General features: G+C 43.6%; 1 protein-coding gene across 1 annotated transcript; it reads left to right on the top strand.

Moving 5' to 3' along the window:
- Positions 1 to 23,217: 23,217 nt before the first annotated feature.
- Positions 23,218 to 57,375, top strand: SNX19 (sorting nexin 19). The gene is made up of 11 exons (XM_083368613.1): positions 23,218 to 25,589; positions 26,500 to 26,638; positions 27,676 to 27,776; positions 28,446 to 28,565; positions 29,636 to 29,766; positions 32,065 to 32,152; positions 32,770 to 32,947; positions 35,095 to 35,224; positions 52,272 to 52,456; positions 54,370 to 54,457; positions 56,141 to 57,375. Exons 1-11 carry the CDS (start codon positions 23,940 to 23,942, stop codon positions 56,274 to 56,276), a joined length of 2,946 nt encoding a protein of 981 aa, XP_083224739.1. The 5' UTR covers positions 23,218 to 23,939; the 3' UTR covers positions 56,277 to 57,375.
- Positions 57,376 to 72,089: the final 14,714 nt, after the last annotated feature.

Here is a 72,089-nt window from a genome sequence, read left to right as displayed (position 1 = left end):
CTATGGAAGACTGTCACCACATGGTAATGAAGCACAAGTAAGCATGAGGTGCCGGCTGAGAATCCCACTTTCTGAACCTGCATAATGCTGTTGAAAGAAAAATCTTCATCAGGGTCCAGTCCAAGCTGGGAATAAACAACATAAGAGACTGCTTTAGAAAGAAGGTTGTAGTTTATTGAAGAGGAGAACCAGGCAGAAAGATGGCTCTGGAAGAAAAAAGAGCACATGTAGTAGGGAGTGGGTTTTTATACCTCCTTGGGCTTTTGTTTGGAGTTGTTCCTTTGTCATGAACTTTGACCTGAATCTGAGTGTGCCTTTCTGGTATTCTGATGGTGGTGGGTTAATCCTATTATGTCCCAAAGGTCTTATCCTGCTTCCCTGGGGCTTTGACTGATGACTGTTGGATTTTTGGTGTGAGGGTCTGTTGATTCTAATCCCAGCTTCCTGGCTCCAATCTTTCTGACAAGATTATCACATCTCCATTTCTGCAGACCTGGTTTCTGTTTGGGGCAATCATTGGGGTGGTTGGTTTCTGTCTTTAAAATTCTTTGGGGAAATATACTCTGCCTTTTTAATATTTCCCAAAATATTTCTTTCTCTGGATTCTTCTCACAGTGCTTTGGTCTGAAGGCATCCTGTTTCAGCTAAGACCTAGTATGGACAACTATTATTTCTTCTACAACTGATTGGATGTGAATATTCAACTTCTGTTGGGCTTGAATGTATGGAACAATCAGGGAGAACCTAGAAATAGTTCTGCTCATTTGATATAAAAAAACATCTACCTCTTACATAGCTTTAGCTCAGCAGGGGAAAAAAAACCTCCATGTGAAGAAGCAACTGTCTTCTGAGTAACAATTACATATCATTTGGAAAGCCTGCAGGTGCACAAAACTTTGTCAAGGGTTAACTAGCCCAAATACTATTTAATCTTGAAGTTACTTTGCTAGTTACGCTTAACTCGGCACTAATGGTTTCCTCCATAGTTTAGCAGAATCTTTCACAAGAGATATTGGCAATCAAAGATAAATACATTCCCACAAAGGTAGGGGGTGTTTTTTTGGCATGGTAGATTTTCATTTGCATTAATAGTTTGCATGAAACATCAGAATGTTTTAGCACCTTTACGATCTCAGATCTAGGACACACCCTATCTCTGCAAGGGACAAATGCATAATAATTTTAAAGCAAATAAAAATAATGTAGGTCCCTGAAATTACCGAGTTTAAAAACTACTCTGGTGGTAGTATACAACACAGTAGATTGAGTCCCTTTCCAGAGTGGGGCAGGTGGGCTCAGCGTTAATGCCAAACACTCTTCAAAGTGTTGAAATGCAACAACAAACAAACTCACACATTATAAATAAGCCGTTCATATTTCACCTAGGCCTTACAGGGAGGGAAAGAGAGGCAACATAACAGCAGCCTTGAAGCTGAACAAGAATGCCAAGATCAGTGTGTGTGTGTGTGTGTGTGTGTGTGTGTGTTTGTATGTGTGGTGTTTTTGACATTTGAGAAATCATTGAACATCTAAAGTAATGAGAACACAAACCTCTGTGGCTGAATGTCACACTTCAGTCTTGAAAGATAGCAGCTGTTTTATCTCAGGACACAGGTGGTTTTAGCAGAAAAGGATATTTTATTATAGTTTGATGCAGGTGCCTAGAAAATGGTCTCTCCACCAGGAGTGTCAATCTGAATTTACACCATGGGGCAAAAGAGCAGAACCCAATGAATACCAGGATTTTGGAATTGCATCTAAGGAGGGTTGACACTGTAAAATGTATCAAAAACTCATTTAAACACTACCCTAATCCCCAAGTAAATTCACCCTCATGATAAATTGATATCATGCAATTGGAAATTAAATTGGAGATTGATAGCTGAATCTATATAGTCCGTATAGTCAAAGCTGTGGTTTTCCCAGTAGGAATGTATGGCTGTGAGAGTTGGACTGAGTGCTGAAGAATTGGTGCTTTTGAATTCTGGTGTTGGAGAGAGACTCTTGAGAGTCTCTGCAAGGAGATCCAATCAATCTATCCTAAAAGAAATCAACCCATGACTGTCCTAAAGTTGACGTTCAAATACGTCAGCCACCAAATGAGAAAAGAGGACTCATTGGAAGAGCCTCTGATGTTGGTAAAAACAGAAGTCAAAAGAAAAGGGGACGGCAGAGGATGAGATGGTTAGATAATGCCATCAACACAATGAAGATGAATTTGGACAAGCTCCAGGAGACATTGGAGAATGGGGGAGGGAGGGGGACTGGCATGCTTTGGTCCATGAGGTTGTGAAGAGTCAGACACAACTTAGCAATTGAACCACCAAAGCTGAATCCAATGGAAGGCAGCAGACTAGGGAAGAGCGAACTGTGGTTTTATTGGCCCCCCGTTTGTGGACACGGTATAGTTTCATTAACTTTAACCGTCATTCTAATGATAGCATTTGCAATCCAGCCCATCAGGAGGGAAACAGCTTGGGGAAGGCAGACAGGCAATCCTGATGCTTTTAGATTCCTGGACTTGGCCCTTATTTTATGGCCTTACTTCCTCCTATTGTTTCGGCTGCTTTTATGTAAAGTGCAGTTAAAAGCTGCTGTAATTAAAAAGGCAGCAATGCCATAATGATAATTTCTGCGTATAAGCGGTCTTTCTCTGCTCCCCTAGAATCCATTCCAACTCTGCAATTTCTTTTGGCCATCATAGAAGCAGACCTGATTTGACTTTAAGGACCTTTATGTCTGCACTTGCAAAACTATTAAAATCATGATGACCGGGCATTCGGGAGGATTTTTCTTCCTTTTAATGTTAAATAATGTAGTGTGGGAACAAGGAGAGTTCTAATTATAATGACCAAAAGCATGCAACTCCACCAGACAATTTTCTTGAGGACCTCAAGTGGGCTATATTCCTTCTTCCTTTTCTGCTCTCCCTCAGGTTTCCTAAGTGAACCCTGCTTATAATTGTTATTTTTATTTTAATGAAGGACTAACTTAATCCATTAGCTGAAGGGCTTACAGAATACACTAATGCACAATTGATGCAACTTTATTTGTCTAAATAATAGGCATAAGACGGCATATATAGAGGGCGATGGTTTGCCGCTCTGAACAGAATTCAGTGGGGTGGAATGTAGTCTGGATTCCCAGGAGGGAGGGGCTGCCTCCCAGAGGGCAAAGAGGCAGTGAAGCTTGCTATGTCTGGTAGGCAGGAAGAGAACTGCTCTTATAACCATCCTTATCCTGCTAACGTTGCCTGTGTTTCAAATTATGGCAATCTGACTTCTCTCCCAAGTAACAAAGCCTAACAGATATTACATACCTTTGCTAATATCTGCCTTTGGATATGGTCAGAATAAGGAGCAAAAGTAGTTTAATATAACTAAGAACAATTCAAGGCTGCCTCATTTATGGAAGACATGGGGCTACACTGAAGGCAATTGCATAGGTACATGGCAGAAGAGAGCTTGCCAGCTCATGTCTGGATGATAGTTTAACACAAAGGCCCATGGAGATAGACTGGGTTCATACACTGTTAACCTTAGATTGTTGAGTAAGCCGAAAACACCTGGCTTCATAAAACTGAAGTCCACAGGCAGATGTACATGCCTTGTTGACCAAACAACACTATGAAGACAAGCTTGCAGTGACTATCAGAAATCAGTTCTTCTCCCATAGGAGAAAGTCTTCTACTGAAGCTTGACCAACTGCTGTCGTTTCTCTCCATGCTTGCTAAGTCCAACCTCTTGGGCATCTGAACAGAAGTTGAGCATCCTTTACTTAACCTGTTCACATTCTCCTTTTGGATGACAGTAAGACTGAATTGGTTGGTTGATTCTTCTGTTCCTGACTGTGATTTTCTTAGACAAGCAAATAGGAAGAGCTGCTACCACATCACATGAAAGAGTAGGGGGGCGGGGGTGGTGGTGTTATTGGATATATTTCATTGGGCAGGAAGAAGGCTGATCCAGGCATTATTACATGTCTTTGCATGCTACATTTTGTTTGGTTTGTTAAAAGTAAAGGCTTTGCATACCATGGAAATTCTTTAATGCAGTGTTTCTCAACCTCAGTAAGAATTCCCAGAATTCCCCAGTTGGTCTCAAGTTTAGCTTGCTGAGGATGAAAAACACTGATTTAATGGGTTGAAATAGGGACAATAATGGCACCATCCACATCTCCCAGTATAACCCCATAACTTTCAGCTCGTACACAGACTTCAGATTACTCCAGTCTCTTGGTTAGCACAACACTACTGGACAAAAATCAAGCTGTCCCAAAAGACAGGCATATACTGTATCATTTGGAGCATAAAGTTCAGTTTTGTGTGTATACGTGTGGGATTGTCGATGGCTTCCATCTGACCCACACTGTGCAGCCAACAGAAAGGTTTGGGAATAGCACAGTTCCAAAGGGATTGTAGGAAGAATCCGGAGAAAGAAATATTTTGGGAAATACTTAAAAGGCAGAATATATTTATCCAAAGGAATAATGGAGAAGATCTTAAAGGCAGAAAAGCAAGCCCAGTTTTCTTCATAGCCCCAATCAGAAACTAGGCAGAGGCCAGCTTTTAGAAATGCAAATTCAATGATCCATTCAGGAAGGTTGGGGCCAGGAAGCTAGAAGCTATGAGATTAGGAAGACAAAGACCTCTAAAATCTACATTCCCCACCCACACTCTAAAAGACATGACCTTTGGGGACATAATAGGATTAACCCACCAATGTCAAAAGGGCACACTCAGGTCAAAGTACATGACATAGGAAATACAAAGCCTCAAACAGGAACAAGAAACAACCTCAAAAGCCCAAGAAGGTATAACAAAAGCCCACCGTCCTGCTCCATGTGGTAAGCTTTTCCAGAGCCAGGCTTGTGTCTGGCTCTGCTCTTCAATAAACTACAACCTTCTTTCTAAAGCCGTCTCCACTTTGTTTATTCCCTGCTTGGACTGGACCTTGATGAAGATTTTTCTTTCAACAGGATTTAAAGCAGAAAGGATTTGGCTAAGAGGCTGGCTTGATTGTCAGAACGACAGCCTCCTATGCGCTTCCTTTCCCTTGGCGGAATGGAACACCTGAATGCAGTGGCCTTACCACTCCCACTTCATCCCAGGCCTCTCACTGCAGCTGACCCACCATGGGCATTCACGGCTGGCCCTCCACCAGCACTCCTCTCCAACCACTGGTGTGCTGCAGATCCTTCAAACCCCCTCATCCCTGGTGATTCTGCAGTGGGGAGGCCCGGGGTGAAGTGGGTGTGGTAAGGTGGCTGCGTTCAATTGTCCTAGACCTCCTAGACCCTTCCTTTTCCTTGGAAAAGAGTGGATAGATAAAGAATCTCACTGCAGCCGAAGTGAAATTCTTTATCCCAGCCAACCTTTTCCAAGAGTTTTGCCTGCTCTCCAGGTGTTCCTTGGCCTACCTGCATTTGTCACGTCCCATTTCACTGGCTTCAAATGTCAAGCATTAGCACCACTCTCCCTCCAGTCTCTCCTCCTTAGCCCTTGCCAAATTCAGTTCTGTCTCATTTCTGCAGAAGTGAAATTAGTTTTTACTTAGCACCATGGACAATGCAGACTGTCGGTGCCTTTTGAAGGACACGGAGGGGACTTGGAACAAATCAGGAATGGCACCAAGCAATCTTATGGGAATGGAACTTCCTTGAATTGCAGAGTCCAGGGACTGTCGACTTTTCAAAAAAGCAAGGTCAACTTTGGCATCTTGCACAATGCCAGAGGGCTGGCCCCATTCCTATGAAATATAAATACATAAGGAATGCAGCTGCATTTGACACTTTCACTGAGCTGACAGCATCTACACACCATGAATATGCAGCAGAAGAGGCATTAGTATGCAATTTTGCAAACTTCCCTCCTTTCCAACACAGAGCTACTTTTATGTAGAGCCCAGGCAATTCTGTTTGCTGGCAGTGTCCCCTGGCCAGATTTAATGCTCTTCTACAATCTGTCATGCAATTTTTTTTTAAAAAAAATTTTTTATTAAAAGTTTTACAAAGCATGTAAAAACTAACGCAAACTTGTAAAGAGCAGGCCATTTGCAGGCCCCATCCCAAATAAAGATCAGGGACAATTGTTTGAATCAAATCAGATTCAGATCCATAAAGGAGAATATTTGTAGCTCAGGGTTGAACTGTGGGGTCCTTGGTGCTTGGAACACCTGATGATGCTACTTAGCATGGCAATGAAATGTCTGCCAAAAACCCACCAAGTTCAGATGGCACTAAGGACCTCACAGTCCTTCTTTCTCCTCCTTCTCCTCTTTGCTGTAAACCAGACTCCCTCCTAGCAGTGATGATGTTACATAGTTGGACCATGAAACGTCTGCAAGAAAACCACCCAGCTCAGAGAGCACCAAGGATCCCACCGATTCAAATCATCAAACTTTTTCATCAACTCCAAGGAGAACTGAAGAAAAATTGAATGCGAATTATGGGGAAATGTATAATTTGTTTGCAGAAAGCTAGATCAACGGCATTCGTGCGTATATGGGATGAGTAACAAAGGCAGAGATGGAGACGGTGATTGCGTTCCCACAAGACATTAAAGGATAAACTATGTTAACTTTGGAATACTGTGCAAATCATTAACTAGCCAACAAACCGTTGTGAATGAAGTAAGCCAAGGTTGAGTATGTGGTTACACTCAGCAAGAGGGAGAGAGAAAATAGTATCTATGGATAATATCTGTGTATATTATCTTAATGTTGGTTTTCAGTCCCCCCCCCCGCCAGCACCATCAAATCAAAGCAATCCCAAGTGATGTTATTTCTAGTAAATGAGAATTTACAACTGTTTGATTTGTCTCATTCATTGGAACCATGACATCATCACTCAATCATCTTTTGGGGGCTTCTTTTCTGTCCACTGCTCATTCTTAGCACCATGGACAAAGAGCCTTGGTGGCGCAGTGGGCTGATGCCTCCTTAAGTAACACCAGCTGCCTGCCATTAGTGCAGGTTCGCATCCCACCAGGCTCAAGGTTGACTCAGCCTTCCATCCTTCCCAGGTAGGTAAAATGAGGACCCAGATTGTTGGGGGCAATTAAGCTGACTTTGTAATAATGCCGCTTGGGGTGTGTGTGTGAAAGCCCTAATAAGCAGGCATATACATAGAATGAAGGTTACTGCTAAGCTTGTAAGCCGCCCTGAGTCTTCGGAGAAGGGCGGGATATAAATGGAATTAAAATAAATAAATAAAAATTCTGATTTCACCCTTTTCCCAATTACAGTATAATTTGCGAAGGGCCATCTCGAAGGCCCTTCTTGAACATCTTTCAACCACCTTGCGGAAAGCTGAAATGTTGCAGTTCTTAACCGAGGCACTGTGCACCTTAACTACACAACATTGCTTGGCTGCGTTTGCTTCTGTGTGTGGTAGTCAGTAGCACCAAGCCAACAGATTTTGGAAATGTCCTCCCCCGATGGATCTCTTCCTAGTTTCACGCTGGCAGCTGGTTTTCCCCAACGTGATCGAAAATCTTTGTGACTCAGCACACACCCGAGTGCATTTCTGCAGGCCGAGCGAGCGGTGCAGTCAGCATCTGTGATCCAAGCTGCTCCTGCAAGCAAAGGGGCTGAGATGTCACCACCATGCAAATCAAGAATGGCAAAGAGGCTTAGCAGGAAGATTGCCTGCCCAGTCTAAGGAGGCACCTTGGATAACAGAGTTATCAAAAGATTGGCTGGAGGAGATGATTTCCTTTATTTGTCAAAATGCCATGCAGCTCAAATTGGGTCTGTAAAGGTGCTTTCTTCAAGAGGCAACTGGACTTCCTTGGTTTCCTTTGAAGACATTTCGCTTCTCATCCAAGAAGCTTCTTCAGCTCAGAGCTGAAGAAACTTCTTGGATGAGAAGCGAAACGTCTTCCAAGAAAACCAAGGAAGTCCAGTTGCCTCTTGAAAACTCACCCATGAGACAGCCATGACCTGGATGACTGAGAATCTCCGCAGACAATTTTGAGTTTTCTACAAATTTGGAAGAGATTTACTCAACCCATATCAGGCCTACAGCATTTCAAGCTATGGACAGAGATCTGGGTAACTGGTCCCCACTTGAAAACTCCAGACCTGGGGAAAATGGCATGCTGTCAACAGGACAGCCAGTTTGGCATATTGGTGAAGGCACCAGCCTAGGAACCAGGAGACTGAGTTCTTAGGCATGAAGGCTGGCTGGCTGACTTTGGGCCAATCACTAGAAGATGATGAGTTCTAGTCCTATCTTAGGCACAAAGCCAGCTGGGTGACCATGGACCAATCACCAGGAGATGATGAGTTCTAGTCTCACCTTAGGAAAAAAAATCAGCTGAATGACCTTAGGCCAGGGGACTGTGAGTTCTACTCTCGCCTTAGGGACAAAGTCAGTGAGTGAATTTGGCCCAATCACTGGGAGACTGTGAGTTCTAGTCCCACCATAGGGACAAAATCAGCTTGGTGATCTTGGGCTGATCACCAAGAGACTGGGAGTTGTAGCTCCATCTCTCTCTCTCTCTCTCTCTCTCTCTCTCTCTCTCTCTCTCTCTCTCTCTCTCTCTCTCTCTCTCTCTCTCTATCTATCTATCATCTCTATCTGCCTACCTATCCTATATCTCCCTCCCTCCCTCCCTTTCTCTTTCTCTCTCTCTCAAAACCCTAAGAAGGAAACAATGGCAAGCCACTTCTGAAATCTTGCCAGGAAAATTGCAGGGACTTGTCCAGGCAGTCCCCAGGAGTCCACACTGACTTGAAAGCACATTAAATATAAAGCCAAACACCACAAAGCTAGGAAACCAAAGAAGATGATATATAAGCAGCAATTCAAACAATTGCTTCTATCTCGAGCAGGGAGGCAAGCAAGAAGACTGTTAAGAGACACCCAAGGATTTCTGAAGGGCCATTGTTAATAATGCAATTATCCCTGACCCTCTACAATGCCATTCCTTTATTGCCATTGTCTTCTTCTTGGGGAAGTAATGCTAACTGTACAGTCTTATCTCTGGAATTTATACCGTAATAAATATGCTCATTTTTAGCTGTGGCAAAAGGGTTGGCTTATTTGTTGCAACATTTCCTTAGAAATAATAAAGCAATGGAGGGCACACTCATTTCCACTTATTATAGCGTCAGGATTGTTTTTTCCCCCCCTGTCTTTTTTCTTGCCAGGGACAATCTGTTGAACAAAGATGAAAGAACTACACCATGCTTTTTGATTATTCTCGCTGGAAGGTTCTTCTCTGAAAATACCCCAAATCTATTCAATTTCTTCTGTCCGTTATCAAGGTAATAAGAAGCTCAACTAATCGCTCAGTTCAATCAACCCAGATAATTTCTCACGCTACTCAAAATGTTAATTTTTTTCCCCAGAGGTAATTTTAATAAAATGGTTTATTTCTATATGCTATAAATCAATTCTGATTTTTTTTTAAAAAAAATCCCAATATTATTTTGAATTTCTTTTCCTTTATGGAATTAGCTTATGTAAAATCAACAACTTTAATCATTATCATAAAGACTCCTCTGGCATCTTTTAAGTCATCAGCAAAGGGAAGGCCTTTAGCTATTTATTGGTTATATGTATAATTGCATTTCAGCCAGAAGTATCTCCTATGTACAATTAGAAACCAAACAGATGTAGAATAGAGTTAGGGAAACTAGTAGAGAATGAAAAAGTCTTTTCCAGATTTTGGCAGAAGGGAGATCTGTATGCTTATTTAAAGGATTGTTTTTCTCTCCAGAGATGAATTTGGCACGCTTATGGGTGTTTTCTTATAATGTCATGTAAAGATGGGTTTATAAACTGGGATTTATGGTTTAGCATGTTCTGTAAACTCATCCATGGTTCAATAAACCATGACCATATGTGAACTCTATTAAGCTTCACATGGATCTGGCTACCACAGTGAAGACATCTGGTTATCACAATGAACCAGATGATCAAACCTGGTTTAGTTTTGTTCCTGGTTTGCCTGCTTGGATGTCCCAGAGCAGGATAAATATTGGTTGAATGTGCTGTTAATTTTTTTTTTTGACTTGACTAGTTCAGGCATGGAACCACTGGCTGAAAAATTGATAGACTCCCCCTTTTTAAGACATGCAAGCAGAAATGGGTAGTCACTGCTAGGGAATTCTAGCACCACATTCCATGCACCGAGTATGAACAGAAGTGACTTGCTAAACTCAGAGGTGGCCCAGGGTGGCTTTGGAATCTTACTTCAGTTCTAAAGAGAGGGCAAATGTGTTCCACCACATCTGGAGGCCAGGTTTGGAATGAGGATATGTACCCCATTGTCCTACTGTTCTTCACCAGCCTCTGTAGCCTGACTTTTGCCTATGATACGGCCGGTCCTACCAATCTTACTGATTCTACAATTGAAGGATTACTCAGCTGGAATTATACTTTTTTTCCTTCCTTCCTTCCTTTCCTTTCCTTTCCTTCCCTCCCTCCCTCCCTCAATATTCATCCAAGCTCGTTCATTCATGCAAGCTTCCAAATCAACCTTCACAAGTACATTTCCTTCCAATGACACGAATGTGGATAGATAGCGGTAACAGCAATCTTCTCTTCCTCTTTTGACTATGTACCACCCTCATGAAGTTCTTTTTACTATTAGTGCATCCATTTACAATTAGAAGGCCATAAAGCAGCTCATTTTTGTCTATTTGATGCATGGGAACATAGATTCTCCAGAGACAATGCAGAAACTCTATGGAGCATCTGCAAATAAAAAGAGAGCATTAATTGAATATTCTGTTGAAACCACCTTCAATTAGTGCCTGGATATTTTTGCATGCCACATCCATCACGGTGGCTATTCCAGTTTTCGCACATTGGGTATTTAAGGAGCCTGTATGGTACGAACGCTTTCAATTCACACGCGTCATTACTCCACATGCAGCAAAATTATTTACTAATGAGGCATTAGCAACATCTGCAGAGATGTGACACAGTAATACAATGCAAAGACGGGAGGAGTGAGCAATGCTTTCATCTGATCCCACCGTAGAAGAGTTTCTGAATGGACATCACCGCTCAGAGAAGATGTTCTTGATTTCTGGGACACAGTTTCCAAGTTCAGTTATGGTGATGTCTCCTTAAGATGGGCAAGGTGTGGTTCTTCCATGTCTTTGTCTGTGGAGATTCTCCATCATCCAAGTCATGGTTGTCCCAAAGGTGCTTTTCAAAAGGCAACTGGACCTTGGGGGTGTGTTTTTTCCCCCTTGAAAACATTTCACTTCTCATCTAAGAAGCTTATTTAGTTCTTACTATTCAGTCTCCACCATGTAGTCAGAACTGAAGAAGCTTCTTGGAAGAGAAGCAAAACATTTTCAAGGAAGCAAAACATTTTCAAGAAGGAAGCCCAATGGCCTTTTGAAAAGTCCCTTTGTCTTCTCCGTTTATTGTCAAATGCCCATCCCAGCTGCCAGGGGTGATGGCCAGGCATGATAAGTCATTGGAACTGCAGTCCAGTATTATAGCTACAACTTATATAATTAGCTAAGATGATGGTGGTGCTCTTGGGACTCCAGAAATCTTAAGACTCCCATATGACCCAGGTAGCATAACTTTGCAGGAACTGTCGCGCCCATATTTCTGCAGCACATCAGTTGGAAAGACTAGAATAGATATTGAAATTTGGACCAAAACAAACATTTGTTTTAGAATAAATAAGTATTATAATTCCCATGAAATTTTTAGACTGGGACTTCCGTAGGGCCTACAGAATCTATGTATACGGTACACGTTATTGTTTGAACTTAGGTTAGGCCTCCCCATCTTTTAATTGCGCTGCAGTGTTTGACTTTTTTGTACTAACTTATTTATGTTTTTAGTTTATATAGTTTTTTTTATCTTTTACAATTGTAAGCTGCCCAGAATTACTTTGAGGTAACATGGGTGGCCAATAAATTTTACAGATAGGTAGGTAAGGAGAGAAAGAGAGAAAGAGAGAGAGAGAGAGAGAGAGGCAGAGACAGATAGGATAGATAGATGATAGATAGATAGATAGATAGATAGATAGATAGATAGATAGATAGATAGATAGATGATAGATGATAGATGATAGATAGATAGATAGATAGATAGATAGATAGATAGATAGATATGATAGTACTTAGCAATAGCATTTAGATATATACTGCTTCATAGTGCTTTACAGCCCTCTCTAAATGGTTTACAGAATCAGCATATTGCCCCTCCCCAATAATCTGGGTCCTCCTTTTACCAACCTCGGAAGGATGGAAGGCTGAGTCAACCCTGAGCCGGTCAGGATCGAACCGCTGGCAGTCAGCAGAATTAGCTTGCAATACTGCATCCTAACCACTGTGCCACCATGGATAGATAAGATAGACAGACCATAAAGGACAGACCATCCCCATCCCTTCATATCAGCCTGCAATTTCCCATGGCTGGACAAGTTATCTGGACACCAGAACAGAAAATCCCAAACCATTTCTTGGTTGCAACAAAATTGCTGTGTTAAGACGTTTTTTATCTACTTAGGCTGGGTAACTCGCAGAACAGCAGCTGCCAAAGTGATCTGCTACTGGCCCAATCGTGGCTTAAGTGTGAAGAGGAAACTTAAGGGTAACTTTAAACTATTTAATCTACAAGATGCATCTAGTTTCTAATCTAAACCGCCAGTGGTGGAATCTGTGCAGTGCCTTTTCAAAGTGATCCATGCCAAGAGTAGAGCTACTTAAAGATTACGCATCAAATCTGCACACAATCAGAAGCATCCCACAACAGCATCTGTGAAAGCAAGTCTAAGAATAAATTGTTAATCCCCAGCTCACACACATACACAGAGACACTCCAAACTCTGAACATGGAAAGCCCCTTCATCAAGAGACGATGAAATTGCAGTAAAAACAAAACAATCCACGGGCATCTTCATTTTAAAACTATAAATAAATTGAACTCCAAATCTAATGAGAACTGTATTTTCCATGTTGCCGTGTTGTTGCGTCGCCGCTGCTTTTTAACCCAGCAAGGGTCCACTTTCCAAAGGCTGGGATGCAGTTTATTAAACCATAAACCCTCTATGAGAGCGGATTAGTCAAGGAGGATCCAATTGACAAAATGCGGTTAGGTCCCTGCTGCTATTATGATCAGCATAATTCTCCATTCACTTGGCTAATGAATAACAAACAGCCTCGTTACACTCCAGAAGTCAAGATGGTGGAGGCAACGTTGCTGTTGTCATGCATAGCTTTAGTTATTGATTTTGTGGGGAAAGAAACAAACATTTTCAAGGGGAAAAAAAGTGAAGATTTGAGAGAGAGAGAGAGAGAGAGAGAGAGAGAGAGAGAGAGAGAGAGAGAGAGAAGAAAGAAAGAAAGAAAGAAAGAAAGAAAGAAAGAAAGAAAGAAAGAAAGAAAGAAAGAAAGAAAGAAAGAAAGAAAGAAAGAAAGAAAGAAAGAAAGAAAGAAAGAAAGAAAGAAAGAAAGAGATAATTTCCTGGATTAATAGAACTCTTTAGAATAAAACAGTAGGCTCACACAGTTGTTGAATGCCTAGAAACATTTGTTTGCAAATCACAGCATTCCCCCTGTCTGGCGAGGATTATCAGTAATCCTTTGCAAATAAATAAGTTGATGTAATCATGAGGAAGCTCAGCCTGAGAACAGAAATGAGGCTAAGACTTGGGATGCACAATTCATTTACAAGTTTCTAGGCTTTAAAAAGCAAAGTAGATGGCAGAGAGTTGTTCCCAAAGATATGATTTGGGAAGTATCAATTAATTGGGAGTATCAATTAATTCCATAGGTTCCCACCTCAATCCACCCAACTCTCAGCAGTTTGACCACCAATGGGTGTAAGAATGATACAATTCAACATTCACAGCAGAAAGACAAAAAATGCCTAATACAATGGCTATGGGTATGGCTAGTCTAGGAAAAAGAAGGACCAGGGGTGACATGAATATAGTGTTCCAATATCTGAAGAGTTGCCACAAAGAAGAGGGGGGAGTCAACCTTTCCCCCAAAACAACAGAAGGCAGAACAAGCAACAATGGATGGAAACTAATCAAGGAGAGAAGCAACCTGAAATGAAGGAGAAACTTCCTAACAGTGAGAACAATCAACCAGTGGGACGGCTTGCCTTCAGAAGTTGTGGGGGCTTCAAGAGCCAATTCCATTGGATATATGGGAGGTAATTTGGGTTAGAAATGTAAAATTTACCCAGGCCCAAAATTTAAGAGAAAATTTTTATAAAATGTTTTATAGATGGCATTTGGATCTTAAAAAGTTGTCTTGTATGTACCCTAATTTACAGCCCAAATGTTGGAGATGTGGCAGTTTGGATGCTACTTATTTTCATATGTGGTGGACTTGTAGAAATATAAAAGCTTTTTGGATTAAAATTTGGTGGAATATTCAAAAGATTTTTAAGAGAAAGATAAAGTTTACTCCACAACTGTTTTTATTGGGTGTTATTACAGATTGTGATACTAAAGAAATTAACTTGATGTTGAACTTGATAACAGCTGCAAGGTTATTGGTAGGGCAATATTGGAAGAAGGATAGTTTGCCTACTATAGAAGAATGGACGTTTAAAGTGTCAAATTTAATACATTATATTCAGAATAAATATGGGACTAAAATGTTCCATCTAGCCTATGAATAAATTTTAGATTGTTATTATTACTAGTAGATTATTATAGTGGAATTTTTATTAATTTTAATTATATTATTATTAATTTTAGTATTAGTATTGTATAATAACTTGGATATTAACTTGTTTATCTTTTTATTATTATTATGTCTACTTTTATTTTGCATGTATTTATGTTAAAGGGGAGTTAAAGCACATTATGGTTATCTATACAGCTTGTTAATGTTAGTTAGATTATGATTATTATATTTGTAACCCTGTACTCAGCTCTGGGAAGTGGGGGAGGGAGAGGGGGGTGGTTTTGGGTGGGTTGGTTTTTGGGGTTATATTGTAACTTTTATAAAACTTTTTAATAAAAAAAGAAGCTGTGGGGGCTCCATCACTGGAAGTTTTTAAGGACTGGACAACCATTTATCTGAAATGGTATAGGATATCCTGCTTGAGCAGGGGGTTGGACTAGAAGACCTCCAAGGTCCCTTCCAACTCTGATATTCTATGTTCTACAGTGAAATACCAATTCAGAAAAACAGGAGGAAACATCAATCATTGACCAGTGTCATCTCAGTCCCCATCAGACCTTCAATCCAGTAAGAAGGCTATTTTGGAAGATCAAAAATATGAAAGCCAATTTGACCTCCACCATGAGGCTGTCCCACAACAGAGGCCTTCGAAAAATAATGCATCTCAACCCATGACTGCTCCCCTCCAACTTCACAAGTACCACAAATAGTTTCTTCTGTAATGAGAAGACCAAAGAAGTGGGTCTTGCCTCAAGAAAATGCAGTTATTCGGGTGTCCTAGAGCCAAGTCACATACGGCTCTTTAAATGAAATAGAACCTAGAAAGATATTAGGCAGTCAGTCCAAGGCCTGGAGAACCAACATAATGAGTCTCCTGAAATGTCTTCAAAGAAAGTGAGCATGGTTGTTAAGGCTTTGTGTCTATCTGCAGCCTAATAAACTTCCCAGAAAGTTCTTCTTTTGTTTTGCTTTCCCGATTCTATTCTACAACTTGACAATTTTAGTTACACTTAACTAAGAGTGTAAATATTTGAACACCCATTAATTTTGCATCCAGAATTGATTGCCAGTTTCCATTCCCATTTACTATTAAGCATGCCTGGGATTTGTTGATTTGCTTTTCATCTTGAAGCAAGTGGCTGTTATTTTAGCCCCCGTTCCCACTTGATCCCTTTAACCGTTTCCCTAGCGTTCTGTACGAAGGTCTCTCTTTTCATTAATATCCAAATTCTCCACATCCTCATTATTATTTTTAATCACCACCACCCTATCTCGGGCGACGGTGATTTATCAAGCCTGGAGCCTGCGGCTTTGGTGTCAGCCTGTCACTGTGGCGTGATGAGCCAACTCTGGACAATCAATCAGCGCTTGTCTGCAGAAGCTTTTTTGAGATAAGGACAGGTTGTAATAAGCCACTCAACAGATGAGAATTTAGGATGGTCCAAGATTTCATCTCTGTTACAGAATCATCTTCTCTTGCATTTTTGCCCCTGAACATTGCTTCAAGAGTTGGAAGGAATTTGGGGGTCCTTGGTGCTCTCTGAGCTAGGTTGTTTTCTGAAGATGTTAACTAGTTGGGTCATGAAATGTCTGCAAGAAATCAATCCAGCTCAGAGAGCACCAAGGACCACACAGTTCAACCCAGAGCTACAGATATTCTCTTCTAATCAGTAGGGACAAATGTCTGTTGAATCTACTGATAAATCTTTAAAGGTAAAAGGTAAAAATGAAGGTTTCCCTGTCCAGTCATGTCTGACTCTGGAGGCACTGCTAGGTGGGCAGGGGCTGGGGCAAATGGGTGCTCACCCCCTTGCGCACCACTCAGGACTTCAACCCAGGCTGCCAGCTTTGCATCTTTAACCACTGAGCCATCAGCCCCCTCAGAAATCTTTAAACCTTTAAATGCTTTGCAACATTCAACAAGTTCAATTCACCCATTTCTTAAATATGCAAGGAAGCGGCAATTGATCTGTATCTCAGCTCCCCTTCTGGTACTTAAAGTCTATCCTGCATGCTTCTTTTAGCCTTTCTGAACTACACTATTTATTTGTTTGTATTATTTTTACAAATAACTCAAGGTAGTAAGCATATCCAAACATTTCTCTCCTCCTATCTTCCCCACAACAACAATCCTATGAGGTGGGCTGGGCTAAGAGGAAATGGCTGGCTCAAAGTCCCCTAGCTGGCTTTCATGGCTAAGATGGGACTTGAACTCACGATTTCCCACTTTCTAGCCTGGTGCCTTAACAGCTAGACTAAACTGACCCTCGCTATTGCAAGTGACTCTGGTTGACGGACATCTGGATTTTAATCCAGAACAACTCTGCTCATCCTTTCTCAGCATCACCCACTCCCATCAACCTGTCGTTCCCACTTCAGGCCCTGCACACATAAACGTTGCTACATTCATAAAGGGCTGCCAAATTCACAGCTTGTCACGGTTTCAAATTAATCCCTTTTTAATTGGTCTACTTTCCAGGCAGTGTACAATCAATAGCTCACAGCAGGATCCCCAATTCATCCTGGTAAGAAAAATCCCCCGTTCCATTACCTGAGCCACACCGTCTTCTTCTCCCAACAATTTTGTCTTCCCTTGCACTGTGCAATTTAAAACACCCGGCTGTCCTCCTGGGCGCAAAATGAAGTCATTTGTCACCTCAGGTGTCAGCCTCAAAATGACATTTCAGATACCTTGTCATTTGTTTCCACATCTTCCGGGAGTCTCAGGCTGAAATCACTTTTAGCATAAGAAATGGTTGCTCAGACAATGAATTAAAGCGAGAGAGAACAGCTTACTCTTCCCAAAAATTGTCTTTTTTTTTTAAACACCTCCCAAAGGAATGGTAGCTAAGGAAATTTACTCATCCGGCATTCTTGGTGAGGTTCAAATCCACTCCAAGAGCTTCTGACGGTGACAACTTTCTCCATCATTCATTATCGCCAAGATATATTTTCCTGTGTTTCAAAGTCACTGAAGTAATGACAGAACTATAGAACTCCCCAAACATTTAAAAACAGGCTCTTGATTTTTGCACAGCCGCCACCCTCCCCAACTTTTATATGGGAGGACAATTTCAGCCCATGTTTGAGGGTATTTTAACTTGATGATCCAATGGGGTTGGATTTCATAAAGTCGCTCTATTTATTACAGTGCAGTGGTGTCCCAGGAATAAATCTAAGTTTAGTTGTTCGGTTTTATCATTCTTTGATGAACAAGAAATTGCTTGGAAGCTTCAGCAGAAAAGCAGGCTAGCCATCATCTTAAAGACAGCGGTAAGTACAAAATCATGTCGGGTGAGAGGCTTACAATATTCAAAAAAAAAACATCACAGTCAAACGATTGTGGTTTGGGAAAATATCTGACTAAAATGCACGTCGACAAACACAGACATGACACAATCTTGGCAGGATGGAAATGAAGAAGGCAACAGAAAAAATCAACCTTCTACAGATATTCTTTGATTTATGACTAGGACTGATCATGTGACCATTTGATGCTGCAAGGGTTGTAACTGTGAAATACAGCCATAGCTCCCCTTTTTTCAGTGGCATTGCGACTGAATGGTCACTAAATGAGCTGTTGTTGAGGACTACCTGCATTTTATACTTACTGAGTGCAACTCCTCCAAATGATCCTTGCTCAGAGTGCTGGGTACTGTAGTGGCTAGTTTCAGTAAGAGTAAATGCTACTGGGAGAGGAGTGAGTGGTGTTTCACACTCCCAACGTGAGTAGCATTAACCCTGTCTGGAAAGGAAAATGGACCTTGACAACGGACACCGCCGGGTTTCTCATGATGATGCTGTTAAAACCCAACAAAGATGGGTGGGTGGAATAGATAGATAGATAGATAGATAGATAGATAGATAGATAGATAGATAGATATAGACAGACAGACAGACAGACAGACAGACAGACGGACAGACAGATACAGTAGATAGACAGACAGAGACACAGATAGATAGATAGATAGATAGATAGATAGATAGATAGATAGATAGATAGATAGATGATAGATAGATAGATAGATAGATAGACAGACAGACAGACAGATACAGTAGATAGATAGATAGATAGACAGATACAGTAGATAGATGATATATATATAGATAGATAGATATAGACAGACACAGAGAGACAGACCAGACAGATACAGTAGATAGACAGACAGAAATACAGATTAGATAGATAGATAGATAGATAGATAGATAGATAGATAGATAGAGACAGACAGACAGACAGACAGACAGACAGACAGACCAGACGGACAGACAGATACAGTAGATAGACAGACAGAGATACAGATAGATAGATAGATAGATAGATAGATAGATAGATAGATAGATAGATAGATAGATAGATACAGTAGATAGATAGATAGATAGATAGATAGATAGATAGATAGATAGATAGATAGATAGATACAGTAGATAGATAGATAGATAGATAGATAGACAGATAGATAGATAGACAGACAGATACAGTAGATAGATGATATAGATAGATATAGACAGACACACAGAGACAGACCAGACAGATACAGTAGATAGACAGACAGAAATACAGAGTAATAGTAGATTAGATAGATAGATAGATAGATAGATAGATAGATAGATAGATAGATAGATAGATAGATAGAGATACAGACAAACAGATACAGTAGATAGATAGATGAGAGACAGACAGACAGACAGACAAAAATATCACTTTTGCAAATGTCTGTTCAGTCCGGTTAAACTCTCTAAGTACACAAAACTGCTAATCTGCATGCTGTGTTTTGCTTAAAATACCCTAAGCTGGGTTTATATTACCCAATCTGTGCCTTACCCTTCACACAACATGCTAGGTCAAAATCAAACTACACAATGGCTTAATGTAATAAAAAAGCAGCAAGTCCTTCAATTGAAGGGAAGGCAAAACTACCCAAGCTTCTGACCTTCAGTGACCAGATGTGTGTCTTTTCCTGGGGTATTCAGCTACGTGTCTCTCCTCCTGCATGCAACAAGTGTAGAAATCTTGGGTCTTAATATATGTCATCCAAGCCTTTGAAAAAAAAAAGAAATTTTTAAAAAACGGAGAATTTTTAATTGACCAGCAAAAAAAAGTCCCTTCATTTCTTTTCCCCCAGCATCTCAATTTTCATTCCCAAAGGTACAGATCACTTTCAGATCCTGACTGGCTCAACCAGCTTGTTAAAAGTATCCTCTCTTATGGGAATGGAAATGTTTTTTTTCCTTTTCTGGAAAATTATGTTCAGCTTAACCTTCACCTGTTGTGAAATAAAACGCAAGGGAATTTCCATATAAGATTGCATAATGTGTTCTACCGCTGCTCGTTAACTGTAAAAAATTTAAAAAGTGGGAAGAAAGGAAGGCTCTTAATAAGGTCCCTAGGAGATCTGCAAAAGTCCCCGCTTGGGAATTTCACTGGTCAGGTAGATCTCTAGAGGTCCTTTTTAAAGGGAGTTGATCCGCTTTTAAGTTGTGAGGTGAACAGGGAGATTTTATTTCTGAGGTCAGAAAAGGACTTGGAGGCATCCAGAGGCTGGAGATCGCATTACGAAGGGGGACATTTTGAAGTGACCTTGTCCAAGCTTGAAAAAGCTAAGGAGAATGTCACCACAAAAGGACACCACACACACACAAAAAAAGCAAACAAACCCTGAGAAGAGAATATTTGTACCTCAAGGTTGAACCGGAGGATTTTGGACATTCTCTGAGCTTGGTTGTTTGCTTGCAGACATTTCATTGCCCAACTATGTAACATCTCCAGTGCTAAAAGGGAGGAGGAGGACGACGACGACGACGACTCTGGGGGTTCTTGAGCTTGGTTGCTTTCTTGCAGATGTTTCACTAATAAAGGAGAATATTTGCAGCTCAGGATTGAAGTGAGGGATCCTTGGTGCTCTCTGTGCTTGCTTGTTTACTTGAAGACATTTCATTACCCTAACTAGGTAACATCATCAGTGCTAGTAAGGAGTGTGGTTTGCTGCAGGTTTATATTCTGGTGTCTTGCCTGTCTGGGTGAGTGGGGGTGGTCTTAGGGATACTTTGGTTGGGCTGTTTACTAATGTCTCTTTGGCAGTTTCTTGATTGGAGTATCGCTTACTCGATTGTTAGTCTGAAGTTGACCTCGGGGTTAACCTATGCTGAGTGCCGATTACTGGTGGGGACATGTTGGGGTCTTTTGCTCTTTGGGGCTGGTCGATTCTCTCTTTTGAGTAGTCTATAGATGTTGTTGATGTCTATGTGTCTGTGGACGGCTGATTTGTCAGAGTGGCAGGTTTCTAGAAATTCCCCGGCATTTTCGGATTTGGCATGATCTAGGATTGTCACGTTTTCCCAATCGAAACAATAGTTAAATCTGACTATAAACCTGTGAAATTAAAGAATTTTTGTCATGCCTTTTGACTGCCAGTTGAAGTTTAGGGATGGGTTCATGGAGACGTTTCTCTACCCAGCCAGATAACATTATCAGTGCTAGTAGGGAGTGGGGTCACCTAGTTACTCAGTTGAGCAGTAGCTGTGTAATGCATGGAGATCCACAGCTGAGAAACCAGGTAGATGTTTAAAGTTGAACCCAGAGAAAACCAAGATTACAGTGCAAACTATTCATGTTGAAAGCTCTAGGAGCCAAGTTCTCCAACTTTCACCTTGGATGACAATTTCAGTCCACGTTTGAGGGTATTTCAAATTGATGATCAAATAGGGATGGATTTCAGAGTGTTTCTGTATTTCGGTAAAACTTGGGATTCCCCTAAAAGTTCTGCTCACAACCGGGACATTTGCTAGAGCAGAATTTGCTGAGAAACCAATTTCAGCACAACATGAGTAGAAACTTCTTCGAACGTTAACAACTGCTGAGTGGTGGAAGGGCCTGCCTCTGATGATTAAGGTGATGGACACACTTTAGTGGAAATATTAAGCTAAGGATGAAAGCAAGGCCACCAGAACTGGAGCAGAGCAGGAGTAGGTAATCAATTTCAGACCACAATCATACCTCACCCCCAGATTGGCTAAAGGCATGACTTCAATCTTCAATGAGGTGTTAGGATGCTAACAAGGCAAATACTGTTTGGGGATGCATAAAAGGGAGCTCCACCAGAATCTTCTCTGGGAGTACTACAGTGGTGAAGGTCACTGGAGAAAGCAATTTGGAAGAGTTTGAAATGGAAACCAGGCCACCAAGAACACGGTGGTGGGACACCATCAAAGCTGACCACAGGCAGACCGTAAAACAACTCTAATTAAATTTTTTGAGCAGAGACAGGGCCCACAGAATTGCCAAGTTGGACTCGACAGAATGGGTAACGTCATCATCAGTGGGGATGGCATCACTCTAAGAATGGGGTGGTGGGGTGGTGGAAGAGACTGGGGGGAGGGCATGAATTCTAGTCCTGCTTTAGGCACAAAGCTCAGTCCCACTCTCTCTCTCTCTCTGTCCTAGGAAGCAGTCAATGGCAAAGCACTTCTATTAACACCTGGCCAAGAAAAGTGCAGGCAGTCAGGCAGGCAAGTCCTCCCTACTCCTGGCATGCTGTTATTATGGGATACAGCCAGTCATTGCCATCATTCTTTGAGTAAAAATTCAAACTGGAGGCCTCTATGGAGATTCTCAACCATGACTGTCCCAAAGGTGCTTTTTCCAAAAGGCAATTTTCTTGGGAGTTTTTTCCCCTGTGAAAACATTTTGCTTCTCATCCAAGAAACTTTATATGAAACAGAAACAGGAGTAGGAGGAGTAGGAGTAGGAATAGGAATAAGAATAGGAGTAGAGTAGAGTGTAGAGTACAGTAGAATAGAATAGAATAGAATAGAATAGAATAGAATAGAATAGAATAGAATAGAATAGAATAGAATAACAGAGTTGGAAGGGACCTTGGAGGTCTTCTAGTCCAGAGATCCCCAACCTTTTGGGCACCAGGGACCAGTTCCGTGGAGAAAGGTTTTTCCACGGACCAGAGAGTGCGTGGTTTTGTGTGCTGCCTGCATCCCACGGATGGGGCTTTGCTTGTTTGTGCGGCCTGGTTGCTTGCATGCTGCAGCCCGGTACTGGTCCATGGGTGGTGTGTGTGTGTGTGTGTGTGTGTGTGTGCGTGCGCGCGCGCATGTGTTGAGGACCCCTGCTCTAGTCCAACCCCCCTGCTCAGGCAAAAAACCCTCTCCCATTCCAGACAAATGGCTGTCCAGTCTCTTCTTAAAAACCTCCAGTGTTGGAGCACCCACAACTTCTGGAGGCCGGTCGTCCCACTGCTTAATTGTTCTCACTGTCAGGAAATTCCTCCTTAGTTCCAGGTTGCTTCTCTCCTTGATGAGTTCCAATCCGTTGCTTCTTGTCCCGACTTCGGGTGCTACTCCAGAAAGTCCAGTTGCCTTTTTTTGGAAAGACCAAAAAAAAAAAAAGCAGCACCTTCGGGTTGGAGACCGCAATTTAGGAGCTGCGGGGCCAGAAGCGGCGAGCCAAGCCAGCCCACGCCGCGCCCGCCCGCCCGCCGAGCCTCCGTCGCCAGGTGGCACTGCCATTCCCCGACGAGCCCGGCCGCGCTTCCCTCTTGGCAGCTCTTTAGCGGCCCGGGGGAAAAGGCCGGCTAGGCCAGCCGGGGCTGCTGCAAAGAGCTCCGGCAGCAAATCGCCCGGCAGGCTCGCCAAGGAAAGGCCGGGCGGCGGGCCGAGGAGATCGCCGAGAGCTTCGGCCCGGGGTGGGCGCGCGCGTGGGAGGAAAAGCGTCAGCAAGCGGGTCCCCCTCCTCGCTTTGCCACGGGGACGCTGGTGGGCTGAGTTGAGCGGATTTGCCACTCGCGTTTTTGCTGATTTTCTTACAAACCCCTCCTTTTTTTTTTGCATTTTGCATTATTTTGCATTATTTTGCATTGCTGCCCTTGGGAGAGGCGGAGGCCGTGCGGCCACTTGGGGAAAAAAAAACAAAACAAAAACAGAACCAAGCAAAACAAAAAAAAAAAACAAACAAACCACGAGAGGATTTATTTGCATTGATTGACTGACTTACTTATTTATTTGCTAAAAGAGGAGGCCCCCCCCCCCGCCTTGCCTTTTTTCCGGTTTTAAATTGGCTTTCGTTCGGCTTTCGGATTGCAAGGCGAGCTGCCGTTGAAGAGGGCTGGGCTTTCAAGCCCGGGGCGTGCAAAAATGGCACGACTGGAAGACCTCTGGGTAGCCTAAGCCAGAGAGGTGGGCGGATGGGTTTTGACGAGGGCATCCCTAACCCTGAGTGCCAGAGCCACCTATGGGGAGCCATGCTGTTCTTTTTAAAGCAATAGAGCCTAATTTTAAGGTGAAGGTCCGAAGAAGAAGAAGAAGATGCTAAGGATGCCACAACAAGGTGTGGGGCTGGGCAATCTAGCCGGCAGTAGGAAGCTGATGGCCTTAGGGGCTGTAGTAGGCTGGTTGTTGGTGGTCCACTTACTGGTCAATGTTTGGTTGCTCTGCATCTTATCAGGCTTGTTGGCCTTACTGGGGGGCTGGTTGGGTTCCCAAGTGATGGTGGGCAGCAGCCACAAAATTCACCTGGAGAGGTTTCTTCCCCTTGAAAGCTGCCCCCCGAATCCCGAGGCAGAGAGAGAGTTGGATGAAGAGATCCGGAATATTATTCAAAAGATCATTCGGGATTTTGTATCTTCCTGGTACCGGTCTGTGAGCCACGAGCAGAACTTTGAGAAAGAGGTTAAAAAAGCAATGATGGGTTTTGCTTTGGAGCTCAAAAGGAGGATGCTTCTGGTGGACAAGACGGCCTTGACCCAAAAGGTCCTCCTCCTGGCAGGGTGCCACCTGCAGGCCTACAAGAAGGTCCAGGAGAAACGGAAGGAAGCAGAAAGCCTCGGAGACTCTTCCGAGGAGGCCGATAGACTGTGGCAAGCCTACTGTGAATTCTCAGAACCTCATTTGGCTGTTCATAGTCCTACACACCAGGTGGAATATACTAGGCGTACGGTGGACTTGCTACTACGTGTCTTGGTGCCCGAATCCCATCTGGAAAGCAGGACTGGCCGCTTTGTGGTGGTGGAGCTGGTGACTTGCAACGTGCTGATGCCTGTGATCAACAAAATGGCGGATCCTGACTGGCTCAACCAGCTCTGGATTAACCTTTTCTCCAGGAAGGCCACCGGCACCAGCGAGGTCGTGGCAACCTCCCCAGAAATATCAGCCGCCTCCTCAAGCCAGCCCACGGTGCCCAGTGTTTTGCCCCCGGCCCTTCAGCCAGAAATGGCTACTGAGGGTGATAAAACCCTACCAAGGGATTTTGAGCCTTTCAACAGGAACGTGGCAGATAGTTTGGAGAACTTCTTGGTGGAGGGAAAGGAACCAGTTGACCCAGTGCTGAGCACTCCCACGAATGAGAAAGATAATGATAGCACGGCTGCACCCCTACTTCACCCTGGTACCCTCGGGTCCTTCTTCCCCAGTGGAGACTTGGAAGTCGAGTCCCCCGTATCCGAGGCAGGGAAAGACTCTAGCCCCCTGATTGTTGTGACTGCAGAAGAACTCTTTGCTAGCTCCCTTCTTGATTTGGAAGGGCCTGTTGAGGTGGACGCAGAAGACAGCTTGGGCGAGAAAGACAGGTGCGCAGAGGATATTGCTGAGGGCTTCACCTCTGAAGCCAACCTCCAGGCCGCCTCCCTCGGCCCCTGTCCTGACATCCACATAGAGCCAGTTGCAGAAGACACCTTAGCTTCTTTGACTGCTCTTTTGGAGGATCCGGAAAAGACTTTCTTGAGACGGCCATCCTACCTGCTGAAAGAGTTGGAGCCACCTGGAAGCTTGGCACACAGCCCTCAAGATCTGCCAAGTCTGCTTTCTTCCTCCCCCACCGCCCCTATGGGCACCTTCAGTTTTGAACCACTCAGTCCTGATGGTCCTGTCATCATTCAGAACCTGCGCATCACTGGGACAATCACTGCTCGGGAGCACAGCGGAACAGGATTCCATCCTTACACCTTGTACACTGTGAAGGTAATCCTGGTTTCCTCCCTCCCTCCTTGTTTTTCCTTCCTTCCTCCCTGTTTTTTCCTTCCTTCCTTCCTTCCTTCCTTCCTTCCTTCCTTCCTTCCTTCCTTCCTTCCTTCCTCCCTTTCATTTTTCCTTCCCTCAATTTTTAGTTCCTTCCTTCTTTCCTTCTACCCTCCCTTCCTTCCACCCTCCCTCCCTCCTTCCATTTTTCCTTCCTTCCTTCCTCCCTCCCTCCTTTCATTTTTTCTTCCCTCCATTTTTTTGTTCCTTCTTTCCTTCTACCCTGCCTTCCTTCTACCCTGCCTTCCTTCCACCCTCCCTCTCTCCTTCCATTTTTCCTTCCTTCCTTCCTTCCTTCCTTCCTTCCTTCCTTCCTTCCTTCCTTCCTTCCTTCCTTCCTGTTTTTTCCTTACTTCCTTCCTTTCATTTTTCTTTCCCTCCATTTTTAGTTCCTTCTTTCCTTCTACCCTCCCTTCCTTCCACCCTCCCTCCCTCCTTCCATTTTTCCTTCCTTCCTTCCTCCCTCCCTCCCTCCCAAACAAATCAGTATGATAGATACATGCTTGAAAATCTTTCTTTTTCATCAACAAAAAAAAACACAGAAGCTAAACAGCCAACCAGCAGTGTTACTTGTCACCCCATCCCAAGCATCTGAGATGACCCTTCCGAAATGCCAGCAGAATTGGCCCATCTCTTGAAGTCAAGTCAAGCTTTAGACCAGGGTTCTTCAAATTTGGCCCTTTTATGACTTGTGGACTTCAGCGTGCCTGACTGAGGAATTCTGGGAGTTGAAGTCCACAAGTCATAAGTGGCCAAGTTTGAAGACCCCTGCTTTAGACCATTATACATGGTTTGGTTTGGCAAATAGTCAGGTCCTTCCTCACTGAGGATGGTGTTTTTCTTTTTCCCGTAGTATGAGACAACATTAGACAGCGACAGCACTAACAGCCTCCAGCAAGTGGCATACCACACCGTGAATCGAAGGTACCGCGAGTTCTTGAACCTACAAACCAGGCTGGAAGAGAAACCAGATCTACGGAAGTTCATAAAAAGTTAGTCCTGAATTCCTTTTCTGTAGAATCTTGTTATAGGCAAAGTGGGGGTTAATTAAGTTAATGTAGAATATCTTGTCTTGTGTTTTTTTTCTCTCTCTTCCCATTTTCTATCCACTGGCGATTGTCATTGTTTATTTATTTCATATGGTGTAACAACAGGGTGCATAAAACAACATATAAAATGTGTATTAAAATACACATAGTTTATATTTTGATACACATGGTTAAGTAGGAAACAACAATTTAAGTGAATGATCTGCAAAATGTCTGGATATTTTGTCCTTGGCATAGGCAACTTCGAGGAACAAACTTATTGTCAGAAAAATGGAATAAAAACAGATAAAATAAAAGCTAGCATAGTTGGGCTAGCTCTACACCTTTTCACAAGCTCTGTTTTAGTTTGGAGCACAGTTCTCTGGGGCACTTATTCCAATAATGTTGACTTTTTCTGACACGGTATGCTAAGCCTTGATCATCTTTCTGACGTTAACCCTAATTGGGCAGGTTCTCACAATCTTCTGGACATGCTTTACAGCTCACATGGGTCAAATTTAATAGAACGTAGAGAGCAGAAATCACCGATCAAACAACAAATCATATTATGGCCTAGTGCAGGGGTAGGCAATCTTGGTTCTTTTATGACTCGTGGACTTCAACTCCCAGAATTCCTGAGCCAACCATGGCTGGCTCAGGAATTCTGGGAGTTGAAGTCCACGAGTCATAAAAGAGCCAAGGTTGCCTACCCCTGGCCTAGTGCCAGGTTTCTCAAGCTTAGCAACTAGAAGATGTGTGAATTTCAGCTCCCAGAATTCCCTGGCTGGCTGGGGAATTCTGGGAGTTAAAATCCACACATCTTCAAGTTGCCAAAGTTGAGAAACCGTAGCCTAATATGATGTAAAAACCAACTGAAAAATGCTGGGTTTTATTGCAAGCAATTTGGAAATCTATATTTTAATCATGAATGGTGAGCTAGTATGATTAACGTTGCAGTAAAATTACTCTGTTTTGTTTTGTTTTTTAAAAAAACATGACAGACATAAAAGGTCCAAAAAAACTGTTTCCGGATCTTCCATTTGGTAACATGGACACAGAGAAAGTTGAAGCCCGAAAAAGTCTCTTGGAATCGTTCTTGAAGGTCAGGATTTCTTCCTGCTATTCATTTAAATCTGGCCTGGTTTTATTGTCATTTTTAAATTCGCGTAAAAATGCCTCATAAAAATAAAAAGAATAGCAGCCAGTGCAGATGTGATCCTCCCTCTTTCACTTTTTCTTGTCTCCTTCAGCACTCCTCTCACCTCAAAATGTTGAATGTGGCCCTCTGCTCTTAACTATGACTCACCTCTGTCCTAAACCTCTGGTGGAAATGTGTCAAGGATGAAACTTTGGCAGCTTCGTGCCTCTGCATTTCATCTTGCTCTTAGATTAAGGGGTGAGGGGAATGTTACTTTCAAGTGGGTTAAATGGAGAAACGAAACCTCTTCGATTCAGCCAAAGACTGTGGGAGCCTGAAGCCTTGTCAAGGACACCAGAACAGGTGTGGATTTGAAGCAGATGGTTCCCATAACAAAGTGAACTTGTTGATATGAATTACGTAAGACGTTGGGGGATTTGGCTGGCGAAATGGTTGTTGTAAGTCTACGAATTGGTGTGGGAACCTCAGAGTTAGTTTTGGTTCGACAAAACCATGCAGTATGTTCAATAAACAGTAAGATTTTCGGAAATGGAATCAACCTGGAATTTTATTTGGATTCCCCAGCTAGAGGTTGACAGAATGTTTCTTTGCTTCACTGCTTGCCTGTTGCAGCAAATATGCGCAATTCCTGAGATTGCCAATAGCGAAGAAATGCAAGAATTCCTGGCCTTGAACACGGACGCAAGGATTGCCTTCGTCAAAAAACCATTTGTGGTCTCCAGGATTGATAAGGTAATGTGTTTGATGTCGTTGCACCCTTATACATGATTAAACCAATAAGCTGACTTCAAGCCACTTCCTCTAATAGCTTTTAAGACAGATTTCCGTGAATACAGATCCACCGTCCATCTGTCGTTTTGCACCGTAATTTCTCCTGCTATCTGCAGGACGTCAGTTTCCCGTTTCCTCACCAGAAGTCTCCGCTGTCCAAGATACTCTCAACACTGCTCTCCAGCACTACATGCAGTCCTCGACTTACAACAGTTCATTTAGTGACCTTCCGAAGTTGCAACAGCACTGAAAAAAGTGACTTATGACAACCACTGCAGCATCCCCCTGGTGGATGCTTGAACCTGTAATTAAGGTTTTGTCAGCTTCCAGTTTCTCCAGCGCAGTATAATATATTTGTCAACGCTGCGACAATTGATGAAACTGTAGCCATTGTATTCATTGAGGTTATTTCTGCTTTTTGGAATTTTCGATGTAGAAGGGGGGCGTAGAGGGGAATGTTTTGAGCATTTCCAGTTAGCCATAACAATTGCAGCTGTGTGGGAACTCAAGGCCAGTATTAGATAAAGTTTTGGCTGGGCTGAGAAGTTGGGAGGAGAGCCCGCATTTTGGATTAATTGGTGAATGTGATTTATGACAGCCTTTCTGAGGTGGGAATTGCAACTTATTACTTGGTATCTGGGGGAGGGAACTTTAGTCTTGGGTTCAGCTATGTAAGTGCCCATACTTTGTTTCCTGAATAAAATGTTCCATAAGGAAGAAAAAAAAATTCAGATGCTTGGCAATTGACTCATATTTATGACGGTTGCTGTGTTCCGGGGTCACGTGATCCCCTTGGGTGACCTCCTGACAAGCAAAGTCAATGGGGGAAGCCAGAGTCCCTTAACAACCGTGTTACTAATTTAATAACTGCAGGGATTCACAACTGGGGGGGCAATGAAAGTCGTAAAATGGGCTAAAACTACTGTCTCAGTTAACCACAGAAATTTCGGTCTGTGGTCCTGTGTTGTAGTCCTACGTCAAGGAGTACCTGCGTTGTCTTTTAGGTCAGCAAAGGTTTCCTTTTATTGCAGATTGTAATGAATGCCATTGTGGACACATTAAAAACGGCATTTCCCAGATCTGAGCCACAGAGTCCTACGGAAGAACTCAGCGAGGCCGAAGTGGACGGGAAACCACAAAGCAATGGAAAGAAAGCCAGTAGGTAAGAGTTCCTGTTGAGCTCGAATGTGCAAATCCATAGTAGCAACTCCTTTCTGCAGCCTGAAGCCATGCTGCCATGAATATCTTTATTGGGGTCACTTAGGGAATAAACTCTCCGTGCCTGCAAAAATTAATCCGTGCAAGCTCATGTCTTGACATGGGTCTAATCCTGCTGGCATTCTTCAGAAATTATCAGGTCTAAGAAAGGGCAGAAATATTCCATGCCGTCCTTCAGGAATAGCTGTTTAATTATTCTGGGTCTTTAGTGGTGATTATTGCTAATAGTGTTGGGATTATTGAGTTGACTACTAAACTTTTGCTGGACCTTAGGGAGCTGTACTGCTCGGATTCTTATCTGTATTCCCCTCCCCCCCCTCCCAGAAGAGATCTGATTTCAGTAAAGGGATCAAATTGGGGGGAGTGGGGGGAGGAGATAATTGGGTTTTCAAACTCCTGGCTGGACATGACATTCCTAAGCGGTGAACAGACTTTTTTTGCTTTGTCTTAAGAAATCCCTTAGAGTGTTTGAGAGAGAGGACGTTCGCAAATTCGTGTTTTCTAGTTTGATTGTGTTGAACGTGCAGTGTCCCACTGGTCTCTCTGCCGTTTGCTTTCCCTTGCTCAGTGTGTTGTCCACTTTTGCTTTAAAATGGTCCACTGGAAGGGTGCCTAATGTAAGATGTCCATTAGATTCTGCCCAATGTAAGGACCTGCCTCGGTTGGTCCCTCCGGCAAGTAAAACTCTTTGACTCGGTCGAAGTTAATCAGAAGAATTTGCATTAAGAGAGATCAACAGCAATGGCACTTAGGTTTATGGAACCGCTTCACGGTGCTTTACAGCCCTCTGTAAGCAATTTACAACGTTAGCATCTTGCCCCTAACAGTCCGAGTCCTCATTTTACCGACCTCAGAAGGATGGAAGGCTGAGTCAACCTTGAGCCGGTCAGGATCGAACTCCTGGAGTTGAGCAGTGAGTTAGCTTGCAGTACTGCATTCTAACCCCTAGGCTACCACGGATAGCCTAGGGCAGGGGTGTCAAACTCAATTTCATTGAGGGCCGCATTAGCATTGCGGTTGTCCTCAGGGGGCTGGGTGGGTGTGGCCAGGGTGGGCGTGGCCTACTGGGTGGGCGTGGCTAGAGTGCGTATGGCCTCCTGGGTGGGCGTGGCCAGCTCTACATCGTTGGCATCAGGGGTGCCTATGGGGGCCTGGGCAGGAGTGGGACAGATCTGAGGGTCTCTGGCAGGAGGAGGGTCTCTGGGCCAGGGCCAAGGCAGTGGGGGCCATTCCCTCACTGTTTCCAGGATGGCTTCGTGGGCCACATGAAACCACTTCGCGGGCCGGATCCGGCCCCCGGGCCTTGTGTTTGACATGTCTGGCCTAGGGGTTAGAATGGATAGTGGGTGCAGAGAAGTCAGGCGGAATCTGAAGGTTACGCTCAGAGCACAGTAACAGAATCTTACAAGTCTGAATGCGCTTTCTTCTCCCTTCCTTCTTCTTGAGAAGTTGCTTTCTCAGTTTGTCAGGACCCCAAACCAAGAAAGACATGGCTGTAGTTCTTCCAAGCAGGTATGCAGGTAAGTTCTTGACTTATGTCTATAACTGAGCCCAGAATTACGGTCATAAGTCACCTACAGTTGTAAGTCAAGGCATCCATGCGACCGGAAGTAATTTTCTGGCCTTCTTCACAATGCTTGCTAAACAAACTCATTCGTTTGAATGAGTCCTTTTTGTTGTTGTTGTTCTTGAAAAAAATGGCCAGAAACCAAAAGCCATCGCAAATCCTCACATGATCCTAGACTGCAGCGAGGGGTAACAAAGCTGAACCACCGTACATATCATGTGGCCACAACGGAGCGGTGTGACCATTTATGATGGTCTGATGGTGGCTTGTGGACGGTAAAAAAAACCATTCTGCAGTTTGCCTAACTTCAAATGGTCCTAAAACGACTGGCCATTAAGTGAGGACTAACTACCTGTATGCAACCAGCGTGTGCGTCCCAGTGCACCCCCCCAAGCGCAACACGAGGGCAGAAGAGAAACAGGCCCAAAGATGCAACATGTTACTTAAATGCTTCCTAAAGTAGCACCTTTTGGTACAGACCTTGGAAAGGATTTGCGAAGCCACACACTGCGTGTTTTCTCTCTCACTTGCTATTGACATTTTTTTGCAGCTGCTGATAAATCACGGGAATTCTGGCGGAGTGGCCAGCCGTTGGAAGCAACCCATCCCTGGGAGTGATCAAGCTCCTCAGATTATATGAATGAATACTGTGTTTTCCTGCCTCTCTTTTCACAGGCCTAAGCTGAAATTCCCATCTGGCAAAATGCTGAATGTGGACGGAACGCAGGAGAAGATTTTATATGCTTTCAGGGAAGGCACGAACGTAAGTGTCAGGACCCGCCCCCAAGATCCCGTCTACTGTCAGGACCCACCCCCATCCACATCTTAGGAAATAAGAACTCTTGGATCCAAGGTTGTCCAAAAGGAAAAGTTTACTAGGGTGAGATCGGTTGTGACAATACAAGACGGGATCTGACATTGAGTTACATTTGGATAGTATATAAAGCATTCCCGTTTCAAACCCCTCCCCTCGTATCCATTTGGTCAGGCTCACATCATCGACTTAGGTGTCAGGCCCTTTCGTGGGAAAGGGAAAACTTCTTGCGTTTTATTGTTATTGCTTTCTTCCTTTCAGTTTGAAATGGAGATGCAACCCAGATCTCTCTCTCTCCCTCTGTTCCCCCCAGTTCAAAAGCTTTCCTGGTCTTTGAGAACAGCCTACTGCAATCTGAATACACATCCTCTCCCCCACCCCCCTCGGAGAGATGGCAGAATCCCAAGTATAGGCACAATATTCTAACCATACATTTATGAAATGTGATATAAATGGATTCTGACAGTAAGTCTGTCTTCAAGGCCGAGCATTGTTGAAGGAAAACTTCCAATAGTTAGCAGAAAGAGGCGTTTCTCCGTTTTGTTCCAATGCTCCTCTTCTTCTAGGTCTCCGATTTCCTCTCCCTGGCAAGGATGGAGTCCTTTCTTCAGAACCAGGAGAGGTTGATGGAGGCCATGTCCAGCGAAGCTCCAGAGAGAGAGAGGGATGAAGAATCTCCCTCAGATTTGAATCCAACGCCTGTAGAGATGCTACAGCAAACAGCAGATGAAGAGACAAATTCTGGTATGTCCTCTCCAGCTCCAAAATTTGCTTCCTTCTGCTCCTGTTTGCTTCGTATGCTGCTTTTTTGTAGGGCGTATAGGTGTTCTTCCAACATTGCTCAACCCAGGTTAGAAATTGCAAATTTCAACTCCACCATTAACACCCTACGTGTTGTTAGAAGCACAGGTTAAAGAAGGTTGGCAACTGTGGTCCTAGAGACCTGAAAAATGCTCAGTTGGGGAACTAAATGACCCCCACTGTGGCAAACATTTTGTGACCTGGCAAAACGAACCCTCGTGGCAGCCATTTTGTCAAAGTGTACCACACATACTCACAGTGCCAGATTGGCCCATCAACCCCATATAATTGGAATTCTTTGAAGTGGACAACACTGACCTATACAGGTTGATTGACCGCTCATTAAATTACACCTTTTTGCCTATTCTGTCATGAGAGGAGGTCCTCAATTTCGAAGGCTAAAAGAGATCTTTTGAAATAGAAATGGTCTCCATTGTCAAATCCGTAATCGACCACAAGGTGGCAGCAGAATAGCATGAATTTGAAATAAATCCTCATGAATAAGTACTGGAGGTTTAAACCAGTACCGAATTAAGGACCGGCTTGCAATAATCTATTAAAGGCTTTTCCTACCCACCAAATTCTTGGGATGCAAACGATTGCCTGTACTGAATTTATGGGCTGGGGAAAGGCAGAGAGGCATGGAAGCTGAGGATGGGATGGGACGGGACGGGACGGAATGGAATGGAATAAAACAGAATAGAATAATGACAGAATGGAATGGAATGGAATGGAATACAATACAATACAATACAATACAATACAATACAATACAATACAATACACAGAGTTGGAAGGGACCTTGTAGGTCATCTAGTCCAACCCCTCACCCAAAAATCAGGAGACCCTACGCCATTTCTGACAGATGGCAGTCCAATCTCTTCTTGACAGGTTGTGTATGGACTACCTTGGGATGTCATCTCATAGAGACGAGAAAGCTTGGAAAGATATGAAGCCCTTCTGTTCTTACTCCCAGGCACAAGCATCTCTTTATAGCAGCCCTGGAAATCAAATCAGTTGTTTCCTGATCTTCTGAATGCCTGTCGCTTCTCACATTGCAGGGCACCGCAGTTCTTAGATGGTTCCCAAATATAAGTAATGATTAAAGTCGAAGCTGCTGAGCTCTAAGATCAGCCAAGGTTGGCTACAGCTAATCCTTGAGTTAGAACTCTAATGGAGCCTGCCCATTGCGGTTGCAACTAGTGGCGGTAGTTAAAGGAGGTGCCCACATGGTCATCTTGCTTAATGACCCCATCACTGCTCTCCCTGATGCGGTCAGGGGCAGTGGCAGCATGTAATACTTGCACAAGCAGAAGAAAAAATGATGAATCTAAGTCTGTAGGCTAAGTGAGGCCTACTGTCTGGATTCTCCTTAATGTTTTGTTTTCATTCTGCAAATAACTGCTGGATGAACCATTTTCTCCCTTGCTGACTGATTTGTTTTACTGCCTTTAAGAAGGCACAGTAATCCCATGGTAATCTTGTGGCTAATCTGGATTAAGCCAAGGAATGTTGGCACGTCTTGTTCTTTAAGGAGGGATAAAAGCTATTTTTTTTAAATCCCGCCTTTATTATTTTTACAAATAACTCAGGGTGATGAATATGCCCAACACTCTTTCCTCCTTTTACCTTCCCCACAACAAGAATCCTGTGGGATGGTTTGGGATGAGAGAGAGTGACTGGGTGAAAGTCACCCAGCCTGCTTTTGTGCCTAAGGTGGAACTAGAACTCACGGTCGCCTGGTGATTTGTCCAAAGTCACCCAGCCAGCTTTCAGGCCTTAAAGTAGAACTCCTGTGATTGGCTCTGGGTCACCCAGCCTGCTTTTGTGCCTAAGGTAAGACTAGAATTCACAGTCTCTCAATGATTGGGCCAAAGTCACCCAGGCGGCTTTCATGCCCAAAGCAGGACTAGAACTCACAGTCTCCTGTTTTGTAGCCTAATGCCTTCTCTAGTACACCAAGCTTAATGGTTAAGTGCATACTTTTCATGGTGATGTGATCTTTTGTATCTCAACTGGACATAGGAAAAAAAAATGAATGGACAGTAGTGAAGTGGTAAACCTGGTGTAAAAGCTTCTTATGTTTGCAGGACCAGAGACTTTGCTGGCAGATATTGTTCTGGACCTTCTTTGTCTGATCATGGTAGACCAGTGGAGTTGGCTATGGTCAGAGAATATACAGAAGATCCTACAGCTGGTCTTTGGGACATTGATCCAAAGGTAAGTTTTTAGTGTGCAACCAGAACTGCACAGTTGCTCTTGATGCGGGTGTCAAGCACAACGTGGTTTTGTGTTGATTCCAGAAATTGGAGGCCCCAACAGGAAAAGGTTGTTTTCTTAAATTATCACCTGCCTTCCCAGTGCCTGGAAGTTTTCCAGAGATGGCCTTTCAATGATAAGAGCCCTGGGGGCGCAGTGGTTGGAATGTAGTTCAATCCTGACGGGCTCAAGGTTGACTCAACCTTCCATCCTTCCCAGGTCAGTAAAATAAGGACCCAGATTGTTGGGGGCAAATATGCTGACTCTGTAAACCACTTAGGGAGGGCTGTAAAGCACCGTGAAGAGGTATATAAGTCGAAGTGCGATTGCTATCCTTCCTCCCTCCCTCCCTCCCTCCCTCCCTCCCTCCCTCCCTCCCTCCCTCCCATGGTGGCGCAGTGTTAGAATGCAGTATTTCAGACTGACTCTGCCCACCTGCTAGCAGTTCAATCCTGACCGGCTGAAGCCTGACTCAGCCTTCCATCCTTCCGAGGTCGGTAAAATGAGGACCCGGATTGTTGGAGAAAAGATGCTGACTCTGTAAACCACTTAGAGAAGGCTGTGAAGCACTGAGAAGCGGTATATAAGTCTAAGTGCTGTTGCTATCACCTAATTCTTACTCCTAAAAGAGGTTGCCCGCCAGGTCGAAAAACACTGTCCAGAATAAGTATCCCCCACTGAAGCGGACTTAAGCATACCAACAGAAGCAGGCATTTGTTAACTGACCAGCTCTGTGGCGACGTGGATGTTGAATTTTTGCTGATGGTCTGTTCTTCTCCCCCCACCCCTCCCTTCCTGTCCCTATAACCGTCAACCCCAAAGGACAGCTGTCTGGGGTACGAAGGACATCATACTCACCGTCTGGCTTATTGGAGCTATTTGAGGCAAAGGTTGCCAAAAAATGTTGAGGTCAAGGGGATGCTAATAGGTACAAGCCTGCTGATTTTCTTTTTAAAGATAAGCAGGTCAGGAAGAATGAGCGCGGTCTCTGAAAACGAGCTTTTAAAAAGGGAGCGGACAAGCGGGAAGCCGATACCCTTGACAGAAGACGCTTTGAGCACGAGGACGTTCAGGGGAATGTCATACCTCCCTCGAATGCTGGACTGTCACCAGCCCGGGGCGGCTCTGATAAAGATGTATGCTTCTCTGAAGAGAGGAGGATGAGCTGGAGGAGAGTCCCTAACCGAGCGTGCTTGCGAAACGTTCCCCGCCCGACGTTGCAAATTATAAAAAAATAATGTGGTAGTTTTGGGCCTCCAATTTTGGTCTGGGTTGTAGACCTCCAGACTAGAAGTAGCATGCAAAATGGAAGGGCTTCATGTCCTCTCCTAGTATCTATCTTTCTTTCTTTCTTTCTTTCTTTCTTTCTTTCTTTCTTTCTTTCTTTCTTTCTTTCTTTCTTTCTTTCTTTCTTTCTTCCTTCCTTCCTTCCTTCCTTCCTTCCTTCCTTCCTTCCTTCCTTCCTTCCTTCTCTTTCTTTCTTTCTTTCTTTCTTTCTTTTTTCTCCTCTTGTTTTCTTTTTTCTTGGATATGCGGTCCTCGGCTTACGACCACAATTGCACCCAACGTTTCTGCCGCTAAGCGAGACATTTGTTAAATGAGTATTGCCCCATTGGATGACCTCCCTCCCTCGCCACATTCTTTTTGTGCGGTCCTCGGCTTACGGCCACAATTACACCCAACGTTTCTGCCGCTAAGCGAGACATTTGTTAAGTGAGTTTTGCCCCATTGGATGACCTCCCTCCCTCGCCACATTCTTTTTACGGGAATCGCTGCAGTTGTTAAGTCAGCCACACTTAACCTTGGCTTTCCCGTTGACGTTGCTTGTCAGAAGGTCCCAAAAGGGGAATCACCTGACCCTGGGACACTGCAGCCATCATATATGTGAGACGGGTGATAAGCGGCTGAATTTTGATCATGTGAGCATGAGGATGCTGCAGCGGTCGTAAGTGCGAAAACGGTCAACGTCACTTTTTCCAGTGCCATTGTAATGTCGAATGGTTACTGAAAGAATTTTATCTGGTAAAAGTCAAGGATTCCCTCTAAACCCAGAATCCCAGTTAGGCCAAGAAGCATGCTAATGTTGGCTCTCTGCAACACCCTTAACCTCTTGCCCTACTGGTTGGTAGCTTTTTGCAGATTTTTAGGTTGCATTCATTGGGCCTTCAAAGTCTCTGGTGTGAACTTTGGGGAAATGCTGGTTGCTGATTCTTGTGGATCTGTAGACTATTTAAACGGAAAGGGATGAGTTTAAAAAAGGGTCAGCTGAGATGTTCCAGAGAAGGCTGATCCAGATGGGAAGAGCTTCTCTGGACTCAGATAAAAAGTGGCGTAATCAGGTCCCTACATCAGGGGTCTTCAAACGTGGCCCTTTTATGACTTGTGGACTTCAACTCTCAGAATTCCTCAGCCAGGCCTGGCTGAGGAATTCTGGGAGTTGAAGTCCACAAGTCATAAAAGGGCCACGTTTGAAGACACCACCACCCCCCGCCCTACATCTTTCTGGTCTTTGGGGCAAACTCTTGCATCCAGGTTTAGCTATGGTTAAGCGCAACCCAGCACAGTTGGAAATAAATCTTCATTCACAAGAGGTATGTATGTCATTTATTAGATCTCAGTAAGGGATAAAGGGAAGGCTTTGGTCAACTGTACTGCATTCTAGGTTTTTTTTCTCACTCCGTTACACCAGCATGGCCTTGATAGACAATATAGGAGGAGACATGGCCACAGAGAGCATCAGTGGAAAAGCTGTTAGACAAGCTTGACTTTTGACAGCTCCTGAAAAGTCACTTCCTTATACCCCTTTAAAAAAAAACTTCTTAAATAGACACATGGCATTTTGGCTTAGATGTGATCATTCTTGTTTGGCTAATTCTGTATCCCGTTCAGGTAATTCTCAAAACTTAAAAACCACTTGTTTAGTGACTGTTCGAAAGGGACTCGTGACCACTTTTCACACTTAAATGACCGTTGAAGCATCCCCACGGTCATGTGATCCAAATTCAGATGTTTGGCAACTGGCTCACGTGAGGTGACAGGTTCTCACCTCTTGTGACCTTCAGATGAACAAAGTCAGTGGAGAAGCCAGATTCACTTAGCAACCGAGCTGCTGACTTAACGACTGCAGTGATTCATTGAACAGTTGTAGCAAGAAGGGTTGTAAAATGGGGCAAAATTCACTTAACAACTGTCTTGTTTAACAACAGACATTTTGGGCTCAATTGTATTCCTGTAGTCCTCTCCCTATCCAACTTAAGAGATTTTGGCTATTGTCAACAGAGCAAGGAGTAAAGGCTGGATTGTTAAGGCAGAAGAAGAGAGTGTAAAGCAGTTCTGTGCGTCTTCCAAGATAACTCGGTGGCTATGATGTTACCAGGAATTGAACTCAGCTTTACTTTTGGCACCGTGGGTTTTGCAGTGCCTGCCTAGATCTTAACTGAAGCACATCTTTCTTTTCCCTGGAAAGAGTCAACTCAACAAGCATCAAGCATCTTGGCTTGGGTGAGTTGGCCACGTTCTAGTAGCAATAACTGTTGCTGCTACTCTTCTTTATGGCTATTCTTTGTAAAAAAAAAATGCCTCGAATTCAGGGTCCCCTGGCAATAATGTCAGAGCAAGTGTTGTTCCTGGATCTTCTCACTCAAAGAGAGCAGAAGAATACGAGGAAACAGATTGATCGCCAAGTTGCAATCGGCTTACGTTCCAGGCAGGATGAGAGAGTTGGAAGAGCTTCTTGTAAAAACTCCTAGCAAGGAAGGAGTTGTAAAGAGCCAGTTCTTTATATCTGAGTGTTAAAACCCCTATTGCATACAGAAAGTCCACCCCTAGAGAAGTTAGCCCTTGTTCTGTACCCAATGCCAGTCCTTCAACATCTATCAAATGAGGGTGTCCTTCACCTTAAAATCGCTCCGCCAGTGACATGGCGGCCTTAAGCCTCTTTTCCACGGCTGGGAGGACCAACTGGCTGATTGAGCCTGTTCTAAATCTCTCCCAATGATCTGATACTGTGGCAACGTCCAGAGGAGAAAAAGCAGATGACCGAAAAAGGACTTGCTAGGGAAGGAAGGCGTATCCCCGTCTGTGAAAAGGCAGGCCTGCCCCCTTACGTAACACAAGAGCGATCCTTTTTTTGGTGGCTACTGATAGTAAAGAGATGGTTGGAGCAGCCAGCCAAGAAATGAGATCATTGGCAGCTAAGAAAAGATTTTTTCAGCCTGGGTGGGCTCTCGGCTCGGTCTGTAAACAATCCCTTTTGGTCCAATCCAGACATTCTGCTGTCGTTGCTAGCAAAATGCCTGTCTTCAGAAGAGGAGCAGTATGCAGAGAAGGGCCCCCGCCTCCCCCCACCCTGGAATTTTCTTTACTGTACCTCTTTACTTTCTGGCATGAGGGTAGCCATTGTAGGGGAGGCTGTGGAGATATGCGCTAAATCCGTGGGCGATGGCAGCTATTAAAAAAACAAACTTGGGTCGTCTCATCTCTTACATCTACACAGCTTGGTCCTGGCTTCTGTTTCTGGGCCACATTGCAGTTCGATGGAATGCCAGGAACGCATGTCTGTCTGGGGATAGATTTAAGATCTTTACCCACTTCTGTCATGGGTGAAAAATCTAGGCCTTTGGGGAAGGCGTATCGGGAATCTTTTGATATTTGTTTGCTAAAGACAAGCCAAAGCATTTCCTGGCTATTAAAGGCATTCGTAGCCCATCAGGTGAGCAGGCTGTAAGCATCCCAACCATCTCAGCCGCGCTCTGTAAGCCTCTGAGTCAGCTGGGAGATAAAAATACAGATCCCAGCAGCCCCAAACACGAGGTAGTCTGCCATTCCTCACGGGGTTTTCTGCCCTAAAATCCTCCCCTTTGGCAGGTAGGTGGGGTTCAGTTCTTGGAGGTTTTTGAGAAGGGCCTGGAGCGTCACTGTTCTAAGAAGGCTTAATGGGTATTTCTAGGCATTGCAGAGGGCTTGGCTAGAGGATCCTTGTGGGTTTTCCAACGCGTTTATTCTAGGAAATGGGACAGCCCCGAAAAAAGGAATAATAGCAGTGCATCAGTTGATGCCTGAAGAAGGAGAAAGTAATGGTCTAGGATTCTGGTCCTCACATAGCAAGACAGAACCAGGTTCTAGGTTTCCCAAGGAAAGCCCCGATGGCTTTCAAGGAAAGGCTAAAAGGTTTTGTCTGATAGAACGGTGAGATCCATTGTGGAAGGAAGAGGCACACGTTAAGAGAATGTGTAAATCAGAGGTCTTCGGACTTGGCCCTTTTATGACTTGCGGACTTCAACTCCCAGAATTTCTCATCCAGCGTGCCTGGCTGAGGAATTCTGGAAGTTGAAGTCCGCAAGTCATAAAAGGGCCAGGTTTGAGGACCTCTGGTGTAAACCTTTGAGAAAGTAGACACTTGGTGACAAGAAGTAGGGTTGGGAGCTGAGAATCACAGCCCTTGACTTCTTCTACAAGAGGAAAGACATCTTCGTTGCTTGGCCAGGAACCTTTAGGAGGCAACTGAGAAACAAAAACAAAAAAATTACAGCCAGCTAGAATTAATCCCAATATTGGAGCTTTTCTCAAAATCTCATGGATAACCCAAGAATTGGGCAGGAGGGGGAGAGAAGGTGGCGTTACTTATGGGTATATGAAAATAAACAAAGGTTTGAAACCCATTTGATGTAGCACTAGCACTAGCATTTAGACTTATATACTATTTCACAGTGCTTTACAGCCCTCTTTAAGTGGTTTACAGAGTCAGCATATTGCCTTCAATGGTATGGATCTTTGTAGGCTAATGGTCTTCAATTTATTTATTTATTTTTCACCTTAACCTTCTCTGTGTAGCCCTGAGAACGAGAAGAATGTCTCCATTGCCAGTTCCAAATTGGAGTAGAACGGATAGATGTGGTTATGGGCCACAAAGGTCTTGAGACCCCATCATCATTTTGCAGGAAGCAGTGGGTGTAGATTTTAGGAGTATACAAAAGGTGTTGATCTTGGAAGAGAACTTTTAAAGAAGTCCAGAATATTCTACTTCCTTCTAGATTAGAACTTTCCCAGAGATCCTTTGATGGCTTCCAGAATTAAAAATAGACACTTCTTTCCTCCTCCTTGCAGCTGTCTAGGACTCATACTCTTCTTCTCATTTTGCCGATTCCTTTTGGGCGATTGTCTTTCGTTTCTGCTTGCAAACGAGAGGGAATTGGCAAAGCTAGGTGCAGTGTTTACATTAATATTGATACTTGTTCCTGTCTGACACCAAGTCAGATAAGGAAGTTAATAAAAAAGAAAGAAAATTAAGGGGGAAACTACAGCCTTTCTTTCTTAAGCAGGCTACATCACTCTCTCCCAGCTTGGAGCAACATATGCTGGACAATAGTCCCCATCATTCTTAGTCAACATGACTAAGAATGATGGGGACTGTAGTCCAACATATCTGGATGGTGCCGGTGTGGGGGGAAGACTCTTGAATCCAGTTTTGAGCTATTCCAGTTTGGGCTCCGCGTTTTAATAAGCGTGACACCCCTTTGCCTGTCCTCTGCCTTCCCTGATCTTCCCAAGTGACATCTGAGTCCTGGAACTATGCAAACTGTTAATCCAGAGATAAAGAGAATATGTCTGGACACATCCGAGCTGTCTGCACTTGGAAATCTGAGCAGGGTTCAAGCAGAGAAGCCTCTTGGGCAAGGAGGGGGGGGCAGGAATGGGGAGTTTGGATTGGTGTGTTTTAAAGGGTCAGTGTCCCATTTCCAAACAGGATTTAAAATAAACCCAGAAACATCTTTAATTTGGCCATTTAAAGTCCGCGAGCTGTAATTGGTCTCACTTGCTTTCTCCCAGACCTTTTGATGTGACACGGATGCATAGTTTTGCAGACCCAAGTTGTTGTTGTTGGCTTGCACACAGGTGCCCAGGTCCCTCCTCCTCCTCCTCACCCCCGCTCTGGGTGTTACGTAGCCTGCTCCCTGTCGCTGCAGTCATCCATGACCACATTTTCTCTTTATAGATCTGCTTGTAAAAATTATCGTTTTCTCCTTTACGGTACCAATCAGTGGTGGGGAAAAATAATAATCTTGCAATCCTCCAGCAGACACGTTAAGTTTAGAAAATAACCCTATCCCCCCCCCCCACTCCCTCTGCCCCAATTTCTACTTCAGGTTGCCAATCAGTGCACAGAACTAACGTACCGGGGCAGAGCGATTTTAGCAGTTGTTCCCAACCTTTTGTTTTATGTAGCCGTATCTCATCCCTGAGAGATGGCTTTGAAAGAGCAGCGGTGGGAGCCAGGATCCATAACGTGGTGCCCCTGGGCCACCAAGGAAATGTGACCACCTCGCCAAATAAAATTAAGGCTATTGAGCGCACAATTCCTGGAATTTAACTGCACTTGCAGTTTGAGGGAACTGGGGAGGTCTTGTTTCCAAGTCGGTAGACAGCATTTGCCATTTAAAATCTTCATGCTTCAGGAAGCGGAATTTGCCATTTTAGATCTCCACGGTTCATAAAAGAAATGGAAGAAAATTGCCCAGGCTTAGGGGGGGGGGGAGAAGAAGTTTTAAAAAAAACAAACCATGGGTTTAGCCGCCTGTGGTTTTCCACCAGTGTAGAAATTTGTGCTTGTAGGCACCAGAGGGCACCGCTTGTCCTGTTGTAAATCAGAATAAGCTGACGTGCAGAGCAGTGCAATTCAGACAGGAGAATTTAAGCACAGATGTAGCCAGTGGTGGGATTCAAATAGGTGAACAACCGGTTCTCTGCCACTTCCGGAAGTCCATTCTGGGCCTGGGCAACAAAAAAAAATTAGCTACCGGTTCTACTGAACCAGTGCGAACCGGCTGAATCCCACCACTGGATATAGCTCTCCATTGAGCTGCTGATCTATTCTATCAGCTATATTTCTTCCAGGAAGAAAGAAAAAAAATAAATGCTTCCCTCTTTTCTAGTGTTGCCAAAACTTCTTTTCAACACAGGAACTTGCAGTGGACTATTAATTTCTCGTATTTAGAGGGGTTGGAAAGGACCCATGGAACAAATGCAGAAGTTGCTTTGATAGCCTACAGTTGTGTTTCCCAGCCTTGGCCATTTTAAGATGTGTGGACTTCACGCTGGCTGGGGAATTCTGGGAGCTGACATCCACACATCTTAAAAGGGCTACCTTGCAATCTTTTGAGTGGGAGGAGGGGGGCTCCGTGGTATCCGAAGCAGAACATCCAGATTCAGTCACAGCTTTGTTCCATACAGTATTAACCTTGTGAACTCTCAAGCATCCTCCTTCCGTTACGTATTCAAGATGGCGAGTGATTAATACTTATATGTAAGGGTGTAGGTCTATTCATATGTTGCATATAGTATGTTTAAATGTGTGTTATGTATGGGTACACCTTGAGAGCAAGCAACTAAATTTCATTTTTAATGTGTGCCGTTGTGCCCACAGTAAAAAAAATGACAATAATGGTTATCTAATCTAATTTAATCTAGCCAAGGTTGGGAAAATATTGCCCTACAGGATATAGAAAAGGTAAAACTTTTTGTTACGTTGCATGGCAGGTTAATGGACTGGAAAGTTAGGGATGGGGATAGTGCGGGAGATAACTTTATCTGAACATTTGGCTTCATGAAAAGCCTTAAAACAGGGTGCCCAACCTTGGCAACTTTAAGACCTGTGGGCTTCAACTCCCAGAATTCTTGGCAACTTCTAGAGCTGAAGTCCACAAGTCTTAAAATTGCCAAAGTTGAACACTCCTGTCTTAGAGGACTGTTGTCACTGTCTTGCTGAAAAGAACCTTGGCCACTTGAAGACCTCTGGACTTCAACTCCCAGAATTCTTGGCGACTTTAAGGCTTGTAGAGTTGAAATCCGCAAGGCTTAAAGTTGTCAAGGCTGGACACCCTGGTCTTAGAGGTTGTTTTCACTATCTTGCTGGAAAAAACCTTGGCACCTTTAAGGCTTAAGGACTTCAACTCCCAGAATTCTTGGCTTCTGGAATTACAGCTCACAAGTCTTAAAGCTGCCAAGCTTAGACACCTCTGCCTAAGGGTATTTGTCTCACCGTCTTGCTGAAAAGAAAAGAAAAAAAGGAAGATAGATTTGTAATTCAAAGGCAGATTGGGTTCTTAGTTATACCAGATTATTGATCTCATGCTGTTATAGTAATGATGCTTCAGCAACTGTTCTAGATCTGGTTCTAGGTTTGAAGAACTGTCCTAGGCAGAAATGTTTCAGCATCTTGAAAGAGCACTGGGCTGGACAAAGATATCCTCACCAATACAAGATGTGACACACAGGGATTCCTTCTCGATACGACCATCGGAGCAGGAAATAAAATACTTTCAGGGTTGGAACTTTGCAAGATAAATGTGAAAGGGAATATTATATCTGACATAGAAACCCAGGTGATGAGCCAAAACAGATGATTCCTAAGGAGCTTTGCTACTTTCAAGGAGAAACTTACAATTCCAGGACTTGGCTCAAATAATACATCTTGCAGGTGGAAAGCGTTAGGCCGATGGATCCAAACCATACGATAGTCTTCAGATTGAACGTAGCCTAATAAATCAGTCCAATTTACTTGCTCCTAATAATTAAGTGGATTTCTAGAAGGGGAAGTGGGTCAAGTTACATTGTAATTTTATAGGGTAATTTTTATTAGATTATAGGCACACATTCTGCAGATAATTGGCAGGAAACCGAGAAACGCTTGTTCAAGACGGCTGCTGATGCTAAGGCAGATATTATACTACACAATAGCGTAGCACTGGGACTTTCCGGAAGCGAGGAAAGATGAGGGTTAGAAATAACTGAAGGCTGAGGATTCAGGCAGGGTGATAGGGGAGCACAGCTGTTTCTGGGCTGGGGGGGGCACTCGTGGTCATTGGGTAGCATGCCAGAGGTACGCTCCAAAAGTTGTAAAAGAGGCCAGGTCTATAGCCAAGTTAGACTTGGTTTCATTTATGTTAACTGTAGTTGCAGAATAGTAATGTCTGTAATAATCTACCCCTTTCATACGCTTTTAATTTCTGGAATCGATTGGGAGCTGATTGCAACATTATTTGGCTGGTGCACGTGAACCCAGGTTCTCAAATTATGCCTAGTTAGCTGTTTTGGTTTTGACATCGGCGGTGCCATAGTGCCTCCTATAATTCCAAAAATGTAGCCAAGGGGAGCTAAAGACCTGCTGTGCAAGACGGCTAGCAAAAGCCAACCATCTGCCACATTGGATGTAGTCCTTCTATTGTATGCAAGATTACAGTTGATGTTCTACAAATGGCAATTGCATGTAGCTGACTGCCACACACACACACACACAAGGATCAGCCTATTTCCCAAAGCATCAAAAGGCAAGACAAGAAACAATGGATGGAAACTAACCAAGGAGAGAAACAACCTGGAATTAAGGAGAAACTTCCTAATAGTGAGAACTATTAACCAGTAGAACAACTTGCCTTCAGAGGTTGTGGGTGCTCCCTCACTGGAGGCTTTTAAGAAGAGACTGGACAAGCCACTTGTCTGAAATGGTATAGGATTTCCTGCTTGAACGGGGTTGGACTAGAAGACCTCCAAGGTCCCTTCCAACTCTACCTATTCTGAAATTTTGTCCTAGCAATACTTTTGTTTTCCTATTAAGAACTCATTAACTAGAACATTCAATGGAGGACATATAAAGAGTGGCAGTGAGATGAGATGGGGAGAATTACTCGTCTTTTACATCCTCATCTCTCTTGATTTTTTTTTAAATCACCATTTTTTTCTCTGTTGTGTTTCTTCTCAGAAAGCCTGCGTTAAAACCAATGAAATAGGCCCACCAGCTCTCTAGAATTTCTGATACATAATTTACTGTGGAAACATTCGGGAGCCATTATGAAAGAATTCCAGCGACTGTTGTAATGAAAATCAGCCTTTACAATGAATTCCCAATTCATATTCTTGCAACTATTTTTCCCTTCCCCCAAATGCATGGATCATCTGTCTGGTTTGATCTGATCTGATAACAGGTTGTTTTAAGCGAGAAGAATTGTAGCTGTTGCTCCTAATTTCAATCCACTTTTTTTTTGCACTGTTGACGTAGTGAATGCACCACTGCAAGAGCATAGGGTTTAAATTGCAAAGATAACTTTGCCCAGAACTCATATTTGTGTCATGTTCTCCTGATCTCACCTGTGCGCAGGTGAAACTAGCTCAGTTGGGGAAACGTCTCTCAAATGTATGGGCCATTCATGCGTATCTCATTTTTCTTCTGCCCAAGATGCTTAGGCCAGCTTCTCGTGGTTGAGCAAAGCTTGTGTTGTCCAGCCATGTAGCGGTCTCAAGAAAGTTCCACACCCATTTGCACTCTGATCCACTCTGATAAATACAGATCAATCCCGAAATTGCCTCAACAACTTCTCAAGAGAGCTAACAACCGGATGGCTGCAAAGAATACGATATCCTTCCATCCCTCACCAGTGTGTTAGAACTGGAGACGTTTCTTGGATGAAAAGCAAAATGTTTTCGAAGGGAAAAACCCAAGAAAGTCCAGTTTCCTTTTTTGGAAAAGCACCTTTGGGACAACCACGACCTGGATGATTGAGAATCTCCATAGACAACTCAGGCATTTCATCAATCGTTAGATGGGTTGGGTTGGGTTGGGCACTCCACTACTCCCAAGTTCCACCCCTTCCCAGCTACTCCATTCAAGCTCTTTCCTTTGCAGCTGTTCATTCCCAGCACCACCATAATCCGCTCTTTGCCCTTACTACAATGGAGGTCATTCCCCACTGAGGTGAAGTCACTGAGGACAATTGAGCTCCCAGTTACCACGGCAACTCCTACATCGCCATGGCTGCCACTACACCCTCTACAATTGAGCACACCCACCCCTCCCCAACTCCTTGCCGAGTCTCAAGATTGTTTGGCAGTGGGGGGGAAGGACCGGCGAAGCTAGTTAAGCCAAGTTGGGTGGCCAGTTTAATTAGCTCTCCACCCAGGAACTCTGTGCTGAGGAAGGCAGGGTCGATAGACTGCTGTTACTTGTTGAATGAGAATATGAGTGGGAAGATTTTGCCCCCAAACCAGAGGGGAAACGGGATGGCGTCGCCACGCTGAATGGTGTGATCTTGCTCTGAAAAATCTCACTCTTTTCAGGAAAAGCTACCTCCTGCTACGTAGGATTGCAGTCTGTGAAGCAAAGGAGGGGGGGAGGGGGGAAATACAGGTAGTCCTTGACTTGTGACCACAGTTGAGCCCAAAATTTCTGTGGCTAAGTGAGACATTCGTTAACAAGTGAGTTTTGCCCCATTTTTTACGACCTTCCTTGCCACAGAAGAGCAACTAAGATGATCAAAGACCTGGAGACCAAAACATATGAAGAACGGCTGCAGGATTTGGGTTTGGCCAGTCTAAAGAAAAGAAGAAATGGAGACATGATAGCAACATTCCAGTATCTGAGGGCTTGCCACAAGGAAGAGGGGGTCACTTTGTTCACCAGAGAAACCAGAGGGCAGGATGAGAAACAGTGGTTGGAAACAGATCAAGGAAAGAAGCAACCTGGAATTATGGAGAAACTTCCTGACAGTGAGGACAATTAACCAGTGGAACAGAAGTTGCCTCCAGAAATCGTGGGCGCTCCAATACTGGAGATTTTTAAAAAGAGGCTAGTCACTTGTCTGAGATGACATAGGTTCTCCAGCTTGAGCAGGGGGCTGGACTAGAAGACCTCCAAGGTCCCTTCCAGCTCCTAGTCTACTCTATTCAGTCGTTAAGTGAATCTGGCCTACCCATTGACTTTGCTTCTCAGAAGTTCACAAACGAGATCTTCATGACCTTGGGACACTGCAGCTGTCATAAATACGAGTCAGTTGCCAAGCATCTGAATTTTGATCATGTGACCATGGATATGCCATGACAGTTGTAAGCGTGAAAAACAGTCGTATAAATCACTTCTTTTCCAGTGATGTGGTAATTTTGAGCAGTCGCTAAATGGACTCTTGTAAGTCGTCGACTATCTGTTCCATAAGCAACTGTTTTTGTTATATTCCACGAGGATGTCCAGTTGTCCGCCATATTGATCTGTCTTAAGTTTGATTTCTGAGGGACCATGTGGAGAAATCAAAGGTTAGCCTGCCAACATTAAAGGCACCTTAAGTCTTGCTGTTGCTTTTAATGATTAGGCTCCAAGTCTCTGGAAATACTGATGTAGATTTCTGACATTGATATTAATGAAACATGGAGATGCAACAGTTTCCATCATTTAAGGCAGAGGTAGGCAACCTTGTCTCTTTTATGACTCATGGACTTCAAGTCCCAGAATTCCTGAGCCAGCATGTGACTCAGGAATTCTGGGAGTTGAAATCCATGAGTCATAAAAGAGACGAGGTTGCCTACCCCTGATTTAAGGCATGTCTTTTGTCACCCATGTGCTCAGTTTAATGACTTCTTCTGTGGTTAGGCCAAATAACCGTTTGGTTCTAAACAGGCAAGTTGTTGTTTGAGGAATCCCCATAAACTATATCTACTGATACTTGTTAGCGGTCCTGTTTTGAACTGGAGCTTTCAGAGAATGTCTTCTCCAAAGCCAGAACTGCATGGATCAGGACCTTTCTTCTCTTCTTCTGAGCACCAGAAGATTAAGGGAAGGTGAATGGAGGTGAAGCCTCTGAACTTAGGACACCTTGTGTTCAAGTTCCTACAGCTGTTGGCACCTGCAGCTGCATCTCCCAGGGACCACAAGCCAAGGACGTCAGCGCTGGAGTTTCTCCGGGTCAGCCTGGCTCCTGTGCAATGCCAGATGTAACCTGTCCATTGTCATGGCCAAAACTTTCTGCCTTCATTCCAGAAGTTCTCATTTTCTGGGCAGGGAAGTCTTCTCTGCACCGTGTACAAGAACATTTGCCTTGGCTCCCCATTCTTCAAGTTACGTGGTGTTGAGGACAGCCTGCGTCACGTTGGCAGGTGCGCAGCAATCAATATCCAGAGGTGTTTCTGCTTGCAACAGATAGGGTGGGTTGTGAAACCCTAGTAAAAAGGAAGAGCTTTATTTAAGACAGATGAGTAGCCCCACACGTAAACAATGTGGAGGTTTATCTGCTGGCTTCCCCTTAAATCATTTCTTGAGGGAATTGGCAGTAGGCAATTGCAAGACCAAAGATATCTTGTTTTCAAAAACAGGTCTGTTGGCTCTTCCCTTGTTTAGCCCAGATGCAAGAGACTTGGATTATGGAGTGGGCTGTCTGTAATCACGGGGGGGGGGGGAATCCTGCAAGCCCGCTGACTGCTATTTACGTGATGCTCCTTTTCGTAAGAGATAAATCAATTAAATGTAAAAAAAACAGCTAGAATAGGACGTGTACATTGCTTGTTAAACGTTCGCTGCAGGCTTTGGTTAGATTCTTATTTTAAAGGCATTGTTTAAATTTTTAAAGAGGCTGAAACATGAACTGAGTATGACTGGTCTAACAAAGAGAAGGACTAGGAGATGATAGCGGTCTTCCAATATTTGGGGAGCTGCCACAGGGAGATGGGGGTCAATCTGTTCTCCAACCGTCATAAATATGAATCAGTGGCCAAGCCTCTGACTTTTGGTCACGTGACCGGGTGTGTGTGTGTGCAACGGTCATAAGTGTGAAAAATGATCGTAAGTCACTTTTTTCCAGTGCTGTTGTAACATTGAATGGTTACTAAACGAATTGTTGTAAGTCGGGGACTAAATTGTACTTGCTTCCAAAACTGGGCAGCATTATTAGGAGGAGCTGTGCAAAAAAGGAAGGGTTGCTATTGACCCCTGAAGCCAGGAGATAAATCCTTCTAAATAGAGGACAGGCTTGGGTGCAAAGAGTTTATTGTCCTTCTGAGGCTCCGTTGGAGCCTTGTGAATCAAATCAAAGATGATTTTAGATAAGGAACTTCCTCCAATCATTAAAACACCAATTCTGTGGCCAATGAAACTTGTACCTTATGGAGTGCCTGCGGTTTTGTTCCACAACTCCATACCTGCCCCCACCATCCTGCTTTGCAAGAAAGGTTTAGAGCAGGGGTAGGCAACCTTGGCTCTTTTATGACTCATGGACTTCAACTCCCAGCATTCCTGAGCCAGCCGTGCTGAGGGGAAAGAGAGAGGTTTCCAGGCTGAGCCATGCTGGCTCAGGAATTCTGGGAGTTGAAGTCCACAAGTCATAAAGTGGCCTAGGCCAGGGGTAGGCAACCTTGGCTCTTTTATGACTCATGGACTTCAACTCCCAGCATTCCTGAGCCAGCTATGCTGAAGTGCACGAATCATAAAAGAGCCAAGGTTGCCTACCCCTGGTTTAGAGCATGCCGGTCAGTTGCCTTTGGCCCTGGCTCCCCTTTAACCTAAGGGAAAAGTAGATTCAGGCGTAAGGTTTGGGTCCTTCCTTCCAGGTCTAAGCTGGCAAAGCCATCCCCATGCATTTCTCCACTAGGTTTTGGGATCAGAAAAGATTGGACATCTGCTAAACAAAGCCTCCATTGGCCTGGTTTGCAGCCAGGGTACAGGACGCAATGTTCAGGGTTTATACCGTTGTAAACTTCTGCAGGGCAGAAGGCAGGAACAATTCACGTAAAATATTGGACCGTTCTCGGCAAATCTTGGCTGGCTCTCTCAAAAAGTTCCAACCTCCTTCATATATCTACTGATTTATAGGCTGCTTAATTTGGGGAAGGCTTGTATTTGCCTCCCTTGAAAAATACTTAGCAACTTGTTCGGCTGCGGGTTTTATTACTCTGCGCAAGGCTGCTAGCTCCCCGTTTTTCCAGCAAGAGTGAAAAGGCAGGAATTAACAACGGGAAATTAGCACAGAAGAATGCCGAGCGTGGGCGATCTTGCTTAATAAAATAAATGCCAAGGAAATGAAGTTCATAGATTTTATAGAAAGGGGAGTCATCAGGATTTCTTGTGAAAGCACAGCTGCTTTCGCAGCCCAGGCGGCATATGGACAATCCTCGACTTACCTCAATTGGGGATTAGAACATCCGTTGTTGAGCCGTGTCATTTTGTGCGTCGCGCCTGATCTTACGGCCTTTTTTGCCACGGTTGATAAGGGAATCACGTGGGTGTTAATTGAATCCACCCCCTCCCGTTGACTTTGTTTGTCGGAAGCCTAGCAGCTGTTTTGCCTTATGAAAGCTTTAGTGAGCCGTTGTCAACATATCATGAAGTTTGGGTAGATTTAGCCGATGGAAATTGATTGATTGATGGCATGCCACTAGAAGTTGAAGATGCTGCTTTTCTGCCTTTTGTTTTTATTTGAGCGCCATCTGGTTCAAAATTGCTCAGATCCAGTGTGGTCATGTTCTGTTTTGATGGACGAGACAAGGCTCAAAGGGGGGGGGGGTGTTTCCTCTTTTTATAGACACAATCGAGTGTATTTTTGCTCGCCTGTTTGCTCCGAAAATACTTTCTCAAGCACCTCCAAAGTCAGTCCTCCTATGTCTGGGTCCTCTGTGTGTTCTTCTTTGGGATTTGTTTATTGTCTGCGATGTGTCCGCTATCAAATGCAGAGGCAACTGTTCTAACCTAATGCATCGGGGCTGGTTAGAGAGACGTGTTAACAGAATAACCGAGTTGGAAGGGAGCGTGGAGGTCTTCCAGTCCAACTCCCCGCTCAGGCAGGAGACCCTGTAACATTTCAGACTAATGGTTGTCCCATCTCTTCTTGAAAACGTCCAGTGTTTGAACACCCACAACTTCTGGAGACAAGTTGTTCCACTGATCAATTGTTCTCACTCTCAGGAAATTTCTCCTTTCTTTTAGCTTGGTTGCCTCCTTGACTAGTTTCTATCCATTGTTTCTTGTTTTGCCTTCAGGTGCTTTGAAGCTGCCAGGGCATCTCTCCCTCCCTCTCCCTCCCCCCCTCTCCTTCCCTCTCTCTCTCTCTCTTTTTCCCCCTCTCTCCCTCTCCCTCTCTCTTCCTCTCCTCTCTCTCCCTCTCCCTCTCTCATTTCGTTCTACAGGTTTGCACTCTTGAACCTGAAAGCATCCACTTGCTCCTACAGTTCCCTTCCCTTATTTGTATTTTCTCCCCTACAGGTGGGTTGAAGTCCAGGTAGACAACTTGACCTGCACCCAATATTGGGTGCAATATCTTCGGCTGCTCCAGGAATCCATTTGGCCTGGCGGAGTCTTGCCCGCGGTACCCAAACCACTCAGGACAGAAGAGCAGAAGGCTGAGACTAAGGAACAGGCCCTGCAGATTCTCATGGCAGTACTGCCTGGTGGGTGGAGCCCAGACATAAAGGGTTTCCTCCTTGTAGAGAGTCATGGGAATGGCCTTGAGGGACAACCCTAATGCCATTCCCTGATCCCTGGGGAAGGTAATAGTTTTAGGAAGAGACACAATCTGTCCCCCCTCCCTTTCAGGGTCATTGGGGGAGGGGAAGGAAAACATAATCAAACTTGCAAGATAATCAGAGAAAAGAAAAGATAATAGAGCTATCTCACTAGCACTGATGATATTACCTAGTTGGGTCATGAAACATCTGCAAGAAGGCCACCAAGCTCAGAGAGCACCAGGGACCTCACAGTTCACCCCTGAGCTGCAAATATTCTTTTCTATTGAGATTATCTCAATACAGCTTAATTCTAGTCTTCTAGAGTCTCTTTAGGGGACGAGGTGGCTCAGTGGGTTAGGACGCTGAGCTTGTCGATCAGATGGTCGGCAGTTTGGCGGGTTGAATCCCGAGTGCCACGTAACAGAGTGAGCGCCTGTTACTCGGTCCAGCTTCTGCCAACCTAGCAGTTCGAAAGCACGTAAAAATGCAAGTAGAAAAATAGGGACCACTACGGTGGGAAGGTAACAGCGTTCCGTGCGCCTTTGGCGTCTAGTCATGCCGGCCACATGACCACGGAGACGTCCTCGGACAAGCGCTGGCTCTTCGGCTTTGAAACGGAGATGAGCACTGGCCCCTAGAGTCGGAAACGACTAGCCCACATGTGCGGGGGAACCTTTACCTTTACCTTTAGAGTCTCTTTCCCAATCTAGGGAATCCCCAAGAGCTAACACAACTTTCAAGAGAAATAGAGCTGAACGAAATGATAGAAAGCCTATCATCCATGAACATGCAAAATTGCTCCCAAGTGGGCTCTTTCTTGGCTACAATTCACCCCCATCATTTCTTTTTTTTAAATCCAGCATGCTAAATAATAATAATAAAAAAACATAATCATGCCCATCAAATGGGCCTCTTGGTTTGAAAACTCCCCTGCAAAAGGTGTCCTGTTGATTTCTTCAGCTCAGCATTTTTTTTTAAAAAAAACATGTTATTTATGTGTACGCTGAAAAGGCATACCATACACAGCACACGTTTCTTTTAAAACATGAAAAAGAAAAATCACAAGAAACACATAAAACATCAGTGCTCCACAACATTAAAAGGACTGGTGAAAAATTGTTTTGAATCTCTTCCTAAGCAAAGGACGGCTTGTTCCATAACACGGGCTCAGCTCTGGAGAAAGCAGAATTAATCATTGATGTCAAAACACTGATATTTCCCTAAATGTGCCCTGTGTTGTCTATGGAGATTCTCAGTCATCCAGGGTCACGGTTGTCCCAAAGGTGCTTTTTCAGGAGGCAGCTGGACATTCTTGTTTCTCTTTGAAGACATTTCGCTTCTCATTTAAGAAGCTTCTTCAGTTCTGACTGGAGGGTGGGGAATGGAAGGATTTATATTCCTTGCGGACAGCTGGTCATTTGCCTTCTTTCAAAGAGCTGTTGAGACCACTTGGAGGTTGATCTGTGTCCTCAAGGTCATCTCGGTAGGGTGTGGAGCCTTCTTGGAACTGCTGAAAGGATTGGAGATAGATGATGTCGTATCCCTCCCCCTCTGTTGAGAGAGGGCTGTTCAATTTTGACCTAGATGGCCTCTTTGACCCCTCTTTCAAACCAGCGGTCCTCTCTGTCCAAGATGTGGACTTAGCTGTCTCCAAAAGAGTGGCTTTTGTCTTTTACATGCAGATGGACTGCTGAGTCTTCTCCTGATGGGTTTGTTCTCCTATTCTTCTCAAACAAGAAACTCCAGTGGCCTCTTGAAAAAAAAACAACAAAAAGCATGTTTGGGATGTCCTGTGTTGTATTATACTGCTACCATTTTTTTTCTTGTGAATTCATACCAGTCTCTGATTCCCACAGAGTCACTCCAAGAATTTTTAGGTATCAATAAATGTCAACAATGCTGGAGCCTTGTCTTAGAATCCATGCAGCATCCAAGCATCAACAGGTAATTTTTCGCTGTATGATATCAAGGTAGGAAAATGAGTCACTATTTTCACTGGGCAGAGCCACTGGATAAAATAACAAGTGGCCCTCAGCTTAGGACTACAGAACTCTCATCAGTAAGACATGCGGTCACTAAGTGAGTGCTTTTCCACGTTTTTTGCTGCGTCCTTAAATGAATTTGGCTTCCCTTGTCAACTTTGCTTGTTGGAAGCCAACTAGGAAGGTTGTGAATATAACCTTAGAACCATAGAACATAGAATAATAGAGTTGAAAGGGATCTTGGAGGTCATCTAGTCCAACCCCATGCTCGAGCAGGAGAGTCTATACTAGAGGTCTTCAAACTTGGCCCTTTTATGACTTCTGGACTAGTCCACAAGTCATAAAAGAGCCGTGTTTGAAGACCCCTGGTCTATACCATGTCAGATAAATGGCTGTCCAGACTCTTCCCGAAAGCCACCAGTGATGATGGGGCACCTGTAACTTCTGGAGGCAAGCCGTTCCACTGGTCGATTGATTTCACCCTTCCTTAGGAAATTTCTAGTTCTAAGTTGCTTCTCTCCTCGGATCAGTTTCCATCCGGTGGTTCTTGTCTTGACTTCTGGTGCTTTGGAAAATGGGTTTTTGGCAGCCCCTCCAAGTGCAGGATGCTGCAACCGTTGTAAATCCGTGCCAGTTGCCAAGTATCTGATTTCTCATCCTGTTACCGCCGGCTGAGAAGCTGCAATGGTTATTAGTGCATGTGTCAGCCCTAGGTCCCTTTTTTTTCCAGTGCCATCCTAATTTCGATCAGTCGCTAGACAAATTGTCGTAAAGCGAGGACTACCTCTAGCACGGGATCTTGAGAGAGAAAATGGAATGCTAGGTTTAGCAAGTAAGGCAAGACCGACCAAGGGAGGGCTTCCCAGTAATCTAAATAAAGTGACACTATAAAATGTCACTGAGCGGTGGCTCAGTGGGTTAGGACGCTGAGCTTGTCGATCAGAAGGTCGGCAGTTTGGCAGGTCGAATCCTGAGTGCCGCGTAGCAGAGTGAGCGCCTGTTACTCGTCCCAGCTTCTGCCAACCTAGCAGTTCGAAAGCATGTAAAAATGCAAGTAGAAAAATAGGGACCACTACGGTGGGAAGGTAACAGCGTTCCATGCGCCTTTGGCGTCTAGTCATGCCGGCCACATGACCACGGAGACGTCCTCGGACAAGCTCTTCGGCTTTGAAACGGAGATGAGCACCGGCCCCTAGAGTCGGAAACGACTAGCACACATGTGCAGGGGAACCTTTACCTTTACCTATAAAATGTCACTCCCCAGCTCGATGTTGGCTGTTAATGTGATGTGTTAAAGTCCTAGCATCTCTTTGAGTATGAGATTAGCGGGCCTCCTACAAACAGTTGACAGTATCTAGAAGGCTTTGGCTGATCTTGAAAAAGCAAAGCAGGTTGAGATTGATTTAGTCCTCTGATAGGAAACCAGCTGAGAAAGAAAAGTGTTGTGGAAGAAGACAGAGGCCACCTCTATATTGTGGCCAAGAAAACTACCTGGCTTTTATTTCATAGGTGATGATGTCTTGACCTTATTATTCAAAAAACCACACTCATTAAGCCATTTCTAATACTAGAGGGTTTGTCTCCTTGGATATTCGTACTTGGAATCTACTGTCATGTTGGTTTCAAAATCCCTCTTTCTTTTCAGGCATGTCATTTACTCCCTTATGGACATCCTGGTGGAGTTTTTGATCCCCGATTCCCAGATGGAGGCAGCACAAACAACATCACTAATGACTTCAGTCTGTGGAGCAGCTGAAAGAGCTAGTACTTCAACACGTTAATTCAGGGGTCTTCCATTCAGGCACACTGGCTGAAGAATGGTGGGAGTTGAAGCCCACAAGTCATAAAAGGGCCAGGTTTGAAGACCCCTGTGTTAATTCATACCCTGAGGCAAAGCCCTAGGCATGATCTCATATGACACGTTGCTGTTGGTCTGATCCAGGAGCTGTTGAAGAAGGACCAATAGATAAAATTCCTGTAAAGGGTGTTCCAGAGCTATTTCTGCACAATAAAATAGTATCGGAGGAATAGCAAAGGAGTTCAGAATGAGGAGAAATAACCTTTTAAATGTGAACAATCTGGAGAATAGGATAAGACTTTTATCTACATTCCTGGAGAGATGTAATTTTACTTTCTGCATGTTTTAATTTACAGGAAGTCTTGGTGCTCCCAATGTACTTATATGGGCATTCCATGATATGACCTCTCTCTTTTTCCTTCCCAACATAGCCACTCCAATGAGCAGCAAACAGCAGTTAATCCCCCCCCCCTTTTTTGCTTTCTATTTTGTACATCATGTAACTGTCCTTGAAATTTACAGTATTCCTGGAATCTCAGAATTACCAAGTGAAGGTTTGATTGTTTTCCAACAATGATGTAAGTGGCTCAAGTCTTTTGTGTCTGGAGAGACAACAGAACACAACTCAGTCATTTTGCAGCCCCTCAACTGGCTTTGAAGAAGTGGACTGTATTGCTATTTGTTTAACCATATGGGGATGCTATTACTCATTTAGATAACTGGGATGGCTTGCACTTTTTTTATGATGGACTTGCTGCAAAGGCCAAACCAAATTGCACGAGTGTAGATCGGGGGTCTTCAAACGTGGCCCTTTTATGACTTGTGGACATCAGCTCCCAGAATTCCACAGCCAGGCATGCTGGCTGAGAAATTCTGGGAGTTGAAGTCCACAAGTCATAAAAGGGCCAAGTTTGAAGACCCCTGGTGTAGCTCAGCCATATATAGATGCACCCAACCGAGGGTGTAAGAGGTGTTTGTGGATTCTTAAGTGTGGAGTTCTTCTTTGGTTTGTCAGTCTAGGTTCAAGTTTGTTTGCAGAGGAGGAACTCGCTGAATTGAATACATGTCAAAATTAAAGTTGGTGTTTGTCTACATCTTGTGTGATTTTTCTGTTGACATGTTTGGAAAGATACAAAGATCACCCAGAGTAAATATCTATGGAGATTCTCAGTCATCCAGGTCATGGCTGTGCTGACTGAACTCAAGAAGCTTCTTGGATGAGGAGCGTAATGTTTACAAAGAAAACAACAACAGTCCAGCTACCTTTTGGAAAAAGGCACCTTTGGGATTAGCCAGAGTAAGGAAAACATCTACCTCTCTTGTGAGTGAACATTTGATAATTTTCAATGCCTGTTGAGTTTAAAAGAAGGACATGCCTGCAGTTAGTGCAGGTTCGAGTCCCACCAGGCTCAAGGTTGACTCAGCCTTCCATCCTTCCGAGGTAGGTAAAATGAGGACCCAGATTGTTGGGGGCAATTAAGCTGACTTTGTAAAAATGCCGCTTGGGCGGGGGGGCGAAAGCCCTAATAAGCAGGCATATACATAGAATGAAGGCTATTGCTAAGCACATTGTGCTTTAGATTGTAAGCCGCCCTTAGTCTTCGGAGAAGGGCGGGATATAAATGGGATTAAAAAAAAAAGATGGTGGACACCAGATGAGAAAGCCAGAGAACATTGATGCTGCATTTCTCTGTGAACCTGATCAAAATTCTTCCATCCTTTGCGGACTCAGGATTGCAGGAAGCTAGCTAGGCATTTGGGCCAATCACCAAGACAGTGAGTTCTAGTTCCTTAGCCATGAAAGCTGCTTGGGTGACTGGGGCAAACACTAGGACACGGGGAGTTCTAGTCCCAGCTTAGATATGAAAGTGGGCAGGGTGACTTCGGATCTATTATTACCTCTCAGTCCAACCTACTTCAAAGGAGGGTTGTGGGAAAATAGGAGGAGGATTAGATATGTTTGCCACCTTGAGTTGTTGATAAAAAATAATAAAAGTGGGACATAAATAACAAATCATTAAAAAATACCTACTAATGAAAACAGATTGCCCAAACATTCAATCCCTACGTTGTCTTGAGTTTGTTCACAAATTTTATGAAACTAAAATATAGATCCTTGTATTTTTGAGCGAACATAACATATGATCCCTAAATATTGTCCTTTTTAAAACTACAAATAATGATTTAGCATTATTTTATTTTTTTTAATCCCATTTATATCCTGCCCTTCTCCGAAGACTCAGGGCGGCTTACAATCTAAGAAGCACAAATCAATGTGCTTAGCAATAGCCTTCATTCTATGTATATGCCTGCTTATTAGGGCTTTCACACACACCCCAAGCGGCATTATTACAAAGTCAGCTTATTGCCCCCAACAATCTGGGTCCTCATTTTACCTACCTGGGAAGGATGGAAGGCTGAGTCAACCTTGAGCCTGGTGGGACTCGAACCTGCACTTATTGCAGGCAGCTGGTGTTACTTAAGGAGGCATTAGCCCACTGCTCCACCAAGGCTCATTAATAGGTGAGCCCAGCCATCATGGTTTAAAACGAACTAGGGTTTCTCATAATATCCAACCTTGAACCTTGACCTTCATGCACTTCCACAGCTGAAGCTGAGAATTACTAGAGCAAAATTGGTCTCCAAGAAGTTCCTTTGTTTCTCTCTCTTCAAAACCAGATTGTTGGTTGTTGTTTTTTTAAAAAAAGTTAAATATCACTTGATCAAACAGGTTTTCCTTCCTGTTCCTAAAATACTTATGGATCAAATGTTCAAGAGTGGTACTCAGTGAATAATTTTGAAGAACTTGGAAGCAGCGGGGTTCAAAGTCCTTCAGGTTTAAGGTCTTTAAGACCCTTAGCAAAACAAAAGACTATACAAAGAAAAGTATACACAGTTGTTTTCAAGTTCTGAAAGTACCTCCTAAATCTTTAGAGAGCTCAGGAAGTATATTTATCTTAAACAAAGATCACAGAAGAGTGTGTGTGTATGTGTGTGTTAAAAAGAAAAAAAAACATTGCTTTCTGAATATGGTAATTTTTTTCTCTGCAACATCATCTTCAATGCAAGTTAGCACGTGATTTGCTCAATCTTGGCAAAAAAAAAAGGTGTGTGTGGAAATGCCCATGATTCCTTTAACAACCACCTTGCTTAGCAACGGAAATTCTGGTCCCCATTGGGGTTGAAAGTGGAGAACTACCTGCATTAAGAGATGGAAAAAATTGGAAATAATGGCAGAGGACGCTGAGATTCTGTAGCCCCCAAACACCAGTATGTATATGGAGGCGACAAGTGTTCCATGTGTGATAACTGGGTGATACTGTAGAATCCAGAGTAAACATTTCAAGTAAGCTTCTTTAAAAAAGTAATGTCATGTCCAACTCTAAAGCACGATGCTCCTCTCTAGATCCAACATGGTCTGAAGATCCTTCTGTGGTCATGGGGCAGCATAGCTATAAGCCAAAGGCGCATCAAACACTGTTACCCTCCTGCCGAAGTGGTACCTATTTATCTACTCACACTTGCATGCTTTTGAGCTGCTAAGTGGGCAGGAGCTGGAGCAAGGAACAGAAACTCATCCTGTTGCAAAGCCTTCGGATCTCAAACCCGGGCTGACATCTTTCCAGCTGATAAGCTGAGCATCTTTAACCGCTGAACCATTGTGCCCCCTGCTTTTTATTTAACAGTTGATGAAATTAGAAAGGGGTGATCTTTTAGGAAAGTCAACTTTCTCCTTTGTGGAAAAAAAGCCTGGAGAAGTTCCTCCATCAGAGTCAGCCTCTTTGTCGATTTAGAAGACCACATATGTTCTGTCCATATTTCTAGCTTTTCTCTGCTATATTCCTAGATGCGCACAATGCCTGATGCTTCACAGTTTGAGGAAAGCTACTTCAGTATTGGATTCTCAAGGTTAAGGTGTGTCTTAGTTATTCCCTATCTCATCACTTAGCAAAATCGTATTTGGAGAAAAGGTGATTGATTCCAATGCTGTTATTCTTTCTTTATTTACAACTTCAGGCTAGTGAATCTGCCTTCAAATTTAATATTTACAAGCCTACGTGACTCTCTCTCTCTCTGCTAGTACACTGATGGTGCAGAATTTCATATTCACTTCCAGAAATGAGGTCTCAGCATCAGTCAGGGCCTCTTTGAGCTTTTTCCCCAAACACGAGGAAAACAGATATGTTCTCAGAATGAAAGCAGATTTTAGATTGGGGTGGAAAGCTTAAAAAACATTCACAACTGAACGAATTGACTCACAGCCCAGCTACTCATGACATAGAAAAGAAAGAAGAAAAAGAAGGAGCTGTGCACTCAGCTCTGTGGCCTGCTTGCCCAGATGGTGGCTATCAGGAATAGTGGTTAAAGCTAAAGAACTGGTCTATATTGATCTACACATTGTAGCTATCTAGTCTGGTAAATGCCATATTTTGTCCTTAGAATGTCAGGGGAAAAATAGCTCAAATCACAATACATTTTCAAATCTTGTGCTGGGGGAAAAGAATCATTTCTCCATTCTGGTGAAAACTGTATTCAAATCTGAATTTTAAAAAATTAGTTTTAGCTATATTTGCCACTATTTTATAAGGAGGAATGTGTGCTACAGCCACCAGTCGTAACTTGCTTTGGCTTCCAATCCTTGATTTTTTTGGGAGAGACAAAGAATTTGGGGTTCCACATAATGGAAAATGTAGTATCACAGGAGGAACGTCCAAAATTTGTGGATTCATTCACAAATGATCAAGCAGAACTGATTATGTTCGTGGTATAATTCAGAATTATGCCTTATTGTGCTATTCAAATACTGCCCAGGAACTGTACAAGAACTTTAAAGCCCTTTCAGATTGCTTCAAGTGGTCTTTTGCTTGTCCGTATATTGGCGTAGTTAACTGCATCCCATCCTAAGATTCATGAAATGTCACGCTCTCCAATCTCCAGAAGGCCCAGATGAAGATAAAGCAGAAGACAGCCAAAGAGATGGACAACTTTCCTGTACCTCAGCCATAGAAACAACGCTCTTGCCATGATGGATTTTGACAAGGCCTTGTTTTTCCCCTCCCTGTGTGGGCTTCAATCATCCTCCATCCTTTTCTACTCATTCACATGTTCACATTATGAGGGGGGTGGGATATTTGTAATGAAAAATCAACCCAGCACAAAAGCCAGCTAGGAGTTCCTTCCCCAGTAGAGATAATTGAAGGGGTAGGCTTCACTCTCTGTCAAGTCTGAGATCCTGTGTGAGAAAACCGGGATATTATAGAGATAGTAGGGGAGTCCGCCTTAATAACCTTAATCTGGAAAAAAAGAGAATCGACTATTAAGGCCCCACTGAGGGACTGTTTTCACAGATACAGCAGGTTGCCTTCAACCCTGTGGCTGGATGAAGTAGCTGTCTCCCCAGCAACCACCGAACTTAAGTCCTTAATGTGTTTTGAGGCCCACTGTCTAATCTGAAATACAAAATGTCACCATACGTCGCTACGGCCTACCTACGAAACACATAACCAGCTTGCACCTTCTGGTTGCTGGGGTACAGGGGCCGCCTGATTCTCCACAGGCAGAGGTGGATGAAGTTTGGGCTGGAACAAGGGCCCCCTCTTTCTTGTCATTGTTTCCATTGTTCCCCCTCTTCTAGTTAAAAGACCTAATATTATGTCTTTAATTCCAATCCTGGAACAGGGGAAAGGGGGGGGGCAGAGCCTGGAGGGATTGGTGGTGGTGGTGGGAAACCTCCACTTGGTGGGGAAAGGCCTTAGTTAAATGGTGTGTAAAAAAAAAAAGAGAGAACGCAGTAAGAGGGGATTGGAAATGTCAACTTTGTGAGAAAGGAAAGGAAGTCTCTTGAAGTCAAGGTTGATTCCTGATGACTTCATGATAAAGTCCGTGAAGTTTTCTTGGCAGCAAGAGGGAAATGGTTTGGTCTGTACCTTCTTCTGGGACGTTCAATTTTCCAGTCTAACCCACAGCTTTTGCAGTCTCTTGTTCAAGAACTAATCAGAGTCAATCTTGCTCACTTTCAAAATCTTCTGCCATGATATTTAATTGTGCTCATTAATTAGCCTAGCATTGTGGTGAGTTCTCGCCTCACCTGGATTGTCATTTTGATGTGGCTCATGACTTAAATTTGGATCAAGCTGATCTGGAAAACTAATCTGGATTTGGAAAAGAGTGAGTTTCACCCATGCGCTAAAGACTTCTGGATAGCCCAGTCAATGGGAATGCTTCCCTTCGGCATCCCAAGTGTTCGTCCAGTTCCAAAAGTTGATTTGAGTCATGCATTGGATATAACTGCACTTGAATTGAATCTCTGAATCAAATCTTTGTGCAGCCTAAACATTTACGTTGGTGGTCTCCGCCAAGATGCTGGGGGCTTCTCCAGCATTTGAAGAAGTAAAACTTCATTGGGTTCTTACTGCAAAATCTGAAGCGGACTCAGGGTTGCAGGAAGCATCCTGAATGGGACTTCATTAAAGTTTGCTAAAAGAAGAATAGTGCCATTAGACAGTCACTTCTTTGAAATATGGAAGCTTTGAATCAGGAGTGGCAACGTGGCCAGCTGGGGAATTCTGGGAGTTGAAGTCTGCAGGTCTTAAACTTGTCAGGGTTGGACACCCCTGCTTTAAATCAAAAAAGAGGAAGCAGAGTGTTGTAGTTATTAACATCCCAGTTAGATCTGAGATCTACTCTTTGTAATCTCAGCAGGACTCTACTTATGGAGACCACGCTGGGGTAAAAGGGACAATAATGTGACGTACGATAGAGCTGGGTTGTGGTCTTCCTAATTTAAAAATGTGAGCAACACAAGATTGCCTGTCTCTATGCATTTTTTCCTTTTCTTTTTTTATAATGAATAGATGCACCCAGAAAGCAGTTTTCTGTGGTGTGTTTCTCAGACTGTTGGAAAAATATAAACGCGATTATACTAACTGATGTATACATAAGCAAGCTGATTTTTAAAGTCAATCACACCCCATTTTATTTCTTTGCTAGGGTTGTTACTGGAGTTGTTAAGCAAATCACATGGTCCTTAAGCAAATCTGCCTTCCCCTTTGACTTTGCTTGTTGCAAGCTGGCTGGGAAAGTTGCAAAGGGGATGACCTGACCCCAGGATGCTGCAACTGTTGCCAAGCACCCAAATGTGGATCACGTGACCATGGGGATGCTGAGGTGGTCGTAAGTGCAAGGATTGGTCATCAGTCGCTTTTTTCAGAGCTGTGGTAACTTCAATCAGCTTCAATTGCTAAATAAATGGTCATAAGTCAATAACTGCTTGTAGTTATTTAAGGCAAATCAAGCCCACTGAAGCTTTATTGTTATTCATTTCCTTTTTTTGCAGATGACGAGTTCTGTGGCACTTATTTTCTTTTTTCTTTTTCTTCCTTTCCCGGCAGGGGAGATAGGAACAAATGACCCACACATTGGGATGGTATGACATTACTGTTTTCATCTCAAAGAGATATGAAAGAAGGGCCTTTTGATTTAAAATCCTGTCTGAGCAATTTGTGCTCAATTATTTGGCCTTTTTTTTTTCATCAGATGCCAGAGGATTAATTATCTTGCTCAATTGCAAGAGAGTTTTGTGCCATCTTAAACATGATCGGATTAATTCTGGCATACACTTTCACGGTCGATAGCTCACCCATCAGATGAACAAAATGTTGTTGCCAGCTGGTCAAACCTTACCCACATACACAATTAAGAGAGAGAGAGAGAGAGAGAGAGAGAGAGAGAGAGAGAGAGAGAGAGAGAGAGAGAGAGAGAGAGAGAGGATAGTTGTAAAGCTATCACAAGTTTAACCATATTGGTTTCAGGATTTATTTTGCTTAATCCCTGGAAATGTTTTGTAAAACTATTTTTCAACTGGATGAACATTTTAGCAATTTCACTGGACCAAGATGAGCTAAAAGGATCTCGGAAAAAAAAATCATGTGGAAGCATGAAAGAAAGTGAACCAATGAATCTTAAGATAACGTCCTGGTTTACAGGATCATGTGTCTTACCTAATACTTAATCTATCAAGAGATTGTTGTGATTTGGGTTTAATATGCTGTATAAAACCCTTGTGGGTTATAAAACATGTTGATGGCTTAGCACGATGCCCGGACTCCACCAATTGTACTGTAGTAAATAAACAATGTAATAATTCCCCAAGGATTGAATGTATTTTCTGGACATTTAGAAAGGCAAAGCTAATTTTGTTCTAAGGTATTTTAAAAGCAGGGAGGAGGAGGGGGGAGGAATTTTTAAAAAAAATAATCAAAGTTGCAGTGAAGCAAGACAATAATGCTGAGATAAAGGTTACTTGATTCTCCATTTGCTGTTCTCTTGAGCAATACCTGGTACCAAATAAACTAACCAGAAAAGAAACAAAGCAAGGAAAAAATCTTCCTTTTATGGTAAATTATCTCTACAATGAAAAATAAACCTCTCTTCTTTTTTTAAGAAGAGTTTTTTTTTTTAAAAAAAAAAAGACTGGACAATCACTTGTCTGAGATGGTACAGGTTCTCCTGCTTGAGCGGGGGGCTGGACTAGAGACCTCCAAGGTCCCTTCCAGCTCTGTTCTGTTCTGTTCTGTTCTGTTCTGATCCATTCCATTCCATTCCACTCCATTCCATTCTTCCAGGGGGGAAACGGTTATCAGAAGACATTCCTGTTTCCTCAATTCCTTGCGAAATTAACCATGCCTTTAAACCATGCCTTTAAACTGAGCCACGCGGTGGCTCAGTGGGTTAGGACGCTGAGCTTGTCGATCAGAAGGTCGGCAGTTTGACGGGTCAAATCCCGAGTGCCGCGTAGCAGAGTGAGCGCCTGTTACTCGTCCCAGCTTCTGCCAACCTAGCAGTTCGAAAGCACGTAAAAATGCAAGTAGAAAAATAGGGACCGCTCCGGAGAGAAGGTAACAGCGTTCCGTGCGCCTTTGGCGTCTAGTCATGCCGGCCACATGACCACGGAGACGTCCTCGGACAAGCGCCGGCTCTTCGGCTTTGAAACGGAGATGAGCACCGGCCCCTAGAGTCGGAAACGACTAGCACGCATGTGCGGGGGAAACTTTACCTTTACTTTAAAATGAAGCAGTTTCACATTCCAGGTTAATTGGTGTTTTGAGCGTCCACATCAAGCTACTTTTATAAAGGCACTTTGTCTTTCTTATAGGGTGGACCTAAAGACCTTTGCAGGGAGTTAAATGAAAATAGTTGTGTAGGAAAGAAATCATCTATTTCTCTTGGAAAGAAAAAAATAAAATCATTGTCAACTCTTCCAAATATGAACCACTAGAGGGAGCACTTTGACTTCTTATCCCAAAGCGCCACAGACCGTAAGATCTGACCACAAGGTGGCAACCTTTCCTCATCTATTAGAACTGACATCCTATTTAGCATCACTTAAGAGTCCTCAACATCAATCATCATGAGTCAAGATGGCGCCTTCCACATCTTTTCCTGGGTTTTCTGTATGCCCGTCTTTTTTCTATCACACGCTTCAAGCTGCCTCGATGAAGACAGTCTTTAATATGTCTTATTCCTGGTTTATCCAAAACAAGCAAAAATATTACACAGTTCTCAGTTACTGTTATTCGCATACCCCATCAGCACATAAAGGTCTTTCAAAAGTAGTAAACAACCAAGAAAAACACACAGCTGTTCATTGGGTTGAAACTATTACAGGAAGTCCTTGACTTACAAATTGGTCACTAAATGAACATTCAAAGTTAGGATGGACTTGGAAAAAAAGCTTCCTTACCAATCCTGTGATCAAGTTTTGGCACTGGGTAACCTGCTCCCATTTATGATTGGTTGCAATCATAAATGGTCATGGTCACATGACTGTATTTTGTGATTTATTTATTATTTATTTATTTATTTTGTCTTTCCCCAACCAAAAAACGCCCATTGGATAAGCTGGATTCAGACTTAGGACCGTGTGACTGCAGGGACTGACTTAACAATGGTCATACCAATTGGTTTTGCTGGGCTGTGCGTTTTATGCCACCTCTTGGCTTGGGGTTCATATTCAAGCTGCGATGAGCATATTTAGGGCTGAAGGAGACAAATGCCTCCAGAAATGTTATGGCCCAAGATTGCAGATTTTACAGTGGAAGAATGAACTTGCGCAGAGAGCAATGTAAAAGCTTTGAAGCTTACGGAGGTGTTGGCTTTGTTTTTCCTCGCCCTGACAGCAGCAACAGCCTGCTGCATTTTGTGTTTCTTTCCTGGAATATGATGCATCAATTATTCATCTCCAAAACAGTCTTGCAAGTGCAGAAGTAGCACCTGCCTACAGCTGTTGGCAGTTATTGCTGATCTCTGCTTGTTCTCGTTTTTCTTGTCAATTCTAGCCTCCAGGGACGGGATGTGCACGTTTGATGTCAGTGCTAGACCACCCAGGAAGAATCCATTCTATTGACATCTTTGTACATGGGAATATGGATTTGCAAAGCAGCCAAACACTTCTTTCTTGTTTTTAAAAGATGCTGGTCCCAATCTAGACGTTTGACTGATGCTGGACATTTGAGGCTGATCTTTCTGTGAAACTGCACTGGGGCTAACTCTGCTTGGGAGGGAAGTTAAAGAATTAAAGAGACCTTGGTGACATCTTTCTTCTGGCTGAGGGATTCTGGGAGTTGACGTCCACAAGTCTTCAAGTTGCCAGCTTTAGAGCTTTGCTTTTCCAATGAAACAGTTTCTGCTTAGAGAATGGGGCAACCTTACACAGAGTGCTGTATGTTTTTTGCTTTTTAGTCCAAGCATATTTTTTTTTAAAAAAATCATTTTTATCCATATATTTGTCTACCCTGCAATTAATATTTCTCAGATCCAACAGCTCTAATCTCCCCAATTTTTAGCTTGGATGGGCTTACACACATCAAGCTAAGCCGTCATTTGTTTAACCATTGTTTGTTGGCTTAACAACAGTTGGCTGGACTCACACAAGGCATGAAGTCCAAACCAAGGAAACCACATTATGGCTTACCATGTTGTTTGGATTGAGACATGATAGCACAGCAGGGCATCCCCAAACCCTGAACTGTCTTCATTTCCAGGGTTTGTGAGGTGAAAAGGAAATACAATTAGTAATAAATCCGGAATAGGGAATCTGAAGCCCTCTTGAATTTTGGACTTTGTATCTCATCAGTTCTTGGCTAAACACGCTTCCCATCCAGGCATTGGTGTGTACACTATTGTTCTATAGGCAGGGAAATCTGCGTGCAAAGAACATTCATTGAGAGTAGCTTTCGCTTGCAGTTTTGAGTTTCAGTACCCGGACTTAATTTTGCCAATTCTGGGACAGGTAAACCTAAGGAACATATACAGGAAGATAATGAATGGGTCTCAGTGAAGTTCTTAGATGAAAAGGTGGGCCATGCGTTAAGATTCAATCTCTGCATTTGCATGAGATCTCTGAACATTTGCTTCTCCCCCTAATTATGGCAAGACTATTAGTATGTAGACTGCATTAAAGGTTAAAGTTTCCCCCTGTCCAGTTGTGTCTGACTCTAAAGAGTGGTGCTCACCTCCATTTCCTAGCCAAGGGAGCCAGCATTGTCCAAAGACATTTGTCATGATGATCAGCATGACTATATGCTAAAGGTCCAAGGAATGCTGTTACCATCCCACCTGAAGTGGTACCTATTGATCTACTTGCATTTATGTGCTTTCGAACTGCTAGGTGGGCCAGAGCTGGGACAGAAACAGGAGCTCACTCTGTCAAAAGATGCTCGGGTCTTGAACCCAGGCTGTCCAGCTGACAAGCTCAGGCTCTTTAGCCACTGAGCCACCGCACCCCGTTGAGGACATTACGATGGTTAAAATCTGCTCTCTTCAGCCTCACCATTCAATGGCCCAAAAGCAGTGCCACAAAAATACTCTATAACTCCCAGACAACCTTGCGGTTTTTTTAAAAAAAAATGGAAAAACCTATCCATCGGCCAAACCTAGTAGTGTTTGAGGGGTGCTTGGTGTTCTCTGAGCTTAGTTGTTTTCTTGTAGATGTTTCATTACCCAAACGGGGTTACATCATCAGTGCTCTGATGTTGTCGTTACCTAGTTGGGGTAATGAAACATCTACAGGAAAGCAACCAAGCTCAGACACACACACACACACACACACACCCAAGGACCCCTCGTTTCAACCCTGAGCTACCAATATTCTCCTTTGCTAGAAGTGTTTATCTGATTGGCCACAACTTTCAAGGAACTTTAGCCAGGGTGAACTATCGCTTGCTACCCATCGAGATGGACCCTGCAATCTTCTGCTTGGAAAGGACCTGTAGTAGGCATTTCCCTAGGGCAGGGGTAGGCAACCTTGGCTCTTTTATGACTCGTGGACTTCAACTCCCAGAATTTCTGAGCCAGGCATGCTGAGGGGAAAGGGAGAGGTTTCCAAGCTGAGGCATGCTGGCTCAGGAATTCTGGGAGTTGAAGTCCACGAGTCATAAAGCGGCCTAGGCCTAGGCCAGGGTAGGCAACCTTGGCTCTTTTATGACTCCTGGACTTCAACTCCCAGAATTCCTGAGCCAGCCATTCTGAGGGAAAAGAGAGAAGTTTCCAAGCTGAGCCATGCTGACTCAGGAATTCTGGGAATTGAAGTCCATGAGTCATAAAAGAGCCGAGGTTGCCTACCCCTGCCCTAGGGTTTAATTTTTTTAAAAAAAATTGCTCTCAATTCTTGTTCATTGGATGGCTCATTTGTTTGTCTCTGGGATGTTTGGTGGGTAACCTTTCTCAACGGTTGAGTTTAGCTACTCCCACTGCGGGCTAGGTGAGTTTTGGCTGTTATGTCCGGAAGGCCGTTGAAGATTTTGGCTTGAAGGAACCCGTTTTTTAAAAAACAAAAAGTCCCTATGGGAATCTGATTCTCTTTTGACCATTTCCTCAAAGCTTAAATTACCCATAAAATGGCAAGCCTGGAAAAAAAAAGTGCTTTGGCTCAATATCTTTCCGTGCCAGAGAAGATTATCTTGGTGATTAGTTGCACACACCTCTCAGATCAAGTTCTGTTCCTTTTCAGTTGTGTTTTTGTAGAATACACAAAAAAAGGGTTGCTATATCAGAAGAGAGGAGATGGAAAATAAAAAGGATTTCCTCCTACGGCTTGCTTTGTTTTAGCTTGGCAAGGTGGGGTGAAATCGGGAGGATTGTCATTATTAATTTTCACACTAGAAAGCACAAATCATTCCCACAAAGGTTAAATATGAAGTCTAATCTTTGAAAAAAAAAATAGCTTGTTCAGGTGGCACTTTACCAGGATGGGCCCACATCCTGGAGATACAAGGGAAACTATCTGGATGCTGAGCCAGCTGAGGGACACTGCCAATTCAGAAAGTTTGCCAATTTTATCTCACAATAAAACCTTTCCTAGTCCTTTGGTCTTTGACTGTGGAGCATTTGGGTAGATAAAAGTACAAATCAGAGACTCTCAGCTGTCTGCTGCGTTTTTGTTAATAAAAGAGAGGTTTAGATTGGACCCAAAGTGTGGTTCACACATTCACTTATCAGGCAAATATCTAGCCCTATCTAGACCGGGATGCCTTGCGCACAGTTACTCATGCACTCGTGACCTCCCATTTGGACTACTGCAATGCTCTCTACATGGGGCTGCCCTTGAGGACTACTCAGAGGCTCCAGCTGGTGCAGAATGCAGCCGCGCGAGTGGTGGTGGTGGCTTCCCGATACTCCCACGTAACACCTCTACTCTGTGAGCTGCATTGGCTTCCGGTTGCCCTCTGGGTAAGATTCAAGGTGTTGGTTACGACCTATAAAGCCCTAAATGGCATGGGTCCGGGTTACTTACGGGAGCACCTGCAGCCGGCATCAACTTCCCTTCGTCCAGTGCGCTCCCACAGATTGGGCCTCCTCAGGGTGCCGTCATTCAAAGAGTGTCGACTGGCAGCCCCCAGGGGGAGGGCGTTCTCTGTGGGCGCGCCAGACCTTTGGAACCGTTTACCGGTGGAGCTCCGAACGGCTCCCAACCTTTGCTCCTTCCGACGTGACCTAAAAACATATTTATTTGAACAAGCCGGCCTGGTCTGGTGGGTTTAGGGGTATTTTAACGCTATTGTATTAATTTATTGAATTGGGCCGTTGTATTTAATATTTTTTAATTTTTATATATTGTATTTTATTGTATTGCCCTGTACACCGCCCTGAGTCCTTCGGGAAAAGGGCAGTATAAAAATTAAATTAAATAAATAAATATCCATGATATGAATAAATAAGGGCTGACCACTAACTTAGAAGAGGAGATATTCTCCCACCTCCAAAGCTGAGGTTTACCGATGGACCCACCAACTTTTTATGATGATGATGATGATGATAATAATAATAATAATAATAATAATAATAATAATAATAATAATAATAATAATAATAATAATAATAATAATGTTGGAAGGGACCTTGGAGGTCAACCTTGGAGGTCAACCCTTGACCTTCCTGCTCAGGCAGGAAACCCTATACCATTTCAGACAAATAGTTGTCCAATTTCTTCTTTAAAAATTCCAGCATTCACCACTTCTGGAGGCAGTTTGTTCCACTGAATCTGATTAATTGTTCTAAGTGTCAGGAAGTTTCTCCTTAGTTCTAGGTTGCTTCTCTCTTTGGTTAGTTTCCATCCGTTGCTTCTTGTCCTACCTTCAGCTTGACTCCCTCCTGTGTGTCTTCTTCCATCCTGCTGGGCAGTTTCAGTTCGTTCAATGCTTCATTTTAAAAGGAAGTTATGGAGAAAAGAGGAGGGATGGTAAGAGAAAGAGAAGGGAAATTCCACTTGATACAGATTTATTTATTTAATTTGTATGCCAGCCAACTCCCAGGGATTCTGGGTGGTTCAAAAAGTAAAAGCACAGGGGGGAAAAACATCTCTAAAACAATAAGCAACAATATGCCAGGTGACAAAGATGGCCCCAAACTGGACAAGAATAAGAACACTACTCAAAATACCCCAAAGGGGCTTCAACCACCTTCGCCTTAGCTGAAGACCCACGTGATGCACCCAGCTCAAGATCCTACATTCCTCTTTGATTCCCCAGAAGCACCACCGCAACATTAAGCAAGACTTTTTCGACTTTCAAGCACACTTCTGGGAGGTTCAAACAGGATTTCTGAAAGCTTCCAAATCACATAGCCCCGGGCACGCGTCCAGGTGCATGATGGGAATTTCTTTTCTACAGCAACAGGTGTGGTCCGTTGTGAGCGAGAACATCAGATGAATCTTTCCACTTCATACTTGAAATGTTTGGCGGCTCCTCAAGAATGAAGGGTATTTTTAGAACCCCATACCCTGACCTTCAAGAATCTTGAAAGAAGTTCCATTTCCTTCTTTGTTTGGCTTTGGAAGGCAGTGTTCGGGGAGAAAAAGGTTTCTTTATATTTCACTGAGTGTTACTTGACTAAGATTATGGCCGCTAATAATAAACACTTCTCAGTCTCCTCTTTTTAGCAATGCTTCAAGGTCAGCCAGAAATGTTCTTTTAACTCGGAGTATCTAATTTCTTTTTTTGAGATTGGGATCTTAACCACACTGGCATTCAGGTTCTTCTGCTTCGTGTTCCTCCGTTTCCAGCGGTGTTACTTGATTTATTTCACCGGGTTGCTCTTAAGTCAGGATGGGAAGGAGCAGGCCTCGTTCTAAAATCAGCCCGCAGGCAGGTAGTCCTCAATTTGTAAACCGCTGCAGTGGTTTAAGGGAGTCACTTGGCTGTTAAAGACAATCCAGCTTCCCTCCGTTGACTTTGCTTGTCAGAAGCCAGCTGACAAGGGAAGGTCACCAATGACGACCACAGGACATCGTAACTATCAC

The sequence above is a fragment of the Vipera ursinii genome (assembly GCF_947247035.1).
Source record: "Vipera ursinii genome assembly, chromosome: 8".
NCBI classification, from domain to species: Eukaryota; Metazoa; Chordata; class Lepidosauria; order Squamata; family Viperidae; genus Vipera; species Vipera ursinii.
The sequence above is the reverse complement of the archived record's forward strand: the minus strand, read 5'-3'. Positions and strand labels throughout refer to the sequence as shown.

Bases quoted from the DNA above. Each gene is read 5' to 3' on its own strand.
- SNX19 (XM_083368613.1), top strand. From the start codon at position 23,940: ATGCTAAGGATGCCACAACAAGGTGTGGGGCTGGGCAATCTAGCCGGC. The intron at 25,590-26,499 runs GTAATCCTGGTT...TTTTTCCCGTAG, and splicing joins ACACCTTGTACACTGTGAAG to TATGAGACAACATTAGACAG. The intron at 35,225-52,271 runs GTAAGTTTTTAG...TCTCCCCTACAG, and splicing joins TTTGGGACATTGATCCAAAG to GTGGGTTGAAGTCCAGGTAG.